The sequence below is a fragment of the Sorex araneus genome, chromosome 6, assembly GCF_027595985.1.
Source record: "Sorex araneus isolate mSorAra2 chromosome 6, mSorAra2.pri, whole genome shotgun sequence".
In the NCBI taxonomy this organism is placed as follows: domain Eukaryota; kingdom Metazoa; phylum Chordata; class Mammalia; order Eulipotyphla; family Soricidae; genus Sorex; species Sorex araneus.
In genome coordinates this window covers 37,488,040-37,560,128 of record NC_073307.1, presented here as the reverse complement: position 1 = coordinate 37,560,128, position 72,089 = coordinate 37,488,040, and the positions used below count along the sequence as shown (strand labels likewise).

At 42.7% G+C, this 72,089-nt stretch overlaps 1 protein-coding gene across 1 annotated transcript; it reads left to right on the top strand.

Annotated features, from left to right (window-relative positions):
- Nucleotides 1-22,390: 22,390 nt before the first annotated feature.
- Nucleotides 22,391-47,138, top strand: LOC101544087 (zinc finger protein 474). The gene is made up of 3 exons (XM_004609809.2): nt 22,391-23,422; nt 43,405-43,585; nt 46,987-47,138. The coding sequence occupies exons 1-3, from the start codon at nt 22,391-22,393 to the stop codon at nt 47,136-47,138; spliced, it is 1,365 nt and encodes a 454-aa protein (XP_004609866.2).
- Nucleotides 47,139-72,089: the final 24,951 nt, after the last annotated feature.

Below are 72,089 nucleotides of genomic sequence, written 5' to 3'. Positions count from 1 at the left end.
CATTCAGGGATGAATCATGAAATTTATCCAGTTGCAGGCAGAATCAGATATCTTCAGATAGTAGGGCATCTTGCATAAGGATCCATATAAATAGAAGCAGAGAAATCAATGAAGCTTCGGGAAGTTAAAAAAAAAAACCCACCTGCTTGTAGGGACTTCTTAGCCAGAGGGTTGAGTAGACTATGTTCTATGGCCCAGAGACCAAAATGATACACAATTTTTCATAAAAGTTTCAAAATTCTAAAGAAAATTCAAAATTTCTCAGCCAAGTTCTTTTCATTTCAGCTGAGTCCTATGTTAATAACCAGGCATTATTCCCATTGGATTTTTGCTTGTGTATACATAAAAGGTGTCTTCCTTGAATTGTTCCAAAATTATGAATTGAATTTGAGATTCAGTCTGCTTCTCCTTAAATGAGAGGTAGGCCAGAGCTCCTTCAGAGTGGAGATTAAAAGTATATTGCTTGATTCATTGGTTTAACATCCAAAAAGGAAGATGCTGGTTGGAAATAAATTTTTCATTCATTCAACTCTGTCTAAAGGCAACTAAATTTCTGTAGACAGCAGAAGTTCATTTTATAGTCTGTAAGCATTTGTTAGTATTTTTAAGGAAAATATTTAGACATGTGTTAGCTACTAGTAAGATAAGGTGGGGCAAGAAGGCAACTCTTCAAAACAATGTTGAGCAGTATTTCAGAATTGAGAGGAAAATATAATGCAAGTCTGGTTTTGGATGTACATATGGACTCAGAAAGTTAGAAACATACTCCTTTTTTGTGAGTCAGTATTATCTATTTCCCTAATGTTTGCTTTTAGAGGAAACTGCAATTTCTCCAGATTTTATTACTCATAGTCTCCCCCACGCATTCTCCACCCCCAGTGGAGGGAGGAATCCACACCCAGCAGTGCTCAGGTCTTACTCCTGTCTCTGCACTCAGGGCTCACTTCTGGCAGGCTTGGGACCCTATGGGGTGCTGGGATCCAGCTATATGCAAGGCAAACACCCTACCTGTTGTATTATTGCACCAGCCACTCATGATCTTTTAGAAATCACACATAAAAAACGTCTGAAAAGTTTCATCATTTCTAATGGGACAATCAAAATTGCTGAAATGAGTTTTTGTGTCTTTTATTATTTGTTTTCATTTTACCTTCTCAGTGAGGTTCATCAGTTATGCACCATTTTCCCCTTTCCCATTTTCATGCATATCTTACTACACATATACACACATGCACATCCATTTAGAACACATATATGTACATCCATTCCCAGTCCCACAAATTCATTCACACCCATGCACTAACAAGTACTTGCCCCCCCATCACGCACACCCACCTACACATACCTATAGACATAGTCATAGTCATGTACTCATACTTTTTCTTTTTTGCCTTTTGGGTCACAACTGGCGATGCACAGGGGTTACTTCTGGCTCTGCACTCAAGAATTACTTCTGGTGGTGCTCAGAGGACCATATGGGATGCTGGGAATTGGACCCCGGTTGTGTGTGCAAGGCAAATGCCCTACCCACTGTACTATCACTCCAGCCTGCCTTGTACTCATACTTATACACACACCAGTCATGCACACCACAATCTATCACATTCATCCATTTGTTTCTCTTCAGACACACATCAACCCATTCACACATGCACATAACCACACCCATCCATCCATACCCATTTGCAGTCTCCATACATACACTCCCACTCAACTACACACTCAGGTACACAGTTCCACCCACCTACTCATACCCATTTTCACACACCCACTGATAACTGTCTTCACACTCATGCTCACCTGTCCTCACTTTTAGAGATTCACACCCATCTTGTCATACTTAATAACTTCTCCACACTCATCCATTCACAATCCATTTTCTTAGAGGTCTACACTCAAACCCTTCCTCCTTATTCTTCCCTCAGCCCAAAAACCATATACATGCCTCTCCTCCCTGTTACAAACATATCCCACATTTTTTCATATTTTGTTAGTTGAGATAATATTAGTTCATGCGGCCGACCCAGGTTCAATTCTTCTGCCCCTCTCAGAGAGCCTGGAAAGCTACCAAGAGTATCTAGTCTGCACAGCAGAGCCTGGCAAGCTACCCGTGGAGTATTTGATATGCCAAAAATGGTAACAACAAGTCATGCCCACTTGAGCAAATTGATGAGCAATGGGATGACAGTGACAGTGACAGTGACAGTGTTTGCTTATTAAAGAATTAAACTAGACACACAAAAGTATGGGTAAGTAAAGAGGAGGACTTCTTTTGTGTCCCTTTTCTGAAGGCATGTGTTGCATCTGTTAGATTTCTGCTGAAGCATTCATGGTTTATGTTGGTATAGTGATATGATTTAGGGTATAGTTTAGGGGTTCAGTTTTATGCTTTTCAAAATATGCTGCCAGTAGCATCCCATTTACCATCTCCCAGTAGCTAGTTGGTCACACCCAGGAACTGCCCCCGATGCCGTGTAATCCTGTCAACGGCCAGCACCCAGAGACTTAAAAGCCAGGTCCCGGAAGCACGGTATCTTATAGCATACTTCTCCCTCTGGGAGAACCTGGCAAACTACTAGGAGTTTCCTGCCCACATGGGAGAGCCTGACAAGGTCCCCATGGTGTATTAATATGCCCAAACCAGTAACAAGCTGGGTCTCATTTCTCTGACCCTGAAAGAGCCTCCAGTACGGCATCCTTGGAAGGATGAGTAGAAAGAGGCTTCTAAAATCTCAGGGCTCGGACGAATGGAGATGTTACTGAGACTTCTCGAGAAATTTGATGATCAACGGGATGATGAGGATGATGGATCGTGATGATGATGATAATGATGATGATGATGATGATGATGATGATGATGATGATGATGAAGAAAATATGCTGCCACACCATGATGGCCACCAAATGCAGTCTCCCTCCACCAATGCTTCACTGGATCATGTCCTCTCTGCCTACTCTGGTCACATCAGCTTGTTTTTTTTTTTTTTTTTTTTACTCTACAGGTTTTGTTTGGCTTTGTCTGGGACCTGCTTTGCTTTTTATATCCCTCAGGCATGAAATGATCTGATAGTTGTCTCTCCTTCTGACTTATTTCAGCTAGTAGAATCCTTTAGTTTCACTCCTGTTATAACAAAAGGTAAAGTTTCATTTTTTTCTGTTCTCTTCGTAGTTTTGAACTGGGTGTTTATATGACTCATGTTTCTGGGCACTAGGGTTGCTCCCAGACTAGTACTGCAATGAACAAAGTTTACATGTATCTGTTCAAATGAGTGGTTTTTAGTTAAGGACAGATACCTAAGAATGGGATTTCTGGATCATATGGTAGATTCATTTTTAATTTTTTAGAAGTCTTTGTATTATTTTCCAGAGAGACAAATAAGTCCCACATTCTTCCCAGAATCTCATGCTTATTGGGGTTTTCCACATATTTGTATATGCTGCTCTGTCAGCTGGAAATATTTATCTCTGTTCTCTAATTTCTATATGAATTTCAATAAAAGATGCATAGGATGACATTAAAATGACATCATAATTATTTTGCACATAAACATTTGCATTACTTTATAATGTCATACTTCAGTCATTGCAAATATTCTTGATGGGTAAAACAAACCATGGCATATACATAACCATAAAATATACTCAACAATTAGAAGCAGCTAATTATTAATTTGTGCTGAAAAAGGAATTCTCAAAAGTTACATATACCGTATGATTCTACTTGTAGAACATTTTGAAATGAAAAAGGTTTAAAAATGGAGAATGGATTAGTTTTTAGGAGTAAGATATGGGAACTAGTAATGGGCAGAGAAAGGGAGGGTGGGGAATGCACAATGAAAATGAAAATGGCAGCTTGAAAAGTGGAAGCAAAGATAAATAAATGAGACTACATTAAACTAAGAGGTTTCTGCACCTCAGAAGAAACAGTGACCAAGATACAAAGACAGCTTAAAGAATGGAAAAGTTTATTTGCCCAACAACCTTCTGATAAGGGGTTTTATCAAAGATGTACAAGGCAGTGGTAGAACTTTTAAAGAAAAAAAATCCAACCCCACAAAAAATGGGGAGAAGAAATGAACAGAAACTTCCTCAAAGAAAAATTCAAATGGTCAAAAGGCAGATAAAAATGCTCCACATCACTAGAGACCTTCTGCTCCTAAAGACTATGATCCAAGAGGTCTTCTAACCCATTTTGGCACCCAGAGCGGCTTCTTACAGAAATACATCTAGACTGTGAGCTGTACTACAACTATGTGCCGCCTGGGGAGGGATTTTCCCTCTCCACCCTGTTTTTCTTCTCAGAAAATGGCGGTGGCGACATCATCCATGTGGCGAGAGCCACCCCCTAAGACTTTCACCCAGAGGTATGAACTTTGCAATATTGTGGCTCATAGGCTATCATGGAAAGGGGGGTTACCAGCATGCCTTCAGCCCAGATAAGATCCGGAGCTGCTGCTTGTGAAACAGACCCTCTGCTCCTAAAGACTATGATCCGACAGCTGCCACGCGAGCTCATAGAGTCTTCATTCTCAGCAATGAAAAGAAATTATTAAATGATGCCTTTTCAGTAGGCCTGATTGTTGGGGAAAAATTCCAAACAATAATAGTGAGTTTTCTATTGAAATATTGAATGTATTCAAAGTATAGAGAGAATAAAATGAAGATCATTAGCTACTTAGGTGGGGGCTGGGTGGGAGGAGGGTATATTGGGGTTCTTGGTGGTGGAACATGTGCACTGGTGAAGGGATGGGGGTTCAATCATTATATGACTGAGACTTAAACCTGAAAGCTTTGTATTTTTTTCATGGTGATTCAATATAATAAAATTAAAATTTTAAAAAATGCTCCACATCACTAATCATCAGAGAGATGTGAAGCAAAACAACAATGAGATATCATCTCTTACCACAGAGACTGGCACACATCCAAATGAACCTGAACAACCAGTGCTGGCACGGATGATGGGAGAAAGGGACTCTCCTTCACTCTTGGTGGGAACGCTGACTAGTCCAGCCTTTTTGGAAAACAATATAGACATTCCTAAAAAAACTAGACATTGAGCTCCCATTTGATCCAGCAATACCATTTCTGGGAATATACCCCAGGGGCCCCAAAACACACAGCATCTGCTCTCCAATGTTCATTGCAGCACTATTCACAATAGTCAGAATCTGGAAACAACCTGAGTGCCGAGAACAGGAAACCTGAGTGCCAAGAACAGGTAATGGATAAAGAAATGATGGCCCACCTACAAAATGGAATACTATGCAGCTATTAGAAAAAATGAAGTTATGAAATTTATCTATAAATGGATGGATATGGAGAGTATCATGTTGAGTGAAATGAGTCAGAGGAAGAAGGACAGATATAGAATGACTGCATTCATTTGTGGTATATATATTTTAAAAAATAGTGTGAGACTAATATCCAAGGCCAAGGAAAACAGAGGCCAGAAAGACTGGTCAACAGTTGGAATCTACTACAATGGTGTGTGTGTGGGGGGGATAGAGGGTAAGTAAGACAGAGAAGGGATCAGTATGACAAAATAGTTGGAAATGCTGGACAAGAATTGAGAATTAAAAGTAGGTATAAGGATATACATGATAACCTTTCAGTATCTGTATCGCAAACCGCAATGCCCAAAAGAAGAGAGACACAGAGAGAAAGAGAGAGAGCCAGAGAGAGAGAGAGGGAGAGAGAGAAGAAAAGTGTCTGCCATAGAGGCAGGATGGGGAGTCGGGTGATGGGAAAGAAGCTGGGGACATTGGTTTGGTGCTGGGAAATATACACTGGTGGAGGGATTCGTGTTGGAATACTGACAACTGAAACCTAATCATGAACAACTTTGTAAGGGTCTATCTCACAGTGATTCAATAAAAAACTTTTAAAAAAGAAAATGGCAGCTTGAGGGAACCTTGTTGCGTTGGAACTGGTCCCTCCTTCACTGCAGTACTAGATACATACACGGGTGTAAAATAATGTAGAACTCAATTTATGCAGATAGATATGTATGCATACGTGCATGCAGAAGTGAATTATATTAATATACCAACATTTTCCTTGAAATATTACATAATTCATGGAAGCCAGAGTGATGGTGTAGTGGGTAGCATGCTTGCCTTGCATGTGGATAACCTGGGATCAATCCCCAGCATCTCACATGGTCCCTGAATCCCTGACAAGAGTGTAGAGCCAGGAGTAAGTCCTGAGCACTACTGAGTGTGACACACCTACCCACCCCCACATAAAAAGTAAAGAAATATACATAGTTCAGTTTTGCAAAAGGTTTCCGTTGAGAGAAATTGGACAAGAGTGTATATATGTAATTATATATGTAAAACTATATAATTATATATAATTCTGCTGTTATTTCTTTCAATTGCATGTGAATTCTATAATTATCTCAATAAAAATTGCAGTTAAAAATACAGTAACTGGGGCCAAAGAGGTTGCTCAATAAGCAGAGCATATACTGGGCATGCTAGAGGCCTAAGTTTAACCCTGGCACCACGTGGCACCCTTCAAATAGTTTGGAGTATCACTATTGAGTAGTACTGCACTACACTGTCATCCTGTTGTTCATCAATTTGCTCGAGCAGGCACCAATAATGTTTCCATTGTGAGACTTGTTACTGTTTTTGGCATATCGAATACGCCATGGGTAGCTGCCAGGCTCTGCTGTGCGGGTAGGATACTCTCGGTAGCCTGCTGGGCTCTCTGAGAGGGACGAAGGAATCAAACCTGAGTCAGTCGCATGCAAGGCAAACGCCCTACCCACTGTGTTATCTCTCCAGTCCAGTCCAGTCACTATTGAGTAGAAATTAAAAATAAATGCATTCATCAAGGCTGGGGAGATAGTTCAAATTGTAGAACCTATGTCCAACATGTGCAAAGTCCTGAATTTGATCCTCAGCATAATCATATGTAGCCCTGTTGGCTGCTTCACACCTCACTTTGGGGCCTGGGGACCAAATTTCCAGGCGTGAAGTTGAGCATTGCTGGGAGTCCCCCAGCCACCAGTACCATTCAAATATGGCACCTGTGAAAAAATAGTTATTATATTATTATCATACCTAAAATTGCTATTTTTAAATATCTGGGTAGTGAAATACATTTTAAAGGATCATGATTTGATAAAAGTAAGTGGGATAGAAATACCCTTAGAAATGTATAAACATGTGCAGTTAGATCCACAGTCAGTGGCATCAGTGCAGGCTGAGAGCAAAGTTTGAGATCACAGGACCACAGCTGAGGTCTGCGGATACCAACTTTAAGACTGCCCGCCACAAGAGAGACCAACTATTCCCCAAGGCTTTAAGCAACACACATTGAGGTTGAATTACTAGTTTCTTTGTGAAAGAACATTCATGCAGAAAAGCATCAAGAGATGCCCCAGATTTGCGGTTGGCAATATTGACGCTACACAGTAATTCTCCTTGTGTGATCCTTTTCTACCTGTGGACAGATGCGAACTGAGTCTCAATTACAGACAGAATGCTCAGGCTCCTGAGAATTCCTGAGTTGAAATGAATCTCTGCCCCCTCTCTGAGCCATAGAGGCAACATCTGCAACATGGCTGCCACTTCCCAAAGTAAGTCAGAAAAGGTCATGTGTCACCACATTCCATGTTTGACTGGAACTCTGGGGACAAGAAGATGAACAAGTCCCTCCTAGCACCAAATGACTTACTTCCTTTGGTGTTTTCCAGCTGGAGTGCTCCTGTATAAGATTCCCGAGCAATGAAAGGTTAGAATGGCCAACCCTGCAATTGGAATATCATGAACACTAACTCATCTGGGCTGTGTTCACCAGATTCAGAACAGTCCCATGGAATGACAGCATCTGATTTGATGAGTTACTCAAAGAGATTGAACGGTGTGTGGCAAACAACCACAGTACTCAAGTTCAGAAAGTTTCCAGCCTTTGAGCTGCCTCAGCTCCTCAAGTCCACAGAGTTCCCACTGGGCACTGGCACTGCTGAGCAGAGCAGAAGCTAGAGGCCACTTATTCTTTTGTTTTGTTTTGTTTTTGAGCCACTCCCAGCAGTGCTGAGGGCTTAGTCCTGGCTCTGTGCTCGGGGATCATTCCTGGTGGTGTTGGGGATAGAACTCAGGTCAGCCACAAGCAAGGCAAATGTCCTGCCCATTGTCCTACTGCCCCAGCCCTCTTCCCCAAGAGACCATTTATTCTCACAGTCACCACCAGCAGCCAGCCTGCTTCCAAGGCTCTCTCCTCACTGCTTTTCTACCCCACACCCTAAAGAGACTGTTATTAAAAAAGCATGTTTAACATACTGAGATTCGATCAATTTTAGCATTATCCAGGTCTCCTAGAGGTAGATAACTCTAAGGCAAAACTTTTGAGTTTGGATTAGGGTGATGAGGTTACAAAAGATTCCAATAGGAGATATCTCAAAGGTCTGGGGCCTTGCATTAGGGTGCCTAAGTTGCCCTGGCACTGCATGGTCCCCTTAGCACCAAAAGAAAAAAGAAAGAAAAATGTTCCTGGCATCAGGGAGATAGTGACTAGGGCTGGAGGGCCAAACTGCTAGACCCGAGAGGCTAAGCCTGAGCATGGAACCATCCAACCCTGTTAGATAAGCATTGTCAGGAGTGGTCCTTGGGTTCTTTAGAGCATGCTCAGGAGGTCCCCCAAATTTGGAAAACAAATTGAAAAGGGTTCTTTATAGCTAAGAGAGATAGTATCTTGTGTTGCACACAGCCAAGCCTGATTGATCCCTGGCACCCCATACAGTCCCCCAGCCCCACCAGGAGTGATCCTTGAGCACAGCCGGAAGTAGTCTCGGAGCAGCTACAATGTGGCTTAAAAACAAACAAACAAACAAACAAACAAACAAACAAACAAAAAATGGAAAAGTTCCTCCAGGGTGGAGTGAGGCCACACTTTCTCATTCCCATCTGTCTGTCCAAGATACTCAAGATACTCCTGTCAAACAGCTGTACTTTTCATGTGGCCAGTTTCCACTGGACACAATAGGCCCCTGACTGCACTTGTGGTGCTCCCTCCCTGTGCTCAGCTCTTGTTGAGTTAACACTGTGCAGTCAGTTGAGAGTGTGAAGACAGTGGGGACCCCTGGGCAAACATATCACATGATGGCGGTTAGCATACATACGTGAGCATTGCAATTCTTTCTAACATTTCATTCCCCTAATGGCTGAGTTCAGAAGAGATTTTTATTTAAGAGAAGGAAAAAGAAGGAAGGAGAAAAGGCAGGGAAGCTCCTAGATTATGGGAGGGGTCTCTAGTCACTCCCACCAGAGTTTGGGCTGGTGTGGGCTGGTTGGTGCTCAGGTTAAGTGTTAGCTGGGGGCCACCGGGGCCATACCTTGGAAGGGCTAGAAAAGGGAAATTTAGTATTAAATTTAGATTTGCAATTAACTTTGTAAAGTACCCTACCCCACTTAAGTTTTAATAGTATAACGCGGGGCCAGAGAGATAATAAAGTAGGTAGGGTGCTTGCCTTACACATGGCTGACCTGTGTTCAATCCCTGGGGTCTCATATGATCTCCTGAGCACTGCCAGGAATGATCTCTGAGACAGAGTGGGACTAACCCCTGAGTATTGCCAGGAGTAGCCCCACAAAAAAACCCAAAATAATATGCATCAGTTCTAAGCAGTTGATACACATCTTCTATCTCATATTAGTTGAAGAAAGGAGTATATGATTCTCTTAGATGTAAATTTTTGGTCCAAACTAATTTATAGGTGAGATTTGATAAAGTAGCATTAACTTGGCACAAAGAAAAAGTATACCAAATTTTCTAATCCCTGTAAGAAGGCCTAATTCTCCTAGGAAGTATTTCCAACCCAAATCTTGGAGATCCAACAATAGTCTAGATGTTAATAGCTTGTTTATGGTTTATTTTTATTGACTGATTTATTCTTTCTTTAGGCCAGTAATGTAAGTTATTGACTATTCTTCATCTGGGGAATCATTTAAAAGTAAATCAAGGGCTGTTGGCTTAAGCAAAAGAGAAGCTCTCATAATGTCAATGGATAACTAAAGAATTATGGGAATACTTCCAAATAGTTCAGATGTCTCCAAAATACATTATTGCTTGTTTGTGGTTGCTTCTTCTATCATCTCTCCCATGGCTGATTTAAACACTGGCTGCTTGATTCTTTTCCCTCTGGACTTGAATGCATCATTCCCTATAACTCTCCAGTAACAGATGAAAGTTCTTTCTGGGATTGCTGGTTCTTTCCTCCTTAGATTTGTCCCTTCTTCCTAGAACAAGTATTTCATCTTTTTCTACTTTCTTTAGAAAGTTTCCTTTCATTACTGGTGTTAGTAAGTCATACTGTTTATAATGTTATAGAAAAAAGCTTCCAGGGGCTGGAGGTATAGTACAGCAGGTATAGCGTTTGCCTTGCACACGGTCGACTTGGTTTGATTCCCAGCATCCCATATGGTTCCCTGAGTACCGCCAGGAGTAATTCCTGAGTGCAGAGCCAGGAGTAACCTCTGAGCATAGCCAAGTGTGACCCAAAAAGCAAAAAAAAAAAAAACCTAAAACAAAGGAAAAAGCTTCCATTTGATGCTCAGTTAGTTGCCCCTTTTTGCGGGGTGTGGGCTGATGGACCCCATTTAATGGTTCTTGGTGGACCATGTTGTACCAGGAATCAAAAGTGGTCAGTCATGTGAAGGCAAGCACACTGCACTATCTCTCTGGGCCAATTTCTAGCCCATGAACTGAAATTGGCCGTGGGGGTGGGGGGTTGTGGGTGATCAGGGACCCTCCCAGTGATTGGAATGGTGATCAGTTTGTTATCCTGACTTGAAAACATTCCATCACCTGCATTCTTCTCTCAGCTACTTGAAAATAAGTCTAGGGAGCACAACCATTCTGTTGGTTCATTCTCAGATTTTAAGGCAGTGGTACAGAGGCAAATCTGTATCAACTATGCCAGCCAACCATACCAGCAACTCAAAGCTAGGACCCAATATTATGTTTCTGCTCAGGCTCTGCAATGCCAGGGATTACCTGTGTCACCCCAGGAGTGCTTACAGGCTTTCTAGGATATACCTGATGATGCTTGGGGGTAAGGGGATGGAAAGAGGGTCATCTGGTCCTAGGGATTTGACTAGGTTAGCCACATGCAAGCATATGCCTTAGTCCCTGAGATATCTTCCTGCTACTTCAGTTGCACCACGAAAGTGAGGATGTGTGCATCCTGGAGTGATTTTCAGATAGCTGAAGAGAAAAATGCAAGTGATGGAATGGTTCCCTCAAATCTTAATTTTGTGTGACATCTATTTTACAATAATGGCGATGAACTCAGATATTTTTAGCTTTAGGCTGAACATATCTCTGGAACCTACTGATGGTACAGATTTGCCTCTGCACCACTGTCTTAAAAATCTGAGAATGAACTAATAGAATAGAGATACTTTATTAGAATAAAACTCTCTCAAATGTCACCAATTTAGAGTGTGCTCTTTCTCTTTATTCAACAACCAGACCCCTGCTCTCCCCACAGTCTCTTGCTATTGCTGGAGTGTCTGCATTCTAGACCCCTCGTGTGATTATACGAATGTCTTCTGTAACCAGGTCTCTACTCTTTTAGCTCTTGATATTCCAATTATATGGTCATACCTGTGTGATTCTCATGATCCGAGTACTCTATGATTTGGATACTCAATATAGAGGGAAAATTGCAGACTCAATCTAACAATAGTTTCCAGAGGGTGATATTATGAGCCTTTACAACATGAAATCTTGCAAAAGACTCTACTTAGAAGCATAAAGAATGTATTTCTTCCATCCTCTGTTGTCTCTGCTTTTCTAGCACCATAGACTATTTTGTCCACACCTGACCAATCTACTGGAAATTTCTTGGTTCAATTTTTTTTTTCTCTTGAGGCTAGAGAGAGTACAGTGAGTAAGGTGCTTGCCTTGCACACGGCTGACCTGAGTTTGATTCTTGGCACCCAATATGGTCTCCTGAGCATCACCTGGAGTCATCCCCAGGTGTAGTGCCAGAAGTTAAACCTGAGTAATGCTGGCAGTGGCCCCAAAGCAAGAATTTTTCCATGGAGGAGAGATAAGGAGGGAACTTTTTGATTGTAATATTTTGTGTGTGCTATTCAATATCAGCTTGGAAATGCCAATATGGGCAATCATAATTGTCCAAAGCCTTGCCTCAGGCTAACTGGCGCTTCTGAAAATGTTTTCAGAAATGTTTTTTATTTTATGTTTCAAATGCAGATCCTTGTCTTTCCCAAACCAGACCACCTATTGTTCCCAGTTGCTGACAAGTAGCCCAGAGCATCCACTCATGTCAGAATTACTGGCTCTGGTGTCACCCGGAAAGGAATGTGGGATTAGCCCCAGAAAGCAGGACCAACACCTCCATGCCTCCTGGCCACCCAGGATCTTTGGATCAGAACCCTTTGTGCAGGCTCCTCTGTGGCAATGGGCGTCTTAAAGTAGCAGATCAATGTGGGCACACAGTTAGCAGATCAATGTCAATTGAAGTCAAGCAAAATATGAAAAGGTTTCAAATGGCAGCTCCCATTCTCAACTCCCCACCCCTCCCCCAGCTTCTTTAATTCAGTTAATCAGAAACACAAAAGAGTAACATTTTTTTTAGCTCTTGAAGCCAGATGATGGGACAAAAGTCACAAAAATATACTACTATTGCAATTTAGTGGTGTAAGTGAGTTCAGGGTTGAATGATAATGAACAGTATTAGTGTTCAAGGTGCTCTGTGAGATTTTCACTGTCACTGTCACTGTCATCCCATTGCTCATTGATTTGCTCAAGAGGGCACCAGTAACGTCTCCATTGTGAGAGAGATTAATCTCTCTCTCCATTGTGAGACTTGTTGTTATTATTTTTGGCATATTGAATACACCATGGGTAGCTTGCCAGGCTCTCTGAGAGGGGCAGAGGAATAGAACCTGATTGGCCTCGTGCAAGGCGGTGCTACCCACTGTGCTATCATCACTCCAGCCCATGGATGAAAGTAACAGGCATTTATTTCCTTTTTGGCTTTTGGGCTATACCTGACAGTGCCTAGAGGATGAATTAGGGAGAGTTGGTGCAAGGTAAGCATTTTAACCCCCACATCAACTTAGCAAGCCCCTCCAAAGGGGTCTGGTACACAGGCTGAAGTAAAGTATAAGGTCACTAGAGTACAAAATGAAAGGAAGATGACATTATAATTTTATTTCTTTTGGCCTCCCAAGTGGTGGCCAACCTCCAGAGCTATTCCATCCCCTTGGATAGCAGTCCAAGGCTGTGAGATTTTATTTGAGTTTATATTTATTGTAGGTTAGGTAATAGGCAACTTGAAAAGCACAGATTTTGATGATTTATATTCTGATGTTGGTACTGTTAGGAGAAAAACCAAACCAGGTATTTAGAAACAAAGAACTTGATATGAAGACTTGTTGGGGCTGGAGAGAGGACTCAATGGGCTAAGTGCATGCTGCATGCAGGAGGCCCAGGTTCAAACCCCAGCACCACGTGGTCCCCTAAGAACTACCCCACCTCTCCCAACAAACTTTTTTTTCAAACTTACCAAGATTTGTTTCTTTATTGTGACAAATATGCCATACCAATGGATGGTGTTAGTAATAAAGGAAACTAAAGACTTGGGTATATGAAACTCTTACTGTCTTTGTTATTGAATTCATTAAGTCTAAAACTCATTTTTAAAATGTTAGCCAGTTGTTTTTGAGTGGTTAACTAAAATTTAGAATATAAAGACTTCAGTAGTATGTAAAGCAAGTGGCAGTAAATAATCCTAGGGCTGAAGGATCAAAGAAAAGAGGTTTGAGATGTTGCAAAGCGCAACTCTGGATTAAGCACCTTATAGAGCTGACAGGTCTTCAGGAGGCGGATTAGATTGGCTAGTGCTGATGTCTGGAGGTCAGGAGGAAGAATGAGTCCAGTTCACAAATGTTGCAAAACTGTCAACTGATTTCAACTGCTGCTACAGGAAAGAACAGCTTTAGCAGGAGAAAGACGTGTGGCTGGGTGATGCTCACAGGTAACCACAAGCGCAGAGGAAGCCCTTTGAAAAGGAATTTGTCCTCTCTTTCCACCCCAACCCCACCTGGCCTGAATACCACTGTTGTCAGAGCATAATGCAGAGCCAACAGGCAAATCAGGACTGGGATGTGCAAGTCCCCACAAAGCCAAATGTAAAAGAGAGAGTTTTTTTCGAGATACTAGTTCATCGTTGGTAACATAAAGGCACATTTTGACTCTTTTCGAGAGATGCTGGAAAAGTCAATTTTAATGTTCCTGAAGAAAGATAAGAAAAACAGAATTTTTCTAAACAAAAATAAAACAAATTTTAGAGAAAAAATGTTATGAACCAATTTTTATGAACTGTTGAATATTGTTCAGTAATTGTAGTTTCTAGTTTTTTGTTTTTGATTTTTTAGGAGGAGAAGTATTTATTTAGTAAGTCATCTTTGCCTGACATACACCAGCTCAAAGATAAATTCATCAAAAAATCATAAATTTGAAATCATAATTAAATTTTATTTTATGGTACACTAATTATATTAAAACTAAGTTTTTATCATTGTCAGGTTTTCACATGACTAAAAAGATCATTTAAAAGGTAACTAATGAGGGGCTGGGGTGATAGCATAGTGAGTAGGGTGTTTGCCTTGCATGTGGCCGACCTGGGTTCGATTCCCAGCATCCCATATGGCGGTCCTCTGACACCACCAGGAGTGATTCCTGAGTTCAGAACCAGGAGTAACCCCTGTGCATTGCCAGGTGTGACCCAAAAGGGAAAAAAAATAGCTAATGAGGCTTGCTCTTCAAGCCTGTATTCTCCCTTGCTTGCTAGTCTATCTCTTTGCTGCTTAATTTCTGCTCTGGAGAAGCCGGTGTTCTTTCTCAAACACGTACTTCTCTTTTTCTCTTTTCTCACGTCATTCTAAATTATGTTCCAATAAAATCGCTCTAGCTTAACCAAAAAAAAAATTGGTTGCAAACGCCTGCATGCAGCTGACCTGGGTTTAATCTCCAGCACCACATCTAATCACCCAAGCCCTACTAGGATGACCCCTGAGTGCAGAGCAAGGAGTAGCCCTGAGCACTACTGGGTTTTGCCCTCCAAAACAAACTCCCCCAAAGTGGCTAAAATGAAAATAGGAATTTAGATCTTATACAAAAAAAAAAAAACACAGTGAAGAACCTCTATAGTTTATAGAGCACCAACATTTTCAGGGAACCAAGTACATTTAGTTTGTGTACTTGGTTTATATAGCACTTTATTTATATAGCACCAACATTTTCAGGGAACCAAGTACATTTAGTTTGTGACATTGTCATGTAAAGATTTCATGAATGAAATCTGGCCCAAAATTATTACCAGAGCTCCAGCTATCACATCCATTTTCTAAGCATCAGTGTTGGGGTCTCAGCAGCCAGCCTGAGACCTGGCCAAATCCCCTGCCCTTAGAAGCAGGAGCAGTCTCTCTTCAAACAGGGTCCTAAGGCCCTGTGCCAGCATTCCACCCAGAAAGACTCCCTGGTTGAGGAGATAATGGGATGAAACTTGAAAGTCACCGCTTGTCTGAGCTAACATACCCGACCTTGAGAGGAGGGGAACATAAATCCTTAGTTAACATCTGTAAAGGGCCCAGCAAAATGTTTACTCAAGAGTTGATAACCAGGTGTCCATAACGTCCACTCCTCCCTAAAAATTTGCCTTTAAATATCAGTATGTAAGCGCTATTAAAATGAGAGTTGTTTGACCTCCAACTCTCCCCCCTCTGTGTGGTTCTTTCTTGGTGGCGGCAGTAGGGTGGCCTCAGTGCACAGAGGGACAGGGCAGAGGCTTCTCACCTTCCCACTCCCTCTCCTATAGGGAGTAAGTCCGGTGGCTGGGGGATCATACTCCAGTTTTCCGGGGTCTAAGGGCCAGGACCCTGACACATCAGTATAAGGAATTGAAAGAGGACTGGGTTGTGCCACATTTCAGGAAGAGTTCTTACAAGACCTACATAATGCTTCACTATCTACAAAAGAACCATCAACTTTTAATTGGGAAATCAGTATCTTCCTGTGTCTACTAACTCTGGGAGAAATAATACCTCATCAGTAATAAATCTTAGCCTGAAAGAGTCTGTCAACTCCTTTTTGATTGTGATATTTCATAGGTAAGGAAGTTAGAGAGTGTTTAAGCGTTCTAGCATGAGGGTAGAGGCGACTCAAGAGTGTAAATGAGGGATACTGAAGGCAAAATCCTTTGGTTTTGCAGTTTTTTTCAGAAGCAGTATCAGCCCTGAGTTCTTATTTTGTCCATTTAATATTTATGTACTAACATGGAGGGGTAATTAAATTTTAAAGATTTTATTTCAAAGATCTCATTTATTAAAAGATTTGATTGCACTTTTGGTTATATTATTTCCCCCCTTTTTAGAGGTTTTAGAGGAACACCTCTTTGAATGCCAAGATGGGTTTTGGATCATATGGTCATTACGTTCATCTTTGTAAGTTCATCTCTCCCTTCCCACGAACCCCCAAGGGAATGGGAAAATGGCAGACTATTGATAACATCTGATGTCTTCCAAGACATTCTTTAAATGTCTCATGTGCAAATATGGTCAAAATGAATAACTTAAGCCAACTGGAGTGAGCTTTTCTTCATGGATAGTTGGGTCGGAACAGGCTGGCTTAGCAGAGTGGTTCTCTTCATAAACTAGCAGCATTGCTTTACGATGTGTCTGGATGACAGGCCAATTTCTTGAGTTATTCAAGTATATGCATTTAGTATTTTCCAGCACATTTGCTCTTAGATCTAACTTATGACCCACTGATCATATTGTGCCTTCTCATGTTGCCTCAGCTTAAGACACTAGAAAAATCATCCTAAAACATCTCCATCACATACTTTAGTTCTCCCCAATTTGGCTTACCTACAGCTAAAACATCTTTTATACTTTGAGAACTTTAATAACAATAAGAAATTTCAAGAGGATATTATAGGAAGAGAGAGAGAGAAAGAGAGAGAGAGAGAGAGAAGATGAAGATTCAACAACTGGGAATTTTTCAAAGCTTGATCATATGTTCCTCAGAGAAGAAAGTTTTAGCCTGCAAACATGTTCCAAGTCCCTCCCTAATCCATATGATGACATGATAGTGACATGGCCACACTCTGGATGCCAGGAATCCCTTTGCATAGACTTCTACTTCGAACCCATCCCCTTTCCCTGTCACCCACCTCCAGCCTTGTGAATAGTACAACATTCTTAGGAATGTTGGTGAGTCCAGAAAAAGGATCTGTACTGTGCACCACACAAGGCCAACCATCTAGAAAACCACATGCTACAAACTTAAGCGATCCCTGTCACTTAGGGGAACATTCTGTCTTCAGTTCCCATGTCTCCCTCTCCAGCTTTTTCCATCTTGGCAGTTTTTCTTCTGCTGTGTCCTATTCCGCTCCTCCCTTCTGAGTCTCCCTTCTCCTCTTTAAAGAGGAGAATAAATGCTGCTGAGAGCTTAGTTACCTTCCCACAAGGCATATGAATCGTAGATTAAAACTGGTGAAAACCAAAGCAGGGAGGCTCTTAAGTGGAATTTTAGGCAGAATGAATAATGGAAAGAACTGAGTATTGGAGCCAGATGAAGCTGGAAGTCATTCCCGGGGCTGTCATTTAAGAACTGATGGCTCAGGCAAGCTGCTTCTCTGCTGGTGTTTGTTTGTTTGTTTGTTTCTGTAAAATTTTAAGGAGTAATACCTGCCTCACAGTCATCTGAAAATTTAATTATGAATATGATCATATAATATCTGAAGAGGTCATGGGCATTCTCAGTTTGTAATCTCTGGGAATAGAGAGAGTGAGCGAGTGAGAGAGAGTGCACTTTTGGTAAATAAAATTGCTTATTTTCATTTATTTCTTTGATATGTTTTCTTTTTTTGTTTGCTACATTTAATTTTCTAGGGACACATGCAGCAGTGCTCTGAGCTTCCATCTGGATCTCTGCTCAGGTATCACTCCTGGCAGTGTTGGGGAAACCATATATGGTTCTGGGGATAGAACCTAAGTTGACCTCCTTCAAGGCTTACCTGATGTGCAATCTTTCTGGCCCCTGATCCGTTTTCATAAATGCTGTTGTTGTCAACCACTTGTTGGTGATTTAAAAGAAAGTAGGGAACTGTATCTTGGTGAACCAGAAAATATAATTATATAACAATATAACCAGATATCAGAATTAATAAAGGTAAGTAGCTTAGGATCTTGTTTCACTGATACATGGTAGAAACCTAATAAAATCATTTTACTGAATTTCTTGTGTACCTTAGATGTGCTTTTGGGTGATGCAGTCCATCTAGTAAATGTTCTTTCTCTGAGCCTTATTTCCTAGGCTCACCGTGGGGTTGGGACCAACATGCTCTTGTCAGACATGTTAATATTGGTATCTTAAAACCTGTCAAAATGAAGAATAGCTTCCTCCTCTGTGCCAGACCTGACCTGATACCCTTAATTGCAAAGAGTTAGAAATTGCTTGGCACTAAAACACATGACCCAGGCACAAACCTGATGATGCTTTTTATCTTTTGCCAAATGCACTGACCAAAAGCGCTCTGTGTTACCAGCACTGCAGCTCTTGCTCTGTCTGACCCGAGGGTCAGCTTTGGTCCACAGGCTCAGCCTCAGATCACATGCTGCTCTGTCTGAGGTTGGGAGAGGATGCCACAAAGCCCTGACCAAGATCATCCTTCAAGAGAGGAAGGAAGTCTGAAGCTCCCGAAGAATCATATTTCTTAAGGCTAGACTCTAGATTGGAGGTAAAATGAGCTCGTGTCTTTCCCCAATGTAAAAGTAAATTCCTGGAGAAACAGTAGAGTGGCAGGGCATGTGCCTGCATGTGGCTGAACCTGGATCCTCACAGGATGCAGATCCCTGAGCACTGCTAGGAGGTGCTGTTGGGCCCGCTGGGCCCTTGAGACCTTCCGGTGGAACATCCTGTTGGCGCCCAAGGAAGAACAACTCCTTAGGCTTCTTCCTATATTGAAATTGCATAACTTTTGTTCTACTTTATTTAGGAAAAATATTGGCATGTTTAAAAAAGGTTTTGAAGACAGGGCCAGAGAAATAGTAGAACAGGTAGGGTATTTAGCTCACACCCAGCCAAACCAGGTTCACTCCCCAGCATCCCATATGGTTCCTCCAAGCCAGCCAGAAGTGATCCCTGAACACAGAGCCAGGAGTTAGCCTTGAGCACCACCAGGTGAGGCCCCCAAATTATCCCTCCCAGGGGCTGGAGCAATAGTACAGCGGGTAGGATGTTTGCCTTGCACATGGCCAACCGGGTTTCTATTCCCAGCATCCCATATGGTCCCCTGAGCACTGCCAGAGGTAATTCTTGAGTGCAGACAGGCAGGAGTAACCCCTGTGCATTGCCGGGTGTGACCCAAAAAGCAAAAAAAAAAATATCCCCCCAAATGTTAAAAGGCATATGTCTTCGTCCAGTCTCCCAGTGAAGCTGATATAAATATATTTATGTGTTTATGTTTTATATGAAATGCAAGTTTAATGTATATATTCAATTGTTATGCATATCTATATGCTGAATATCTGTTATGCCTTTAAAGTTTATATATGACACTCACTTAATATATACACATATGTATGTACATATTAAGTAAAGTGACCAAGATAGCTGTAAAAATTGGTGGTAATAACATAGGTAACATAAATTATCAAGTCAACACATTAGATTTACACAGTGCTACATCTCAGGTATATTTGACAAGAAGATCAAGGCAAGCCTGAGCATCTTTATCCCAGAAAAGACATGTAAATTCCCCACTGGGAAGTGTGCAGGCCAACAGGGCTGCATTCTTGGCTTGACAGATATGGCCACAATTTAGTGGCACAACATGCCCTTAATTAAGGAAAATGGGTATGTGCTAGTTATACTAAGTCTGCTCCTCTCTAAGGTTTTCCTGATAATCTTCATATTGGGTGAGATAATCTCCAAAGAGATACCCATGTGGTCCAAGGACCCCTTCTGGCTATTCTCCATCAACCAGGCCAGTAGTTCAAGTCTAGAGTACGGAAGATACAGTACTCTGTGGACCCTGAAGTGCTGGGCCCACCATCCTGTGGTGATTAGGGGCCCCCAAGGCCATGCCTGGTTATTCCTAGATGCTGGGGAGCAAACCCAGGTCAACTGCATGCAAGGCATGAACCTTAACTCCTAGATTATACCCGCAGCCCCAATATTTACTATTGAAGTAAATATTGATTCTTCATTTACTTCAATACTTACTATTGAAGTAAATATTGATTGAAATCCCTGATTCTACAGGGATTTCTACTCTTGGACACCTGGGCACTCAAGAAGTCAAGGATATTTTTTTATTTCAAAAATCTATTATATCCCTGAGGGGGGTGGGTGAGAGCCCTCCCCTCCCCAAAGGACCCAGCCCTGGCAGCTGAAAACCTCCAGAACCCAAATGTTGCCACACTCAAGGCCACTCCCCACTCGCTTGGGTCAAGCCTCATGTAAAAGCGAATGTATTTCTGGATGGCTGTGACACATCATAAGACTCTCCCTACCCATTCTCCATAAATACCACATCACATTTGATGGGGCTCAAATAGTAGGCAATAAATCATAGAAGGAAATATATATGCATATATTCATATTTTCATACATATATATGAAAGCTCACATCACTCAACCTTTAACAACATGTTAGTGATATCCTAAATAATGTCTTAATGGCCCCTGCCAAAATAGAACAATCTTCACACTGTTTCCTCTATGGATGGATACTTTTTCATAGCATTTTCAGTGGTTTTTCATAACACACAATACAAAATATATCATTTCGGTTGTGCTTTGAGACAGAGCTTGGGGCTTGGGATGAAAACATCCCAAATTTGGTGGTAGCAAGGTATAATGGTGGTAGGGTTGTGTTTGAATATTAAATGTAATCAAAAATTGTGAACTGTAGCACTGTAGCACTGTCGTCCCGTTATTCATTGATTTGCTCAAGTGGCCACCAGTAATGTCTCCATTGTGAGACTTGTTGTTACTGTTTTTGGCATATTGAATAAGCCACGGATAGCTTGCTAGGCTCTGCCAGGCAGGTGGGATCCTCTTGTTAGCTTGCTAGGCTCTCTGAGAGGGACGAAGGAATTGAACCTGGGTCGGGCTTGTGCAAGGCAAACGCCCTACCCTACCTGCTGTGCTATTGCTCCAGTCCACTGCAAACTACTTTTTTTATTTTTATAAAATACTTTATTTTTATAAAATAAAAAAAACACACAGAGAAAGTATGATGGAAACAAACAAATCTATCATGTATACCTCTACATATATATAATATCTACAGACCTCTATGTTAAAAGATATAACATAGGCTAAAATATTTGCTGTGGGACTACAAATAGTATGACAGTTATTTTGTAGGTCCAGTATGTGCCTAACCCAGGTTCAATCCCTGTCACCCCTTGGTCTCCCAAGCATGGCTGAGTACAGCTGTGGAGGCCCTTGAGCATCACCCATGTGACCCAGGTAATCCCTGACAATGCAGGACCTAAGTAGTATAACATCTCATGTTCTCAGATTGACTCTTTGACCCAATAGGCTGAAAACAAATGATCGGACCCCAATGCCTCTTGGGCACTGTTTGCGAGGCTCACCCCAAATAAACCAACCCAACAAAATTTGATGCTATTTCAATACCATTTGTTTCGCTTGCAATTGTGAAAATTATTATTTTTTTCTTTATAAGAAGTATATAGGATTCAGGTATTCAGAAATCTTTGACACTAGAAATGTTCAGAAATGGAGTGTTTTTTACGTGAGCTGCTGGTTTCATTAATCTTATGTTCATCATTCTCGGTTCTTTCTTCCATCTCCCTCCCAGGACTCTGTAAGTTTGTGCCATGTGTGTCTCGTAGGTGCTGTGATTATCAATCTTCCCTTGGCAAAAAAAAAAAAAATCTACCCTCAGTGTTCTAATGGTGAAATTCATCATTTTCTTCTTCTTATTTCAGTGTTTACTGCATAGATCCTGTCTGCTCATTACTATGCTCTGAGGAGAGGATACGAGGGTCACAAAACGAAACACTACTCTATCAATTTCAAATAAAAAATTGTGTGTATATGTGTGTGTGTGTAGGTAGGTAGTAACTTCATGATTTATGTTCCCCCCACAGAACTTGGAGCTCTCTGAGACTGAATGGGGACTTTCCAGCATTCCAGACTGCTGCGGGCAGCGAAGCTCTGAGTCACAGTCTTTGGGTCGAAGGCATTGGCAACAATGCCGAACCCCAGCACCGTCCGCATCCCTAACCTTCACTCTCCGCAGGAGGGCCCCAAATGAGTCTGGCCTGAAATCAGAGCAAGTCCTGGAGAAAAGACTTCTTTGTTAATGGAAAGAGCGAAGGCACAGAGGGTGTCCAATAAATTGCAACAGACTTTCCACCATTCTAAAGAACCCACCTTCCTTATCAACCGTGTCATTCTAGCCCCTAACTCCCATGCCAACCTTTGTCCACAAACAGTCCCCATCGACTCTGCTGAAAAAAGTCAGACGAACCCTTCAAAAAATAGACCTGGAACAGTGACACTCACCAAACGCCCCAATAGGAAGAAGATGTCTGACAGCCAGCCCAGCCCCCCTGTGATCCTCGCCCGCAGGCCTGCATTCCGGATCTGTTACATCTGTGGCCGAGAGTTTGGGTCCCTGTCGCTGGCCATCCATGAGCCTCAGTGCTTGGCAAAGTGGCGCATTGAGAACAGCAAGCTGCCCAAGCATCTGAGGAGACCGGAGCCCTCCAAGATCCAGCCGCTCAGCAGCAGCGGAGCCTACAATCTTGAAGAAGCAAATGAGGCTGCATTTCAGAGTTCCCAGGCTCAGCTGCTCCTCTGTGAATTCTGTGGTCGCACCTTCTTGCCAGATCGTCTTCTGGTCCACCAGAGGAGCTGCAAGCCTACGGATGACAGGCTCCAAGCCCCGAGTGCCAGCTATTCTGATGAATCTGTCGGTCTCGAGAAAGTGCCTAGTGGCCTCCCAGCCCAACCACGGACACTCCTCTGCTACATCTGTGGCAGAGAATATGGCACCCGATCTCTTCCCATTCACGAGACCAAGTGCCTGGAAAAGTGGAAAGTAGAAAATGACCATCTCCCCAGAGAGTTCCGCAAGCCACTTCCACAGAAACCTCAACCCCTTCCACCTGGACAGTCCACCCAAGAGGGTCCAAGTCAAGCTCAGCTGGTGCCCTGTCCAAACTGTAATCAGACATTTGCCCCTGACCGTCTTTTGGTCCACCAGAGAAGTTGTCAAGCTCGACTTCATCAGTCTAAAGTTGTGAACTTGACAGGGAATAGACAGGGCTTAAAGGAGTCCACTATTTCCAAGCAAAAAAGGAACATGGTGACCCCATCTGGGAGTGATAAGGTATTTCATGTCACATGAGGTAGAGTGGGGTGGTGGACCTGGGGTGCTTTCTTCTTCCAAGGGAATGAGAACCACATGTCCCCAGGATCAGTGTACTTGGCCCATAATCATTTTCCAGTACCCACTGTCTGTCTCTGTGTACCATTTACATGGTCCCCTGAATCTCTCCTGGCCAAGGAGATAATAGACAGAGCCCCTATCTCTGCCTGGTGGGTTCATAGCCCTCTGCCATCATTCTGCTTAAAAGAGAAGAGATGGAATTCTTCACTGATCCCTCCTCTTAATAATCCTTGGAAGAGACTGTTCTTTGGAAATGAGTCATTAATGCTGTGTCTACATGGCAGAGATGTAATTCCCAGTCCAACAGCCATTATTTATTACTGGTTTATTTTAGTCATCTACCTTAGGAATTCATTTCTGGCAATGTTGGGTTATACTAAGTTTATCTTACTAAAATAGAATCTATGTCAAAAACCCCAAATGACTTTAGCAATAATTAAAACACTGGAGCACTTGCAGAAATAGACCTGCTCACAAATCTAGCATGCTTCCTTTGAACACTTCCAGAATTGTAGGGGGCAGGGATCTAGCCCTGGAGTGGACAAAAAAGCAGCTAGCTGTGTGCTCAAGGTTCTGGAAAATGTTTGATCCTTGTGACTTCTCTGTATCCTACATTTATATTAAATGTGAGGCTCTGACTGCCTCCCTACCCCATAACTTGGGCAGGTGTAGATAAGCAAGAATTAGTTTTTTTCCTCCCTGAATAGTAAATTGTTGTTGGGCTTTTATGTGAAATTTTACCATCACCCAGGAAAGATGCTTATCATAGAGGCTACCTACCAGGTAAGGTGTGGTCCATGCACCCTGACCAGCTCTTAGTTCAGGGCAGTAGATCTGCTCACATCATACCTTTCAGAATATCAAATTATGAGAAATAGGAACTGGATTGAGGTTGTTCTCTAGAGATTTCTTCTTAAAACACAGCCACTTATGGGGGGTTCTTTAAATGGATGGTTATAGAGGACTGGAGAGAGAGAACAGTGAATAAGGCCCTTGCTTTGCATATGGTTGACCCAGATTTGATCTCCAGCATCCCATATGGTCTCCTGGGCACTGTCAGGAGTGATCCCTGAGCACAGAGCAGGAGGAAGCCCTAAACACTATTGGATAGGGTCCAAGAGTAAAAAAGCCAAAAACTAAATAAAAGGCCTATTCTAGGGGAAACTATGCTGTTACCCAAGTTATTGTATAAGATTAAAGATTAGGGAGGGGTGGGTGTTTGGGGAGGAGTAGAATATCCTTATTATTTTCCATCTAATTTTCAGTCTTATGTTTGTATTGCATCATGTTGGCAAATGCCTAGGACTTTCCCCTCTTTTTTCCTTAATTTCTGTGTCTAAAATGAAATGGTCATGGACGTACTAGTTTAGAAGATTCCAAGACAATGATTCTAAAGCCGACGAGTCAGACTAACAGATGCTGGGCAAGTTTTCCGATGGGCACCAAAGAAAGAACGACTCATTTCTTTGCCGAGGGAAAACACAAACTCTTAAGTGTGGCAGGGGCTGCAGGCTGCTCTCATAAACAGCGTCTGTTTTTTCCATCTCCTGGCTGTTGTTTTGCTGTGCACACGTGTGGGGTCTGGATGTCGAGAGCAGGACGATCTGGGGCTCGGGACCGCTAAGCAGGAACTCTGTCAGTGTCCTGCCTCGCAGCCCTGTCCCCCGACTGATTTTGTGCATGGACTGAAACGTCCTCATTTCAGATGGGGAAGAGGAGGGTCGGGAGCCTGAGCTTGTTGTCATAACACATACTTTGGGCTTCCCAAGTGTGGAGCCAGCAGGCTGAGCACAGCCTGTTCCCACTCAGTCACGACTCTGCAGAGAGACTGGCTGGGTCCCCGGCTTCACAAGAAGACACCTCCTGACTCACCCAGTCGTCTGGAGGGAAGAAGTCAGAAGGAGAGGCCAGCGGTGACCCCTCATGACACCGCCATGAAGGTCAGCGCTGCCTGGGTGCCTCAGAATAAGGGCACACGCGGGCAGCCAGCTCCCAGACCTAGAGAGGTGCTGGCTGAGAAACTGACTCTCCCCTTCACCCCCCAGCTGTCAGATGTGTGCTGGCCCGCCTGGGGACCACACACACTTTTGTGGAGGCAGAGAAAGGTCATCCAACATAGGGTCTCTTCAGCTGCCAAGTTGAAAGTGAGCTTCGATGAATTAAAATGGAGGCAACGGCAAATCTTTGAAAGCTGGAACTTGATTCCTTCCCCAGAACAGACGGCGGCCGTTGCCCCATGCTTGGGGCAGAAAGCCTCTCCTGGGTAGTGTCATTTTCCCCTTTGGATTGCAGTCCAGTACTGGCTGCTGTTTCTCTCCCCGTGCTTATCGTTTAGAATTTAGATGGTGGGGTGAATCATCCCTTCCCCCTGAAGAACACCTCCCTGGATGTTATTAGATTAGAGGATTTCATCTGCCTGTGGCAACCTTACCTTTGGCTGACTGACATGTGCATTCCTTTGGCAAGTCAGTCACTGGTTCCCTTTGTTCTCTTGTCAATGGGAACAATTTCCCCTCCACACACACACACCAGAATCCTTGATCTGACTGGAGATTGGAATTGGCCATCGTGCCTATTGTTCTCTGGGGGCTCCATCTTACAGTGAGTTCAGGTGAGGAGCATATTTCGGGAAGCTATGAGGAAGGTACTTGGATGGCCATGAGGGCTTGGCTGGCAGAGCAAATCACCTCCCTCCCAAATGTTCCTCCAGCAGGGCTGGGCTCAGTCCCTGAGCAGCACAGATGTGCATGCCACCCTGCACATCTAAGCCCAGACACCACGGAACCAAGTTCTCCCCCAGGGCTGGCCTGCTGCATCCCACAGAGTGACCTGGAATTGTCTGGTGGATTCTTGTGCAGGGCTGTCATCTCTGCTGGTCTTCCAGGAAATGGGACAGATAATGTGATAGAGCCTGAGCACTGTGAGAGTATTCAGACCTTTGGTGTGGGTCCTTATTTCCCAGGGGTGACTTCCTGGCCTGTCACTCCCAGTGACAACAGCAGCAGATCCTTTCGGTCCCTTGATAAAGAAAAAAAGCTCTAATGCATCAAACACTTTTGAAAGCTTTTAAAAGAGGAATTAATTCTACATAACATCCTGGTACTATGGAGACCCGTAGTTTTGCCTATAACATTTCCATATTGTTCTGTTTAATGAGTTCCTTTGGTGTTTATGCTAATAAGCAATTTCTTAAGGGATCCTGAGGACTGCAATCATACAGATTGTTCATGTTCCTTGTTTTCCTCTGAGGGAATATAGTTGAACATTTTTGCATTTAATATTTGCAAGAATTGTTGCCCTTTTTCTAGAAGTTGATGACAATGTTTTTCTTTGGCTTTAGGCCCTCTTAGTCTAGATAGAACTGACAGAGTTCAGTATATCCAGATACAACAATGAAGCCTAAGTCTAATTACCTTTCTGTTAGTTAAAAAATGCTTGGGGTTGCTTTCATAGGATTTTTCTCATGGCATATGAAACATGGTCAGTAGTGTCCTATACTGTATTACAAGCTAGATATCTGTCTTCATGGTAAACTTTCCTTCTAACAATGATTCTCTGAATGTGCTTAAAAGCTTCTCCTGGCAGCCTAGATGCTCAAGTATGAATTAAAGTCCCACCAAACATATCTCTAGACACTTCTCGAGCATCTGGTGCTGCCATCTGGTGTTTTCTGTAATGTCTTCTACACTATCAAAATGACTAGTGCCTTTCTCCTGATGTGAACGCCAGATAGATTTGAGAAGGCTCCCTGTATAATACACTCCAGACACTTAGCTCTACTGTTATCTCTGTGAACTGATATCAGAAATGCCATTTCATGGCTAACTCATCGGAAGAGCAGGATAGAGGACACCAGGCAGGTCGACAAATCTGTGTATTCAAGAAGTGTTTGTAGTTTATTAGAAGACAGAAAAGAAACACCCTCACTTTTATTACTTCATAATCAGCACTTTATAAACACTATCTATTATAATCATTTTATATTGTTGTCATAGACAGACGTTCTTTTCCACACTTTGCAGCTGAGGTTAAGTAACTTGTCCAAAGTCACCCAGTGGATTGTGTCAGAATGGGCTATATCTAATTCCAAAGTTCCATATCACTCCTTGTCCCTAAAAAGAAATACAAAAAGAGAGCTGGGGATGTACCACAAGTGATAGAGCATAGTGATTGTATTTGTGAGGCTCTGGGTTTGATACCTGACACCACATGCCCACCTGTGGTGTTATACCCACATGCAGCTGGATGTGATCGCACACAACAAATGAACATACATACACACAGAGGGAGACACACAGAGACACACACAATATGACTTCCCTGCAAGGCTGTGGTTGTGAAGCAGGACAAAAAAGGGAAGAAGTTTTTCATTCATTCAGCCAATATTTTTGTCAGACACTAGACTAAGTACTAAATATGTAATCATAAATAAGTAAACAGTGCTTGGTCTAAAGGTGATTTTAATCTTGTAGAAGAAATGTATGTGAACTATGTATGAATATGAAATTTCAGATTGTTAAGATGGTATCTAATACTCAGAATCTGGATGAGAGGAAAAAATGTCTGGGAGGAAGATACATTTCAACTGAGACACGGAACATGAAGTTAAAAAGCAATAACAAAGTAATGATATGTGTCTGAGAAGACAGGGAATGACAGGAAGAAGAAACATCTGGTGCAAGTAACCTGTGAAGGCGTGAAGATAAGAAAAACTGTACAGTGGAACTAAAAATCCCATCTGGGTTGAACCAGACTGAGGAGGCCAGGCACAGAAGTGATGCGTCAGACACAGCATGTTCCATCCTCCTGCCCTGTGCACAGAGCAGCACCCATGTTTGTCTCATACAGGCTCCAGGTGAGCACTGGGGACAACTTGTCTAGGTGTTAAGGGAAGGGATGGAGAAAAGGTATTTGGGCAGTACGTGGTAGTAGTTAAGAAGTGAAGAGGTGAAGATAGGGCTCAAATATGATTCCCAGATCACTACCTCAAGCATCTGTACTAGTTGTGCCCTTGTTTAAGATAGGGAGGACCTGAGTCAATAGTAGGTAGGCTTTGGGAAGTAATTAAGAGCCCCATAGTTCACTGAGGACATGTCAAATTCCCAATGCTTGTGAACAATCTTAAGTGGGCAAGCCTGGCAGAGTAGATGAGGCAGAAGTGAGGAGACTTGGCTAGAATATGTACTTTTGCAATAGTAACATTTACTTTCAGTCATCAGAAAATTCTGAATTGCTGGGGGTTGAGAAGCTTAAGGGCCACTAAATAGTCCTTCAGTTTGGCAATGCAGATCGAGTTTGACAGTCTCAAAACAGATTCTTTGCAATGGTGGAGTTGCACTGTGTTGGTTGGTTTCATGGATTAGGGCCACATGTAGTGATGCTCAGGGCTACAGTTGGCTCTGGTGTTCAGGGGCCACAGTCTGGCAAATGCTTCAGGGACCATATGAGGTGCCAGGATTTGAACCCTAGTGGTGGCTGCAGTCACACTTTGGGCGAGTTCTTTAACCTCTGTCCTAGATCTCCAGCCCTGCAGCATGTTCTGAGTGATAAAGATAGAATGTATTTTGAGAAGTTTGGTTTTGAAGACTAGGGAATGAGTAGGGTAAAATAGAGATGGTGGATTTAGAGGGGGTTGTTGCTCTTCTTATGATGGAAATATCTAGATATTTGTTCTTAGGGTCATGAACTGGTGGATATGAGAATGTAAAAAGAGCAGAAGTGATAGACAAAATATAAAGCCTAGAGGATTAAGAGGATGCTAGGGGTGGGATCCCAGAACATATAGCAAGAGAAAGGGATTGTTAATAGTGGGTTTGACTCTGCTTCACCTCAAGAAGATTTTTAACAGGGGTGAAGGCAAGTCTTGTAGGCTGATAGTGGGAAAATGTAGGATCTACAATCTGCTAACTTAGGTTAATTAAGTCAGCCATATTACCAAGCCTGTTTGTCAATGAGGAAGGAGACGTAAGAGAGAAAAAGTTTTATTTAAAGAGTCTGTACTTAATCCCTTGTCTCCTCAACTCTGCTTAAACTGAGATCCTGAAATCAAGATTACAGTTCCTGGAACCACATGCCCTTGGGCTCCCAAACAGAAGTATATAACTGGAATTCTGGAAGCAGTGGATGGAATGATGTTCTCCCCTGATAGTCACCCTCTGTGACCCTTACTCACCTCCTCTACTGCGCTGACATCATGAAACCTAGCTTTGACCTCACAAATGCCCCTTGGTGATGCTGGCAGCAGGATACCAATAAGAAGCTGCCTCCATGAGTCACTTCATCTTTTCTTGGTGCCAACCATGCCGGCACATCGGGGCAGCATCCTAGGATCTTACTGCTCTCGGGTGTAGAAAGGCCAACTTTAAGGTAACCAGATCACTTCTCTTCTGCACTGTTGACTCTAGAAAGCTGCCGAAGGAATCTGTGTGAATATTGTGAATATAGAATATCTGTTTGGGGAGGGAAAACCTCTAAACTGGACCCCTGTGCACCACCACAAGGGAGGGAGTGATCCCTGAGTACAGAGCTAGGAGGCATCCCTGAGAACAGCCAGGCATGACTTCAAAAATAATGAACAAAAAACCAGGGGAATAGAGATAGTGTGGTTGTTAAGACACTTTGCACGCTATTGACTTTGAGTTTGATTCCCAGGAGCACTGGGAACATTTTTCATGTAATATTTCTAATCTATCACCATACACTTTTCCCCCCAAGTACCTCCTTTCTTAACTGGACAGCTTTTTCATCTTGGGAGATTCAATCCTTTGAATCAAAATACCAACTCTCAGCTAACGTGCCAAGATTTTTGAGTGTGGAAACCGACCCCATTTAAGTTATTGGCATGTTGATATGCATGTATCAGAAGCTCAGTTCCCTTCTCAGAAATGGGGATCTATGACAAACAGCATTTTTCAGGGTGCTGGGTGGGGAGAGGATGGGGTAAAACAGGCTGCTCCCCATTGTAAGCTCCAGGGCTTTTAGAGTAGCCCCCAGGGCTTTGGAGACTTGGTGTGCTGGAAAGTAAGACACGTCTAGAGACAGAATTAAAACTTTTCAGAACACTGTATCAGACAAGTGGAACCCACCTGCCTGCTGGTGGAAATGGCCTTCTCAGTTTACAATTATAGATCCAAGGGAAGAATCAGAAGGGAGTTTGAAGGGGTACCTGGCAGAGAGGCTAGCGCAAGACAGCCTGGGCCATGTAGAGGCTTCTGTGGATGCACCAGGGTTCACATTTAGGCTTCCACAGCCTGTTGGCCTTTGTGGAGTGGGAAAGAATCTGACAGAACCCCAGGATGGATATATGGCAACTCCATCCTCCTGATCAGCCAAGCCTCAACCAGGAATGGAGCATATCACCGCAGCACAGGATGTAGGCCTCATGTCAGAAGTGCCATAGGCCACTATGGTATTGCTCTGAGTCTTGAGCTTTGTATCATTTCAGAGTAATAATCACAACCAGATGACTCAAATGTGATGTCGTGGCCAGACACTTTTTTCTAATTGACTCTGAGTCGTGCCTGGTTGGAGCCACAGGAACTGCATGCTGCCCTTCTCCTGCTTTCCTTCCCCTTTGGCTCTGAGTTGAGTCAATGTGAACACAGGTTTACCAGTGGCTCTTAGGATTTGGGGAAAACTAGGATGCGACCACTACAATGACAACAGCAAAAGACCATTGAGATTTCTACCTTTTATTTTTTTAATGTTTCCAAGTCATGAATAAAAGTTGTTGCTTGGTGGAAAACTCCAGGCACTTCATTTGCATACATAGTTGGTAATAAATTAAGACATCTTTTACATTCTGATATGGCTGCTTTGGCACGGCCCTTCGTAAAAGAGCCTCCTCCAAAAGAAAAGGCCAACTGTTTCAATGACAGCAAATAAATCCTGCTGACTGCTGCCCTCCAAGGGCTGGACTTGGCAGAATTCTCTGCTCCCTCGTGGCAGAAATGTGTTCTTGTGTATACTCTTCCCTCCCAAACCCCCTCTACTCCATTCCCCTCCATATTCTTCTCCTCTTCTCTCCCCTTACTTCCAACCCTTATCTTCCTAAAAAGTGTGAGCCTAAAAATGATCATTGTAGGATTGAAGGAAGTTTAGAATACTGAGAGAACAAGAGAGCTTTTCAGTGAAATCAAAAGGGGGAAATAACTGATCTTACACCATCACACTCATATTTGAACTGCCTCTGATGAGGACATGTGGAATCAGATGCCATCCGCATCAGATGCCAGGCACCTGGACACAGTGGAAGAGTCCCAATCCTCTACTCCCAATCTCTGCTGCAGGGCCTGGATTTTGTGGAATGAAATTGTGAATGGAGTTACTTGGAAAAAAGAAGACCTGGAAATATCTTTGAATTTTTTTTTCAATTTTTTTGAAGGATTTATTTCTTTCATCTGGGGGATTAATTAAGTCACAAAGGGCTGTAGATCTCTTAGTAATAATCAGTACATAGCTGGAGGAATCAGTCGGGATGGTAGATGTGTGCCGAAAGTAGATAATGGACCAAACATGTTGACCTCTCAGTGTCTGTGTTACAAGCCATAATGCCCAAAATTAGATAGAGAGAGTATGGGGAATATTGTCTGCCATGGAGGCAGAGGGAGGGTGGGAAAGGGCAGGTATACTGGATATATTGGTGGTGGGGAAAGTGCACTGGTGGAGGGATGGGTGTTTGATCATTATGTGATTGTAACCCAAACATGAAAGCTTGTAACTATCTCAGTGATTCAATAAAATTTTTTTAAAAAATAAATAATCAGTACAGCATGTACTTTGCCTATACAAACACTTGGGTTCTTTTTGGGAACCCCTGCCCCCATTTTCCCCTCTAATTCCTGGGAAAATTCATTCTATATTTGTTGTGTGTTTTTTTTGAAATTTCATCTAACAATGTATACTGCTGACTGAGCAAGGCAATGCAGATTTACTCCCATAAATTAGATCCGACTGTATGTTTAAAATTAGCTTTACTGAGGAATAAAATGCAAATATAAGCTGAATCCCTTTGTCATGGGTAATTCAAGGATTTTGGACAGTTTTGTAACCAACACCATCACGAATCCCGTTAATCACCGATTTCTCGGGCGGGCTCAGTAACATCTCATTTCGTCCTTTCCCTGAGATCTTAGAAGTCTATCTCTACTCGGCCCTCCTAATGATGTTGCTCTGGGGGCTCTTCAGGGTCAGGGGAATGAGATCCAGCTTGTTACTGGATTTTGCATATGAGTACACCATGGGAAGCTTGCAAGGCTGTCTCATGTGGGCAGGAAACTCTCAGAAGATTGCCAGTTTCTCCCAGAGGGAGAAGTAGGCTAAAGCTATCGCTTCTGAGAGCTTGCTTTTAAGTTTCTCTCTGGATGTTGGCTGTTGATGGGATTACACACACCTGGGTTCCTCTGCCGGTACCTTCATGCATGAGGCCTGTCCGAACATGTGGAGAGGGGCCTCCAGCATGGCTGTAGCTAGGTTCCAATGGTCTTCGGCCGCCTGGAGCTCTGCTCGGGGTGGGGAGGGAAGCCGGAACCCATCCCCTCCAAGGGGCCCCGGGGAAGACAGCCAGGTGTGCAGGCAAGAGACTCTGCACCAACACCATAATTAAGATAAAATCCATTTTCATCACAAAAATTCCTTATACTCTTCATCCCTTCTTTATTCCTGCCTCTTCATGAATATTTCCAGTCACATTTGGACCTTTATTCATTCTTGTGAGAGGGCTATTTACTGACAATTTTAATTTACTTTTTCAACATGGAAGAACTAAGAAGTTTCAGTGGACAAAATTTAAAAATTATGCCCCGTCTGACCCTTCTGTTTGTATGATTTTGTCTCTAAGGTTTAAAAGTCCTTAGGTTTGAAGATTTGAAGCACTCAAATCTCAACACCATCAAGCCACTCCCTGTTAATTATTTTTGTTCATCTACTCTTCGCTTATTCCCAGAACAACACAATAGTTCATCTTGGCTAAAGCAGTTCTCTTGGAATTAAAAGTCCTTGCTTCCTAGACTGTCAAATCCCTTAGAAGCATCGTATCTTTTAAGAGCAGAAGGACTTGTCAGGATCAAGGAGGGAAGGCAAGAGGCTTAGAGAAAACGGCCAGGCCTTGACTTCCTTCTCCAGGACTGCTTCAGGTGTTTGTCTTGTGAATTCACAAACACTCTCCCACCTTTGATTACTCTTTTCATGAGAGGCTTTAAAGTGTTTATTAAAATTATTTTGTAGAAAATAGTAGTCCATAGTAGTCCATAATAAATGAAACTTAGTTTGCTAGTGTGTTCCCACCTCAGCAGTAGTTCTGTCCATTCAACAAATTTCATTTATTTATTTATTATTTATCTATTTATTTATTCATGTATTTTATTGAATCACCATGTGGAAAGTTACAAAGCTTTCAGGCTTAAGCCTCAGTTACACAATGCTCTAATACCCATCCCTTCACCAGTGTACATATTCCACCACCAAGAACCACAGTAAACCTCCCCCCCACCGCCCCACCCCCCAGCTCCCCACCCCACCTGTGTAACTGATAAATTTCACTTTAATTTCTCTTTACTTTGATTACATTCAATATTTCAACAAAAAACTCACTATTATTTTTTGGAGTTCCCCCCCACACCCCAAAGTCGGATTTGCTGGAAAGGAAGCATTTCATTCAACAAATTTCATCTCAACTGTCACTTCTTCAGCTGCTGATCAGAACTCTACCCTTCTCTCCCACATCATGTTTCCCTACCTGTCACTGTATCACTGTATCACTGTCATCCCGTTGTTCATCGATTTACTCGAGTGGGCACCAGTAATGTCTCCACTACACTCAGCCCTGTGATTTTAGCAGCCTCTCCTTACTCGTCTTCCCCAATGGTTGGAGGCTCTTTCAGGGTCAGGAGAATGAGAACTACCATTACTGTTTTTGGCCTATCAAATACGCCATGGGTAGCTTGCCAAGCTCTGCCGTGAATGCAGGAGTACTGCTATTTATTCAGCCATTGATTAAGCTGATTGAATTGGGCACGAACTCCACAGTTTCCTTACCTAGCAAGGCAAATACAAATATCACCTTCATTAATTGGCCACTGATAGACTAGTCTTTATTAGGAGGGAAATACAAGGAATGGAATCTCCATAACCACCACCACAGAAAAGGTGCTGTGGAAACATTTGTTTCTTGAAGGTGTAGATGGGCTCATGCACAGAATAAGAAACTGTGGTCTCTGGTTCATGGGATAGGGTGGAATTTGCATTTGCAACTCACATTAGACTCAAGTCTGATGTGACTAGAAAACCAATTTATCGGTGCTAAGGTGCTAAGGTTGGCAGTTGGTGAAGTGATAGGCTTTATTCTGCAACCTACGGAGAACCACAGAGTTGCCTGATTCTTTGTCAGGCCATTTTTGCACAAATTGGAGGTTATTTGAAGGGGGAGGGTTTGGGCATTTGGGATGCTGAAGGTTAGATGGTTATTTGTCAGTCCAGACACATGGGCACACAAACTCAAAAGCTGGTTCAACCCATCTATTTCCCTGATTGTCTTTTTGGCTGCCATTTTTCCAGCAGGAGGTGGCTAATATCACACAATTATATTTAATTATTTGTGAATTTCTTTTTTGGCTAATGCATCTGTTTCAGAAAAATAAGCCTAAACAAAATTTGAATATTTGGAAAAACTATAGTTAGATTATATTGTGATGGAAATAGACACAAGCTAAATCTATCCTAAGATTATTTCTCATGGCCTTTCTTTTTTTAAAATTAGTTAATTAATTTTTTAAAATTAGTGAGTCACCTTGAGGGTACAGTTACAAATTTACATCTTCGTGCTTGTGTTTCCCTCATACAATGTTCGAGAACCCATCCCTCCACCAGTGTCCATTCTCCACCACCAATGAACCCAGTATCCCTACCACCCTCCAATTCCATCCCCCCTCCATCCCACCCCGCCTCTGTGGCATAGTAGTCCATTTTGTTCTTTTTTCTTTTTTTCTGATCATCAGATAAGTTTTTATTTCAAATATATTTTTAAACCACTGATTTCTAAATGAGCATTGCTATGCAATACAACTTAGAGATAAAAATATTGATAAATTAAATGTCTAGTATAAAATACTTGGATACCAGTTAGGCTACATCTGAATATTAATTATTAAAATATGCTAGGTGTCACTGACTTAAAGTTCACTAATTTGTCTCATATTAGTAAACATCAGTCTTCAACATTTTTCTTATCAGTTTAAACACCCAAAACATAGAATACTTATAGCATATTTACTGTTAAGTGGCAACTTTTTCTGATATTACTATGTTAGAATTCTGCTAACATAGCTCTCATGCTCTTTGGATTACATATGTCACAAAAACCTAAACAATTCTATTTATTTATTTATTTTTAATTTTTATTTTATCACCATGTGGAAAGTTACAAAGTTCTCAGGTTTATGTCTCAGTTATACAATATTCAAACACCATCCCTTCACCAGTGCCCATATTCCACCACCAAAATCCCCAGTATAACCACCGCCACCGCCCCCCACCCCCAACTGTATAACTGATGAATTTCACTTCATTTTCTCTTTACCTTGATTACGTTCCATATTGCAAAACAAAACTCACTATTGTTGGAGTTTCCCCCCAAGAAAGACAGCCCTACTAAGGAAGCATTTGATAACTGGTTTTCCATTAAAAGATTGTATGTTTTCAGTTTTTAGAAAAGGTCGCTCAGCTACCTGGGTTCAGATGTGTCCCAGTCCCGCAAGCCGGAGCCGTGTTAGTTGCTGCTCAGTGTTGCCAGGGCTCCATCCGGAGAAGGTGTGCAGGCTGTACCTCCTCCGTCTGGATCCCCGGTGTTGCTGGCCGGGTTTCGGGTCCGGAGCATTTCTCCAGCCGCGTTGCTCACCAGAATGCCTGGCCTCTTCTCTGTTGAATGTGGCAAGATGAGTCCATTTTGTTCTTTCTCTCCTTTTAGGTGTTGTGGTTTGCGATAGGGGTATTGAGTGGCCATCGTGTTCAGTCTCTAGTCTACTTTCAGCACACATCTCCCTTCCCACGTGGGATCTCCAACCACATTTTACTTGGTGTTCCCTTCTCTATCTGGGCTGCCTTTCCCCCAGCATGTGAGGCCAGCTTCCAAGCCATGGAGCCAGCCTCTTGGTATTATATACTACTATTTTGGGTGTTAGTCTCCTACTCTGTTATTTTATATTCCACAGATGAGTGCATCTTTCTATGTCTGTCCCACTCTTTCTGACTCATTTCACTTAGCATGATACTTTCCATGTTGATCCACTTATATGCAAAGTTCATGACTATCTTTTCTAACAGTTGCATAGTATTCCATTGTATAGATGTACCAAAGTTTCTTTAACCAGTCATCTGTTCTCAGGCACTCGGGATTTTTTCCAGATTCTGGCTATTGTAAACAGTGCCTCATCTCATGGCCTTTCTTACTGCATATTTAAAAAATAATGGAGGGCCAGAGAGAGGGAGAGAGAGTTCAGGTTCGGGAGGTAAGATGCTTGTCTTGTATGCAGTGAACCCTTGGTTAGAATTGGCAACCCATATGGCACTCCAAGACCTGCTGAGAGTGATCCCTGAGTGCAAAGCCAGGAGTAAGTCCTGAACATTGCCAGGTGTGACCCCAAAACCAATTTAATGAAATAAATTTTTTTTAAAAGTAATGGAGCAGAGGGTTGGTGCCTGCTTGAGTAAATCGATGAACAATGGGATGACAGTGATACAGTGACAGAAAGGAGCAGAATTCTAGAATCTAAAATGAAGTTTGACTTGTATCACTTGTATCACTTGTCATCCTGTTGATCTTTGATTTGCTCAAGCGGGTGCCAGTAACTTCTCCATTCATCCCTGTCACGTGCTAGTGTAACCCAATGATATCTGCTCGCTCCAGGAACAGGAAGAGCCTCAAATCGTTCATTCAGGGTTTTGACAAAGAAGTCTGACCATCTAGTTGGTGGGAGGCCACGCGGTCTTTTGACCTCCCATGGAATCCAGTAGGTAACAGTTCTAGTCCAGCGGTAATCTCTGAATCGCATTAGGTGTCCGGCCTATCTGATTTTTTTAAGCCCCGTCCCCAGCCCATCTGATTTTTGACACCTTGGCAAACAAGATAGTGTCCCTGATTCTTAACCGTCGATGGAGATCGGAACTCCGGATTCCTTCTCTCACTTGAGTGAAATGTGATACTCCTAGCATAGCTCTTTCGATTCCTCTTTGGGATATCCAAATAGCGTTCTCATCCTGTTTGTGTACGGCCCAGATCTCTGAGGTGTATGTTAGTGCAGGAAGAACAGTGGAGTCGAAAATATGTGCCCTGAGTCAGAGGTTCTTTGTCCTCTTAACCACTTCTTCGATGCTCTTGAAGGTGTTCCACGCTGCTCTCTACCTCCTGCGCAGTTCTGGTGCCTAGTCGTTCCTTATGTTGAGTTCTCGACCCAGGTACACACACATAGCTGCTGCATTTGGCGATGTTCATTCCATTGAGAGCAAATGGAACATCAGGGACTAGTTCGTTTTTCATGAGCATTGTTTTGGTGAGATTCAGCTGCAGTCTGACCTTTCTACACTCTCGGTCAAAGTCAGCCAGCATTTGTGCCGCTTGGCTAATATTTGGTACTAAATAAAGTTTAATAAAAAATAAACATTTACCAAGCAATAAAAAAGGATTATTAGAATAATGTAGTTTAAGTTCTTACAAATATTTTCATTTTGCACTGTACTTTGTTGTGCAAAGTTATATTCATTTCTAGTATTGATTCCAGTAACATTTTTTGTTTGGGAGGCCACACCGTGGCCCTTAGGGCTTTTTACTGGCTCTGTGCTCAGAGTGAGGTTCAGGTGACCATATGGGGTACCTGGGATCAAACTGAGGTCTTCTAGGTACAAAGTAAGTGTTCTGCCTGTTATACTATTGCTCAGCCCCAATTCTAATTGCTAATTAGTTAGTAAAATAGCCATCCCTTAGTTTTAATTATAATAGTGAACTTTTAATATATAGTCTTGAATATAATTTTTTAATCCCTCAATTTAGATAACGGTACAAAAGTGTAATGTTTATGGTATTGATACACACAGTTACTACATCAGTTATGTAGGAATTTGCAGAAACTAATTTGGCCTTAATTTATCCTCTAAGGAGAGAATTATTACCTAATCCTTGTTTAAGTATTTACTCTGGAGTTGATACAATTTTTATTTTATTTTTGTAGTAGTAAAACATATTTATTATAAAGCCATTATTGAAAATTATTAATATTAGCATTAAAAATCATCCTTTAGTTTGCCTTGAGTGAAGAACATTCCAGTCATCTATGAACACAAACATATAAAAATATATAGAAATGCAGATTTTTTTCCTAGTGAGATCATCACATCCAAGTATTATTAGTAGAGATGTTACATTTAATTTTACTTGCATTTGACAAAAAGAAGCCAAAATGAAAATGATAAAGTATTTTTATTTGTCAAATCATTTTTCTTTCTTATTCCCTTTTCTCAGAATAATTTTTCTTGTCACATCGCCTTAGTTCCATGCATAAAATGATTCATTGCCAGTCTCTTAGTCAGACTTTAAATATTTCTGAGGACTTTTTAATGTTTATTTCATTTTTGATTACTTATAGCTTGTGAATTGATGCTTTGCAAAGGAGATTGGAGGCAGAGTATGACTGCATATTTAATTGACTAAACAGAAACACTTTAAAGAGTAAAGGAAGGAGCTATTAATACTTCACCAAGACAACAGGTATAATAGGAGCTGTTCTAGTCAAAGCAGGACTTTGACTCTATTAGCATCACCCTGAAGCCAGAGGTGGTGTATTTCATAAGTCTTACAGGCTTCAACTCAGTTACTTCCTGAGGCATTTAAATAGTGCCAAAGAGCTTTTCACACAAAGGAGCATCTATTTGAAGAAGTAGTTGACTCTGGCTAAGGATCCAATAGCTCTCTTCCTGGCATTAAAAGATGAGTTTTAGGGGAACCCTAAGTACCATTTGAAAGCATACCCATAATTCTGTAGACATTTGCACTTTTGGGGGAAAGTGACCAAACCATACCCATACCACATCGTTGAGTTTTCAAAACACCCTATTGCTTCATACATATTACTACTTCACAAGTAATTGCAAAAAAAAAAAAAAAAAAGCATGAGATACTTGGATGAAGTTCTACCAACTTTCCTGTTTATAAGATCACACAATGACAATTTTGTGCTATTATTACTTAGACTTTTCTGTGGTTTATTGTGGATTAATATGATAAATGACCAAAGGCATAAGGTTCCTTTTTTTTTAACAACTGCTAGTAATATCTTCCATTTTTATTTTCAGTGGTCTCATTAAGATTCACGCAGTAGTATCACTGTATCTGTCACTCCGTTGCTCATTGATTTGCTCAAGCGGGCACCAGTAACATCTCCATTTGAGACTTATTGTTACTGTTTTTGGCGTATCAAATACACCACGGGTAGCTTGCCGGGCTCTCCGAGAGGGACAGAGGAATTGAACCCAGGTCGGCCCCATGCAAGGCAAACGCCCTAACGCTGTGCTATTGCTCCAGTCCACGCAGTAGTATTTAGTCTAAAATTTTTTTTCTTTCTGGTCAATTATTATAGGTGTTCACCTTGCAAGTTCTTTTAGCTATTGAGTTGTGTATTTCACTACAGGTTCCTTTCAGCTTGTGTGTGCTATCAGGGCTGTTAGCAACAGCTCCTGGGAAGTCTCTGGAATATAAGCTATCTACTCTAGATTTCTGCAACTGTGTCATTCTAGCAACATGTCTCAAGTTTCTCAACATAACCATCTATTTTCTTGCTCCTTATTCTTTTGTCCATGGCTTAATGATGCAGTACGACTATTTTGTATTGTAAAAATGAACATATGCATGACAGGCCATTCTGCAGAGATTAGGGGGAAAGTCACTAAATGTCCACTTCCCTCTGCCTGGCATGATCCTGATTTAAGATATTCCTGATAGAGAAAATGCATTAACAGAGAATCAGAAAATGTACTGTGTGGAAAATAAAATGACACTGCTAATAGTGGCCAGAAAAATGATTGAAAAACATATTGAAAGTTGGTAGACAAATATGAAAAAAATTCACCCCTATAAAAGCTATCCCTAGTATCCAAGTGCCTCTGTGTATGCCAAACTAACCAGACTTCTCAGCAAGATGAAATAACAAAAGCAAAAATTTGATGAGTCCCAGTACTCATGTATATGTGTGGGGGGGTAGGGGTAGGGGGTGGGTAGAGGTGGTGGATTTACCTGCTCCCTCCCACACACGACCCAGTTTATATCTGAAAACAGCACTTAGGGCTATTCAAAGATAAACTTGTTAAATTAATTAACTTTTGCCCTCATGTTAAAAAAGGAATGCCTCACTCCCCGAATATTATCTGAGAAGTTGACAGGAAAAATGTTGGAATCCTTTACTCGCAGAAACCGTAGACTTAACCCATCCTCTGCACCCTCCTCTGATTGTACTTCCCTGCAACTGACCAGGCCTGGCAGGGCTCCACCTAGACAGCCCCTGTGGGCAAGATGGCTCCTGCCCCGGCTGGCTCTGCTTCGCGAGTCACATCAGCAGGGAGCCAGCAGGCCTTCTGCCTCGTCCAACAGAGCTCTGGTCTCGTCTGCCCGTTCCTTGCTGCCCTGACCCGCTTTCATCTGAAAACTCTGGAGGAAAGTGCTGAAAGCAGGGAAAACCCAACCCCGAGGATGATGACAAGACGTTGCCACACGTTCCACTTTCACCCTCAGTTTTGGACTAATAATCATGAAATGAAGGAGAGATGAAAGAGATTTTTCTCATTGCATTAAGACCCATAGGGGTGCCTTTTTTCCTTGAGTTCAGAAGTCTGGAAGTTTGGATTTCCTTGCGATCCTTAAACATGGTTTAGGAGTGAGATGTGCAGAGCTAAGACTCGGGAGGTTGTGGCAGGTTCAACTACAGTTCAACCACGCAGAGCACGGGGCAGACTTTGGAAAAATACTATATAGTACATCTTAGCCTTTTTATGGTGCTTTCTTCCAACATCCCTTTCAGTTTCTTTGTGCGTGTCTTTCAATCTCCGTGTCTGACTGTTTTCTTCTCATTTTTCCTTCCAAAGGAAACCTTCTGAGAATGTGACATGAATGTCTTCAGTTACGGCTCGTGCCATTTATTTTGCTTATATGCTTTGTTAAAGACTGGGTTTGGCTCATTCTTTCCATATGGAATTTTTAATAAAGTCATTATTCCCAAAGTAAAAAGAATAATTTCTTTTTTTTTTTTAACTAACAGGCCTGCATCTAATTAATCACTCAAGTAAACATGTAAAAACTAGGAACTTTAGAATATATAGAAACTCATTATTTATACTTTATCCCTTTTTTTACATCTTACATTTCCTAAATATTTTTAAAGTCACTTTTCAGATGTTAGACCTTGCTTCATGGTTGATAACAAAGAAAGATAAACAGTTATTTTGTTGTTTTGATTCATGTAGTCTGTGTAATCTTCAGACGGCTAGGGAACTCCATGGCTCTCTCTCTCTCTCTCTCTCTCTCTCTCTCTCTCTCTCTCTCTCTCTCTCTCTGTCTCTGTCTCTCTCTCTCTCTGCCTGCATTCAGTGGTCTCACGCTGTTCTCCCACTGAGACGGCCAATGCCAAGAGTGGACGAAGGAGGAAACAAGGGCCAGGCTGGTTGGTGATCAGTTGCCATTTATTCCATTCTTCCCAGGCGCCTGTTCCAATCTCACTAAACTCCCCATTATAGTCTCACACAGCCTCTTATTCCTGTCTCCTCCTGTCTCTTCCTCTCATCTCTCCACCCTCCATCTCACAGCTTGGTCTCTCTCTAGTCTCTCTTCAACTTCCCCGAATTGGGGTAGTAGAATCAACATATCAAAGCCTTTTCTGACTGTCCAGTCCATAAGGCTCAAGGGTGGATATCCACCTAGGGCGTTTCTCTTCTTCTTAGTCCAATAACTTAACATCTTAATTCTATTTAATATTAGTTAGTTTGTATGAACACATAGAGATACATTAAGCTTATAGGGTGGCTCCCCTGGGGACATCTCGCTATAGATCTCAGACTATAGTACTCAGACCAGATTTAGCTTTCCTAACCCTAGCAGGGTCCTAGTTTAGTTTGTTACGTTTTGGATCATGATAGAATTTGTCCATGACCATGGTCTTAACTTATAGTTAAGTATTACGACACTTTGGCCTGGCCCATTTCGATACTACAGTAACTCACAGCTTGCCTTGGGACCCTGCTTTTGGGGTTATAAGGGCAACAGACTAAAGGTGAGAGAACGGATGCCCAGGAGTTAATATCATTTGGAGTCAATTAACTCTCAAGTTACAAAAGCATTAACTGTCTTCCTGTGTCTATACAAAAAGGACATTGCTCTGAATTAACTATGCAAAGGCCTTAAGAAGAAGAGAAAAGCAATATTTACAAGTTATCAGTCTGATTAGGAGGTAAAGGTGATTGACCAGTTGGGGAAGCAGAGCACAAAGAAAAAGGTTGCAAATAAACACAGAGGAATGGGAGCATTGTGATGAGAGTAACCCAATAAACCTAAGCTCCCTGTGGCAAGGCAGAGGGACAAATCAATGTTATCCTACAGTAGTCTGTTGGCATAATTCCAGGAATAATGTAATAAAAGTTCTATTTCAAATAGTTAAAAAAAATAGGTTATCGAGGGAGTAAATCCCATTGCCATTTTGCTTCTTCTGTAGTCGTTGTAGATTTACTTTTGATCAGCCATATTGAAAAGAATAATAAAGTTTCTTACAGCAAATATTTCCCATTCTCAGGTGAGTGTTGATTTTTTTGTACTGCTTTTATAGCACTCATGAATATACTTTTAAGTATAACTTCCAAACCTGAGCTTTATCTAACACATCTTTTGTTATTTACAGCCAATAATGATTAGGCGTCCACCAACAGTTGTTTGCTATATTTGTGGTCGTGAATATGGAACAAAATCTATTGCCATCCATGAGCCACAATGTCTTAAGAAGTGGCATAATGAAAACAATTTGCTGCCAAAAGAATTAAGAAGACCAGAACCCAAAAAACCAGAAATTAGAACCATTGATGGTAAGTGTTCCGGGGGGGAGGGGGAAGGAAAGAACAGAGTGTGAACAAGAGACTTTTCTCGCTCAAATTTATGAATAAAATTGTTCTTTTCTTACTTTTCAAACAACCATATTTAGCAACATTTACAATCTTGGCTATAGCCAACTAGAAAGACTATTATGGAGTACCTGCCCCATGTGTTGTTTTCAGATGCCAGTATGTCTGGAGAAAGCAGTACAAGGATAGGGATCCGTTGGAATTTCTATTTATGCAAAAGTTACCTACCTTTGTATATATTATTAAGCACAACACTTTAAAAGCATATGTTAGGGCGCAGATCGAGATCTCCCTTACCGACAGACTCCAGAGACTGCAAACAGCAAGCAGAGTTTATTGTAAGACTGGCTAGCCAGGGTCCAGCCGCCGACGCAGACAGGCATGTCCAGCAGGTTGGGCAAGACCCCGAGCTTCTCCAAAGGAGATCTTATATAGGCCTTCCCTGGCCGTTACAGCAGAGCCCGCGCATTCCCTAGCCAATAAGTTCATAATTAGACATGCCTCTCCCTCCAATCCCATTAGGCCCATCTGCTTGTTCAGCTTATAGATTTACAGGTCACAATTTCGTAAACGCCTGCATGGGTCCGAGGGCTGAGCCGGGGAGGCTATCTGTTTAGAATACACCCCTTATATGGTCGTAGCTCAGGAGCCCGCACATTCCTCTTGGAGCAAGCAGATAGCAGAGGCCTGAATGGAAAATACACGGTTTTCATTGTCTTTGGCCCCGCCCAGGGCAGTCCTGCCCTAACACATAAAGCTTAAAAAATTTGAGGACATTTAAAATTGTTTTCAAATATGGATGTATTAATGTTTAGAGAGCAGGGATAGTAAGTCAAATGCACATACTAGTCACATTACAAAATTGAAGAAACTAGCCCATACATGAACAAAGGATGAATATTATAAAAAAAAAATACAGCTGGTATTATGGAAAAAAAAAAAGGTTATCCCAGTTGCTATAGTCATATCTTTTGGTAATGGCTGCTATGGTCATATCCTTCAAAAATGCAAAGGAAACCAAAGCTAGACATCTGTATAAAATGTCCAAGCTTTTGCACATTTTGCAGTTAATACTTTAAGCACTATACAAACCAGAAACTAAAACCTCATAAATAGCCAAAGGAGGTGAAATAGTAGAGTCTTCAAAGTATGAGAATAAAGCTGTTCAGAGAGTAGCAAGCTCAGAATTGCTCTTCCTATTCCTACCACTGTCACATTCCCAGTTGATTACCTTCTCCCCACAAAGGAAAACTATTCTCCGGTTCTAAGTAGAGGATTGTGAATTCATGGATTCCTCTTATGTAAACTCTTACATTTTGCATCACCAGAAGGTACCATAGGAGTCTTTTGGTATCAAATAGTCCAAAGCACTTTCTTTAGAGAGAGAATCTAAAGAAGAGAGTTGAATAGCAAGCCACAGAGTAGAATCTAAATGATCATGATAAAGATCAAGCTATGACAAAGAACCCTATTTACAATTCATCCACGAGGAGGAGGTGGACTATACCTGGGGGGAGGGGAGGGGGGCAGGGGGGAGGGAGGGGAGAAGAACTCAAAGTACCTTACCAACATCTACTGAAATGAGAGCATTTGTCCACAAAGAGATAGTTTGCCTCATTGAGGCTTTCTTTTGAGCAATTTTTTTTTTTTTTGCTTTTTGGGTCACACCCTGCGATGCACAGGGATTACTCCTGACTCTGCACTCAGGAATTACCCCTGGTGGTGCTCAGGGGACCATATGGGATGCTGGGAATTAAACCTGGGTCGGCAGAGTACAAGGCAAATGCCCTACCAGCTGTACTATCACTCCAGCCTCTGAGCAATTCTTATTTGGGGAAAAAAAGCAGCCTCCTTTTGCTGGATCTTTATCACTTTCTGTTTGGACATCATTCTTATAAGTCTAGAAGTGATGAGAAAAATAACTGGTTTGAAAACCTTGGTGGGTTCACGATTCTGTTACTACCTAGAGATGCAAAAGGTAGAGCCTATAAAACGGTTCTTTGATGCTGTTTTTTTTTTGACTTACTGGTATTTTAAATTTTGAAGCAGTCCTTCCTGTCTGAGAAAAGAGAATTCCCATTCTCATTTCTCTTCTGAGTCACTATAGTAAGAGTTCAAATAATCCTCCTGATCCAAAGTCAGAGTTTGATGCAAAAACATTTATAATTGTGGAGTGTATCATCTTTATGTGAGAATCACTGCAGTCCCTGGAATCATTGAGTCCATATTAAAACCCAGGAATCGAAGAAAGTTGGTGCCATTCTTTTTTCAGCAGTCTCAAAGCACACATTTATAGTCTGCTTAGAAAATACTTGCTATAGCCAAAGGAGAAATGTTCTATCATTCTAGGTTTTAATCGTCAATGGATCAGGAAAAAAAAAGTTGGTATAGGGATGTTAAAGAATTTAAGGTTTGCTATGGTTATGTGAACTATTAACAAAAACTGAGAATTTTTTAGGCTTTAACAAAGACATACATGCTGTGAAAATTCTTTTTAAAACAGGTATGAGATGTAGTTTTGAGTGCCTGGCAAAATTTGGGAGACTTATTTTGGATGATTCTGAGACATAGTCAATTTAATGTACTGAAGTTATTCTATTTAAATAAGGCTTATTAAAGCTAGATCCCACACTGTTTTTCTAAAATAAAGCCATATGCCTTGTTTCCTATGCTTTGCCAGTGAAAATTATACATCTTTCAGCTGTCTTTGTTGTTTCCTTAAGGACACTTCTTTCTCATCAGATTAACTATTGCTTGCATTCTTCACTTTAATTGCTTTTAAAAGAACTTTCCAGTTTATCACCATAAAGACATGGTAAATTTTCAGGGCATAATTCACCCTAAATTCACTTTTCACTATCCATTTGGGCTTCTAAAAACATTCCACTGAAGGATTGCAGAAGAGGAAAATACAAATACATATTCTTTTCCCTTTGTAAGCTTATATTTAGAGTCAACTGAAAGAAAGCCAAAAGTTATATTTGCAAGATAATGTGTAAGCAAAGATGTTAATAATTAGAGAAGTATGCATATCATAACACATAAAATACAATGTATTTCCCTTTTTAAAATTCAAGGAGTGAAAAGCCTGAGTTTCATAGCTAACTTTATTCAACCTTTGAAAAAGAGAAGGGCCCTCTCTTTTTTCTTTTGGCAAAAGGAGTATGATTTGTTTAAAAGTCTCAGTCAACAGGTATTTCCTGGAAATATTTTCCATAAAAGTATATGAGATTACGGTTCTCCAGAATGAAAACTGATCCAATTTTACCATTTTCTTTTCTCCTTTTTCTTTTTTCTTTCTTCCTTTCCTCACCCCCAACTCCCCTTCCCCCCAACCCCCCCAACCCCTCCCTTCAACTTGCCAGCCAAAGGGTTCTATGATCTCGAAGCCTTAAGTGAAGCAGCTTGGACAACTGCCCAGACCCTGTTGGTTCCCTGTAATAATTGTGGGCGCACCTTCCTGCCAGACAGACTGATTGTTCACCAAAGATCCTGTAAACCGAAAGTCGCCAAGTAAAGCCCTTTCTCCCGACAACTGTGTTAGGGCAATGAGATTCTTTTGAAAGAGACGGGGATGGCGAATTGGTCTACAACAAAGGTGGTGGAAGCCAGCTCAGGGCTATGGCTGTACCAGGCCTGCAGAGATGATTGACAAATACATGGAATCAAACCCCCAAGGGATGCAGGCGTATGCCTAACCCACGTGAGCAGGGGAGAATTACAGGAGGGCTAGTTTTGTATTTGCAAAGAAGTGTAAAAATGTGTTGCCCCTTTTCTTCCAGTCCAACTCGGACAGTTTGGTGAGCAGAAGCTTGGGGATGGCAACTTCAGGCAAGGCCTTATCCCTGAGGAACTGGCTCCTTCCCACCTTCATGCTTTTTGAAACAAGGTGCCTCTTCCCTGCTGCCTCTAGGGAAATGTTTGGGGAAATCTTCTCTTCCCTGTTTGGGGGGAATCTTCTTTTCTCTGTAAAATCACTCGACCAGAGCCTGTCAAAGAGCTGAAGATTGAACTCACTAAAACCATGCTGAACCCCTTCACCCCTTCTAGCTGCAAGACATACAGTACAGAGAAATCTCAGAACTCCAGCCAGCCACATCTGTCAGGCCACTAAGGGGTCCATTCATCAGAAAGGTGGAGGCTAGCTCCTGCTTTCTATGGAAGGCCTGGGAGAATTCCCCACGCCCAAGTCTCTGGGGCTCAAAGGTGTCTGATTGTTGAGGTCTAAAAGCCTACAGGAAGTTCTGCACTTCCCCACCCCTGGACCCTGCACAGTATTTTGGGCTGTGATGGGGCTTGGATTTCAGCAGCCTTAACTGTGTATTTAAAGAGGTGGAGCTTTCCTGGGAGGGGGCCAGCTCCAGGGAGGTGCTCTGCCTGGGAAACTCAGCTCCCCTGGGCAGCATGGCTTTGCCGGGACTCCCTGCAGTTTTGCTTGAGATCTTTGTTCATTTTATGGCTGCCTTTCAGGGCCATTCTGAATCTGCTGGGTTCCCGCAAGCCTTGCATTCATGACCTTACACAGCACTGTAGGCTCTAAGTTGAATAAGCATGTTTTGTTCACCTTGTATTTTTGGTCAGACATGTTGAGAAAGGTTAGATTGGGATAACTGTGCTGATCATTTGGTTTTTCCTGCCTGTTCCCAAGGAAGCAAGAGATAAACTTTAAAAAAAAAAAAAAAGTCCTTTGATAATAGCCATGAGTAAGACGGAGCATTGAATGCCACAGTTGATGGTGTAGGCCTTTTCTTTTGTTAATAAGAATTAACATCTAAAAACGTGTTTCCTGTGGACCAGGCACTGTTTCCATATATCAGCGTATATAAATTTCACATCAATATTACAAATAGATAGCATTGTTATTTTACACACAAAGAAACTTAGACTGAATAGGTAATTCAAGGTCACAAATAGCTTGCGTTATGGGACAAAGGAAGGGACTTTGCAACTGTTGGAATCCCAAACTTATATTTTTCTGGGAAGGGAGTTGGACCTCACCATCTGTGCTCAGAGCTTACTCCTGGCTCTGTGCACAGGGATCATTCCTGGTGGTGCTTGAGGACCATATATGGTGCCAGCGACTGAACTGGGGTTGGCAGCATTGAAAGACAAGTGCCTTAACCCCTGTACTGCCTCTTCTGCCCCCAACTTTTTTTAAAAACAACAATTTTTGTGATAGTTTATGTAATATGTTTATAGTAGTGTTAATGTTTAAGGCATTGATGTGTACAAAGTTACTGTACTCTACTATCATCAAATTGCTCAAGACCCTCTACCATTGTTTCTGTGTCACCTTTAGAAAACCCATAGTTACCATTTGTATGTTAGACAGCTTTATTAATAAGAGTAAGTCGGCTAATGCAAATAAACTGCTAAATGTGGGTTTTTAAGATAAAATATTGAGTCATTAAGCAAATGGCAATCTTAGAGTACATGCAATTTGCCTGTGCATCTGAGTTTATCTTAAACAGATGAACGTTTAAATGGCATTGTTTTACAAAAGACCCTTCTGTGTGCTGCTAGTGGGCAGAAGTCAAATATCAGGAAAAATAAGCCAATTTTCTCTCCTCAGCATTGAAATGAGTTTCGACTCAGGGTTATAAGGAGATTCTTAGGCACATTGCTTCCAAAGTGAAACAACAAAGGTGCTTTTATCTGCATCAGTCATTAGTTGAGTAAGTTCCTGAAGGCTGCAAAAGGCAAGTTCTTGTAAGAATCATCACTTGGGATAAATATGAGCCAGCTAACATACCTTAATGTGCTGTCTGGGGAAATTCCACTTATGGCCCCCCCTTAGCCAGCCTGCAGAACTTCTGTGGAGCCAAGTTGCAATGAACATCAATCCAAGAGTTCCCATCCATGATCAAGGCAGAGTGTCTCTATCAACAGGAAAGCCAGCTCACCATTCTGTCGACTACCTGCTCCCCAATTTACTTCTGTGAAAACCTCTGTATTCTCAAAAGAGAATGATTTCTTCAGCAATGAATTGTTGATACCTTCAGAAGCTATGACTTCAAACCTGTGAAATGTTCTCACAGTTACTCCTTAATGGTGAAGGGCAGGCAGTAGATAAAGGTATGTGAAGCCTGACAGCTGTGCAGCAGTGATTGGCCTGAGAAGTCATGGACCCAAGCAGGAGCACAGTGTGATTCCCTCACTGCTGCTCTGTTAATGTCAATTAAATTTAATATCACAAATATCAATTAATTTCTCTTTTAGTAGAAGAATCCCAGGATCTCTCTCTCTCTCTCTCTCTCTCTCTCTCTCTCTCTCTCTCTCTCTCTCTCTCTCTCTCTCTCTCTCTCTCTCTCTCTCTGTCATTTTTTTGGTGGGGGGGTGTTTGTCTGGGTGTTTTTCATTTTGGGGTCTCTGTTAGGGTCTGGTATCCATAAGACCACATAAAGCAATGAGTTTTGTCATATAAAGTTTTATTCAGCACAAGTCAAGCAAGCATTGAGTTCAGAAAGCTGAGAAAGCTGACTGGTCAGGGTTGTCTACTAGGAGAACGATCCCTCCCCTTGTTTCCAAGGTCCTTTTAAACTAAAAACACAAGGTGCCTTCCTGCTGTCTTATACCACTCTCTGGTGACTTTTTCCTTGATTGGTTCAATGGTTATCTCTACTGATTCATGCAGGGGTAATTCTGTTTTTTCGGCTGATTCCCATTAATTCCCATAAATGGATGGGGGGTAGTTCTGCCTTTTCAGTTGAGTCCCATAAATGGATGTTATCTGGTTCAACTGACAGTCACTGGCAGAGTGTTAGTGGGTCCAACTGAAGGTTAACTGGTAAAATCTGCATTTTTCCAAGTGGCTGTGCTAATACTAAGCAAGGCTAAATAGCTAAATATTGTCGAAGTGGTGTGGGTCTTCACATTCCCCTCTTTTCTTTGTGACTGAGTCAAATCCTTGACTTGTTTACACATAGTGGATTTTACGTAATGGGCCTCAATCATCATTTTGATCATTGCCACAAATCTCATTAAGGCATAAGTAACGCAGGGACCAATCATTAGGGCGGGCATTATAAATACTAGTGGCCCTGTTATGGAGGCTATGAGGGTGATCATCGATCATCCAGGCAGACCATTTGAACATTCTTTTAAACCATCCTGCAGATTTTTGCCTCTTTCTCTCTAGCTAACATGTTCTTAACTTTCTGAAGTGTCTCACAAAACACTCCAGAGTGGTTGGCATAGAAACACCACTGTTCCCCCAGTGCCATGCCTGCTTGTCTTAGAAATAGGAGGTTCAAACCCTTCTGTTCTGGAGCACTATGTCAGCCAGGGAGTCTACCTGGTCCTATAACCTCTCCATTGAGAAGTGCATGTATTTAATGTCGTTGTCAATCTTTTCAGATAGGGCCCTTAAGTTCTTTTCTAGCTACTAGGGAGAGACCCCAAATCCTACCTATCTGGCAATTCTGCTGTTGGTAAGAATAGGAACAAGAATGGGTACTGACTGTCTCATCCTGAGCCCTGTCATGGGTTCCCTACTGACTTGGCCACTATAGTAATATACTTGGGAAGTAGGCTGACCATTACACATTGCTCTAGAGTCTATAGAGTGAAATGTAGTGAGGCCAAACATGGGGTGAGCCCTTGAGTACAGGTCACCTGCACTGCTTACATTTAAATGTAGAATCTGGTTACAGTAAAAATCACAAGGGGACAGATCTAAATTGTACTCTCTGGAAGTGATATTAACACCTTGACCTTGTATTTCTTCCAAGGTCAGGACCCCTGTCTGTCCAAGGCAGTCAGTTTCCTGACTTAGATTCCCCAAGATTCCTTACCCCCACATAGTAAAGGGGTCTGGAGGCAAAACCAAGAGTCCCTACTCACATCTCTGGCATTAACATAAGAATAAGCAGCAATTAGCACTTCAATTAGGGAGTTCTGTAGTGGTGGCCCAAGGTATAGGGATCAACATTGAAAAATGGTTCCCCATCTCCCAAGGTGGGAACAGCCTTTGCAAGCTGTGTTCCACACTTCCCAGTGCGGGCCTCTAGCTGTCTTCAATCTGGGGATTTCTAGTTTCTGAAGAGTAAACTCACTGCCAGGGTCTTTCCCAGCAATATAGGATCTGATTTCCGTGTCTTTCCCCAATCCCATTCATACGGTGGGAACATATCTCACTTAAGGGTTATTGTCAGGATGTTACTGATCCCTGATTGAGTGCATTTCAGGTTAGGGCTTCTCTCTATGGTAATGAATGTATCTGCTTGTTTTTCATATCCTATGCCTGTGGTCCAAGTTTTGCAGTCCCACTGTGCACAGTGATACTGTTCAGTCCCCCCTCACATTGTTCCTTTCCCTCGCTCAGGTGCACACAGAGACCCATGCCTGCAACTAGCTAGCTGCTCAAATGCTAAGTCACCACACAGTCAGTCTCCGGAACCACCTCTTTGTCCTTGGTTTCAGATATGGATAATAAGATCTGGCTACAAGGTACACAAATCTACCTTGAACTGAGGAGCCCCCGTTCCTTGCTAGGTGGCATTAGCTATCAGTCTCCCAGTGTGAGTATCTGTTAATACCCATCTCCAATACTGGGTGTGGTAATTTCCTGCTCCCTTTCCTAGCTACGTTACTGATATCTGTAGCCCCACCCATAGTTTCAGTCCACCCTCCTCAGTCTTAGCTTCAGGCCGTCTTCTGAGGTTGGTTGCATGACCTATTTCTGTCTTTCTTCCTCCTCCAATGCCTTTTTTGCCTCTAATGCGAGCAGATATTGACAACCCATATAGGTTGGGCTGTGGTCTTTAAATTTAGCCACTGGGCTCTGGTGGGCAGGTTTGCCCTCGGCTCACACAGCAGGGAATTCACTCTACAAAGTTGCAAGGAAGTCACAGTTCTTTTTCCTCTCCCGCATCTCCAGAGTACAGCGAGTATTCATCTGCTATTGCCATGAAAATGAGCATACTCCTTTCTTTGGCTGACTGTTGTAAAGTAACAATAACATCTTTTTCAGTAAAATTGGTACCCTCAGCTAATGGAGCAAGTTTCTCCCAAGTAAGGGATTTGGGCATTCTGGCAGGATGATGAATTTATGTTTCATCAGTCCTTTCCTTAAGTTCAGATTTCTTTCACCTGTCCAGTATTAGGATCCTGTCCCGTTGGCCCTGTGTACCCAAGTCTTTTCTGATGATAATCTGCCCATTGGTTTTTGCAGGGATGAAAATTGGGCTCCCATATCTTTGTCTCTTCCCTCACTGTCCTTGCCTTCTGTTCTCCTCCCGTCCCTTTGTCAATGCAAAGATCCTTGCCACTGTCTTCACTTGCCTAGTTTCATGTTGTGTGTCTCTATTGTTAAAGACTTTCTCTGATATTCCTACCAGCTCAGAAATATTCTTTCCTTCAAAACCATCTAAATATTTTCTGAATCTTCCTGCAGACATCTGGAGTTGACTGTGTTGTAAAGGCTATATTTACAGCTTTTAAGTTTTCTGGTTCCTCAGGACTTACGGGGCTGTACATCCTAAACACTTCCCTTAGTCTTTCAAGAAAGGCAGTGGGAGATACCTCCTTATCTTGGGTAATACTGTTAAATTTTGACAACTTGATGGGCTTCCTTGCTGCAGCCTGGAGACCTCCCAATAGAGCCTGGCGGTAAGACTATAGACTCTCCTTATCTGCAGAAATATTCGGATCCCAAGCAGGTTTGGTTTGGGGGAAGAGCCTGTCCAGGAGATCAGTGTCAATGTTTAGTTGCACACTTCTTGGCCTCCTGTACCATTCGTTTCCTTTCCTCCGAAATAAAGAGGACAAGCAGTAATTTGGATGTCAACCCATGTGGGCTGGTGGGTTAGGAACACTGTCTCTATAAGAGAGATCAGATCCTGCAGGTGTTCAGAAAATCATCTGTGCTGGGCCTTCCATTTATAAACATCAGTGTCAGAGAAGGGAGTATAAACCAGGTAAGGCTGTCTGTAGCACCCTTCTGGGGATGCTACTTTTTTAAGGGGAGCTTGTGCCAGCAGGAGTGCTGGTGGTCCTGGTTTAAACAGGATAGGGGAGGACAGAGCAAGAGGGTAAGTGGGGGAGCAGGTGTTGACATGATAACCTCAGCTCCCTAACCTGCGCCTGAGCATGTGTGAGGTGGATTAAGTAAGGCTGGGGGTCTGAGGCTGGGGCACAGGGTGAAATGGGAATCCTTCCCCTCCTGAGATGGGTGTCCTCGGTACAATGGTGGAAGTTTCTTCTCATCCTCTGGAGGAGGAAGGATTTTAACATTCTTAGCAACGGCCGTCTCCTTGGCAGATCGCCTGACCTGTCTGATGGGAAGAGAAACCATATTGTTGCCAACTGGTAAAGGCGGTTTAAACCCAGTTGGTGCTCCTCTACCAGGAATCTCCAGGCTACAACACAAGGAAGGTGATTTGGATGGTTATTAAAATTTTTCTAAGTTGAATAAATTTGGGCGAGGCAACCCATTGTTACCATGTAGTCAATTTTCCAGGGTAGATTTTGTCTCCTGAATAATTTGCCCTGGATTGATAATCCTTGGAATGTTGGAAGACTAAGGATTAGAGGCGTGGTTGCCTCCTCTGAGTTTGCTTGTCCCATTATGCTGATAATAAGGCAAAGCCAGGAGGATACACAGAAACCAACACTCAAAACACAGACCAACGACTGCCCCCTTGGAGAGATCAGAGCCAGAACAAAAGACATTCCTGAGAGAGGAAGAAAGAAATTTCCAAAAAAGTTCCAGACTCTGGTCTTCTCCCAAAGACCTTCGGAATGAGAGGTGTCCCTTGCTCACCCCGGCCTCGTGAGAGAGCAATACTGCATCCAGTTTCTCTCTCTTGAGGCCTGCCGATGGGGCCCCTTTCCAGACAGACAAAATCTACCTCTGGAGGAATAGAAGACTCTCAACTTGTCGGCTGTGGTGTGCCCAGACTGTCAGATTCCTACTTGGAATCTGTGACTTCAGGAAGCCCTTCATAGTCCAGGCAGTCTCTCAGATCCCAGACAAGCACCTAAATGTTTGGGTCCGGTATCTGCAAGACCACACAAGGCAATGAGCTTTGTAGTATAAAATTTTATTGGGCACAAATCAAGTGTTGAGTTCAGAAAGCTGAGAGAGCTGACCAATCAGGGCTGACCCTCTACTAGGAGAGCAACCCCTCCCCTTGTTTCCAGGGTCCTTTAAACTCTAAAAACACAAGAGGAAAGGGGGGTGTCAGCAGGGGTGCAGGAGAAGGGGACCATTTTTTACCATTCTGATGACTTTTTCCTTTATTGGTTCAGTGGTTATCTCTACTGACTCATGCAGGGGTAATTCTGATTTTTTGGCTGATTCCCACAAATGGGGGAGGTAGTTGTGCCATACATGGGTGTTGTTTGGTTCAACTGACGGTCACTGGCAGAGTGTTAGCAGGTTCAACTGAAGGTTACTGGTAAAAGCTGCGCTTTTCCAAAATGACATGCTAAGCAAGGCTAAGTATTGTAGGAGGTGAGCGGGTCTTCAGAGTCACACACAGCAGCAGTGCTCAGGTTAACTTCCTGCTCTACATTCAGGAGTTACTCCTGATGGGCTCCCAAGAACCCCAGGATATCTTGATGCCCACTTGAACATTGAATTCACATCAACACTGCAAGTCATTCTTCCCCCAAAGGAACACTGGGGATGTTCCTAGTAAGGAATGTGAGGTCTCCTCTTGTGATCCAGCCTGGGAATCTGATAGAACTCGCCTTTGGAGGCACTTCCAGCAGCTACATCACTGGGCAGCATAGGAAATATTTCCAAGAGGTGTCTCAAAGATGAATCCTTGTGACATTGCTTTAGCCATCCTTGAGATGCCATCAGGGCAGTCTTGGTTTGAGTCTCTGTGGAAGAAGAAGCTGCTACTTCTAAGCAGATCCATTTTTGATAGGGAGAAAATTAAAGGCAGATGTATGAACTCCTTTACCCCCCACCAAATCCTGAACATGGCCTTGGACTCATGGCATTGTCAGCTTGTGTCATTAGTGGCTTTTCTAATTGACACCCCTTTCTAAGAGTGACTCCTGTGACTTTAATCCCATATCAGGTCAGGGCAGGAAGTTCAGCCCTTTCCTTCCCCAGTCCTGAGGAACTCCTGCCCTCCTCTGGCCAGGGTCAACCTTCTTTATCATTTATGACTTTCGTCTGGCCTACATGAACAGCTGAGTCTGTGTCTGCTGGCCCTGCCCGCTCTCCGTGAGCTCTTTGACCAGAGATGAAAAATGAGGTTTTCCTGCATTTGGAAGAAACAACACAAAAGGGAAGTGGCAATCAGGATTCCTGCAGGAGCCAGTAGTGTGGGCCAGAGAGAATGTACATCAGGACAGTTTCTGCTGAGTTGTCATGGATGGTTCACCTTTGTGAGTGCTTGCTTTTAAATTTTTGTTACTAAAAAATTCAAATTGATACACATGGAGAAATAAGATATAATGAACCCTCATATTATCTACACCCTCATAAACGTATTTATTTCTTTTATTTATTTATTTATTTATTTATTTATTTATTTATTTATTGCTTTTTGGGTCACACCTGGTGATGCACAGGGGTTACTCCTGTCTCTGCATGCAGGAACCACTCCTGGCGGTGCTCGGGACCATATGGGATGCTGGGAATCAATCCAGATCGGCCGCATGCAAGGCAAACACCCTACCCACTGTGCTATCGCTCTAGCCCCTATAAACATATTTCTTAATGTTCCACTAAGCTTGAGTTTAAATTTCTACTACTACTCTGTGGGCATTAGAAAAAGATAGAAAAGAACATTAGGAGAGGTGTTGGGAACCCAAGCATTCAGGGAATCTCTGATAATGCTTCTTTGTCCTACTTAATGAAAAGAGTACTCAAGGTCAGCAGGATTTAAAGCGTGTGTGTGTGTGTGTGTGTGTGTGTGTGTGTGTGTGTGTGTGTGTGATAATAAAGTGATAATATAGTGAAATGTTGCTTGTACATCATGGGGCTGGGTCCATCACTGATTCACGCTGATCCTCTGCAGTTCACTTTTTTCCAGATGATTTTTAATTGAGGATGTTTGCCCAAAGATGTTGACATTCTAGTCCCCAAATCCTGTTACCTTACAGGTGAAAGATACTTTGTTTTGTTATGTAATAGTTGGTTTATTATTATTATTATTATTATTATTATTATTATTATTATTATTATCATCCATACTTGACAGTGCTCACAGGGACCGTGTGGTATGGGATCCAATTTTGGGTTTCTCACACACAAAGCAGGAAACTTTCTTTCTTTCTTTTTTATTAGTTTATTTTTAATTAGAGAGTCATCGTGAGGGTACAGTTACAGATCCATATATCTTTGTGCTCATGCTTCCCCCATACAAAGTTCAATAACCCATCCCTTCACCAGTGCCCATTCTCCACCACCCATAAACCCAACATCCCTCCCCGCCTCCCCAGTCCCGTCTCCCCCAACCCCACCCTGCCACTATGGCAGGGAATTCCCTTTTGTTCTCTCTCTCTGATTAGGTGTTGTGGTTTGCAATAAAGGTGTTGAGTGGCCATTGTGTTCAGTCTCTAGTCTGTATTCCGCCCGCCTCACCCTTCCCCCACATGACCTCCAACCACATTTTATTTGGTGTTCCCTTCTCTGAGTTACCCAGAATGAGAGACCAGCCTCCAAGCCATGGAAACAATCTCCTGGTACTTATTTCTACTATTCTTGGGCGTTAGTCTTATAGTCTATTATTCTATATTCCACAGATGAGTGCAATCTTTCTATGTCTGTCTCTCTCTTTCTGACTCATTTCACTTAGCATGATACTTTCCATGTTGATCCACTTATATGCAAACGTCATGACCTCAGTTTTTCTAACAGCTGCATAGTATTCCATTGTATAGATGTACCAGAGTTTCTTCAACCAGTCATCTGTTCTAGGGCACTCGGGTTTTTTCCAGATTCTGGCTATTGTAAGCAGTGCTGCGGTGAACATATAAGTGCATATGTCACTTCGACTATACTTTTTGGCTTTTCTGGGATATATTCCCAGCAGTGGTATTGCTGGGTCAAATGGGAGCTCAACCTCTAGTTTTTTGAGAATCGTCCATACTGTTTTCCAAAAGGGCTGAACCAGTCGGCATTCCCACCAGCAGTGTAGAAGGGTCCATTTCTCCCCACATCCTCTCCAACAGCGGTTGCTTTTGTTCTTTTGGATGTGTGCTAGTCTCTGTGGTGTGAGGTGGTATCTCATGGTTGTTTTGATCTGCATCTCTCTGACGACTAGTGATGTAGAGCACTTTTTCATGTGCCTTTTGGCCATTCGTATCTCTTCCTTGGTAAAGTTTCTGTTCATTTCTTCGCCCCATTTTTTGATGGGGTTGGATGTTTTCTTCTTGTAGAGTTCAACCAGTGCTTTATATACCCTTGATATCAACCCCTTATCTGATGGGTATTGTGTAAATATCCTTTCCCATTCTGTAGATAGTCTTTGTATTCTGGTCACTGTATCTTTTGCGGTGCAGAAGCTTTTTAGTTTAATGTAGTCCCATTTGTTGATCTCTGTTTTTACTAGATTGCTTAGTTCCGTGTCATCTTTGAAGATACCTTTATCTTCAATATCCTGGAGGGTTTCAAAGCAGGAAACTTTCAATGGCTCTTTTTTTTTTTAAAAAAAAATTGTTTTTATTGAATCACCATGAGCAACACTTACAGAGCTTTCATGTTTGAGTTTCAGTCATACAATGTTCGAACACCCATCCCTCCACAAGTGTACATTTTCCATCACCAGTGTCCCCCATCACCCTGCCCCCATCTCACCTCTCCCCCTGCCCCCGCCTCTATGGTAGGCAGTTTCCCTCTTACTCTCTCTCTATTTATGGGCCATCTGCCTAACCTAGTAAAAAAGACTTTGACGAAGAGATTAATATTATGGATCTTGATAGGGAGATTATCTTGGGGTTATTTGGGTGGAACCGATCTAATTTTATGAGTCGTTAAAAGTGGAATAAGGACAAACTCAGCCATGCTGTCTGAGATGGGGGATGATATGCAAGGACCAGAGAAGCCTCTAGGAGCTCTGGGCCCCAGCGGACATCCAGCAAAAAACTGAAACCTCAGTCCTATAACTGTCACAAGGAACTGGTTTTTCCAACAACCTGAATGAGTAAATAAACATTCTTCCCCAGAACCTCCAGAAAGAATTGTAACCCTTAGCTTCTAACCTACAAAACTGTAGGAAAATAGACTTGCTGAACCATGAACTTTGTTATGTGTCAAGGCAGCAATAGAATTGCTCTCTAATACACAGCATAGAACTGATCCAACTTCTTTTGACATTTTAGAGGTGGAAATCTCAAATCCATGCCACCTCATATGCAGAGCTATTTGGCAATGTGTACAAATTCTGGAAGGTAGTTTTTAAATATTCTGTTCAATTATTGTTCATTTCTTTTGGTTTTGGGGCCACACCAGGGAGTGTTCAGAAATTAGTACTTGTTCTGCACTCAGCGATTACTCTTGGCAGTGCTTGGGGACCATATGGGATGCCAGGGATCAACCTAGGTCAGTTGTATGCAAGGCAAGCACTTTACTCACTGTACTATCTCTCTAGCCCCCTGACATTATATTGTTATTTTCGTAATTACAAATGTGATTATAATACACACACTTAATAAAAAATAAGAATGGATAAACACATTTGAGTTATTTGATAATTGACTTTTGGCATCAGTGGCTGTTTGGCCTTGCCCTGCCAAGATATCAGTACCGTTTTTTTTTTTTTTTTTGGAACACACCCGGCAAAGCACAGGGGTTACTCCTGGCTTATGCATTCAGGAATTACTCCTGCCGGTGCTCAGGGGATCATCTGGGATACTGGAATTGAACCCAGCCGCGTGCAAGGCTGTTGCTCCAGCCCTGATATGAGTACTTTCTGTGAGCTGCTGGAATAAAATAATTGCATAATATAAAATAGTTGATAGTGGTTATTACAGGGAATACTAAGGTTCAGACAAAAAAAGAAAAGGAAGACAAACATTCAAACTTGGAAAGTACAGTTATCACATGAACAAATTCTAAAATTCTCTTCAAATTTTTACCAAGGCTCTTCTGAGAGATCAGATGTAGATCCCAAAAAAGTATTAGACCTTTTAAAGGTTGAAGTTATTTTTAAGAAGTAACTTGTTCCCCCGCTGCGCTGTGAAATCCCATCAACAGCCAAGATCCAGAGACTATAAAACAATGCTCCTGGAAGTGCACGGCCACATTTGCGGCTGAGCAACCTCTTATAGTCTAGTTCTCCCTCTCAGAGAGAGAGAGCATCCTCTCAACATCCTGCCTGGACAGCAGAGCCTGGCAAGCTCTCCGTGTGTATTCTATATGCCAAATACAGCAATAATGATGGGTCTCATTCCCCTTACCCTGAAAGAGCCTCCAATGTGGCACCACTGGGAAGAATGAGTCAAGAGAGGCTGCTAATATCTGAGGGCTAGGACGAATGGAGATGTTACTGGAGCCTGCTTGAGCAAATCGATCAACGGGATGAAAGTGACAGTGATACAGTGAACTTGCTTAAAATATAGAGAAAGGGTCAGAAGCATAGGGAAAGATAAAAAGCATATGATCTGAGGACCAGCCTGATTATGAAGTGTTTTGCTGTGTCTTCATCTTCCCTGTTTGAACCTTCTGTTCTCTGAGTTCCCATTAAATTTTTGCAGGAATCTACTTTCTCACCTTTAACCCACTGCTGTTAAAACTTTTGTTTTTGTTGGGTAAAAGCCCCCTGCTTCGTGTGTTACCCCATATTTCCCCACCTGACCTTCAATATTTTATGGTGTTCCTTTATCAACATGTCTTTAAGAATTTCACTAGAAGGATTGCTTGAGGAAGTCATCTGTGCTAAGGGGCTCATGGGAAATGAAGTTTAATATGGTGTCCCTCATCTACCAAATGATCTCCATATGAACTCAGGATATTCCAGGGGGTCACAGCATGAGACAAGGGGGACTACCAGTAGAATAGGTGGGCCAAAGGCCATGGATGGAAATAAGTATCTCTGGTTTAATGTGTTCTTTCTAATAAGATAGTTATTTTCAATAAATTTCCTGCTTTTGTTTTAAATAATGAAATCCATGCATGTGATTTTTGATAAATGTTAAGAATAGAAGCCCAGGTGGTATTAGGAGTGGGCCTTTTTTTTTGTCACAGTATCCCTTATCTTACAACAGTCCTCTGCTATCTTCACACACAAGAGAATCATCTCTGACTCAGAACCTGTGCAAGGGCAATGGTTTGGTGAATGAAATCATTCAGGGCCCAGCATGATGAAGGTTGTGCTGCTCTCAACCACATTACACTTAAAGGTTACCCTGGGAAGTCTGTCTGTTTCAAACCAGTGCTACAGAGAAAATAGCACGACTTAACCCATTTGGCAGGTATCTCTATCTAGACATGGAAGAAATGTATTTCATTACCCCCCTTTGCAAAATCTCAGCCATATGGCTCTGCTTAAGTGCAGGGGGAGTTGGCACTAGGTTCTCAGTGCCAGAGGAGAAAGAGGAGAAGAGATTGGGGAGAGCACTTAGCAATAGCTGCCATGCAACACAATATATCTGTTACTGGGCTCTTGTTAGGAGACCATGCAGCCTCTTGTGAAAATTGACTATTCTGGGCCACAGAGTCAAGGCACTAGACATTATTCTTGTCTTCAAGGCAGAGAGAGGCTAGAAAATCAGCACATGAAGGTGAAACAAACAAAAAAAACCAGTCATTTCCTTACCAAGAATAGCAATATTCAACTTTAAAGGAATGATTCTTTTGTGTGCATTACTTGTGGAACCAATTTAAGTGGCATTTAAGCAGCATTTAGGCCTGTTTTTGATCTCCTTATAGTAGTTGGTACAAAGAAGGAGAGAGGCCATTGTGCAAAAATAATGACTGGCCACTTGTATTGTGGGCAGAGCTCCAACTTTGGGAAATAGCAATTACATGATTTACTGGCTCTTCATCTTCTGATGAAAAGTAAATTGGTGGTTTCCACTCAGATCAAAGGATCTTCTGCCTACAGAAGGAGGTCATGGCTCCCAAAAACCATATCAGCAAGACAGACTGAAATCATATAACAGGTAGAGGACCCTAAGATAAATCTGGGGGACTTGGAAGCATTGGCTCCATTTACCAAGTTTTAAATGTGCCTTCCTTGCACTCTTACTCTAATTCTGCCTGCTCTCTGAAAATCTTCACTCTGCCAGGAGGTGGGTGGAACTGGGAAATTCAAAGGGACCACACTGGAACTAGAAAGTCCATGCAACTTCGTGGGGGTGTGCCAAGCAGCAATTAGGAGCAAGAGATGAGAAATAATAGCCAGGGCTGGTGGGTGCACTCCTGTAATCCTCACGATGGTCTGAGCAGTTTCTGAAATCATCTAATGGGGGTTCAGCTGCTGGCTATTTGACAAGCCAAAGTGCCTGCGAGTCTAGGAAGCCAGAGAACAGAGATAAAGCAGAGGGTAATCAGAGAACAAAGGTTAAGAGGTTCCGCACCAATGCAGAGTTCATGGACAACACAGTTTGTGTGGCACAATGAAAGCTGAGCTGTTCAGCCACAGCCACTTGGAAAACTGATATTTTTAGGAAACTTTTCCCTCCTTGGGTTCTCTGCTGGAGGCATTTTGGCCAGAGTAACTTTTTTCCTCCATAGTTAACAGGCCATAATGCTGTCTTGCTATAAAAGATAACTGGTTGAAGGCAGGGAAAATAGGTCAACAGGCTGCAATGTATGCTTTGCATGCAGGAGCACTGTAGCACTGTCATCCCGTTGTTCACTGATTTGTTCGAGCGGGCACCAGTCGAGCTAGGTTAAATCTCTGGGCTATATATAGTCCCCCAAGCACCACCAAGACTGACCCCTGGTAACAGAACTGGGAGTTGCCCTTGAAGGCCATCTGGTATGGCCCAAACCAAACCAAACTTAATAGTAATTTAAAAAGCAATTGACTGAAGTTGGCTCTGGGAGTTTGGTTTTTCAATTGCGTTAATATTCCCATTTTCATGTTCATTAAATATTCCCTCTCCCGTCTCCGTCTCCTTCACTTTATTGTTGATGTTAATATTTTGGATGACAGGGGAGCACCCTGACATCAGGTTCTGTGATTTAAAAATAAATTTTCATAGGGTCTCACCCAACAATGCTAGGGAATGGTCATGTGGTGCCCGGGATCACACAGGGTTTTAGATGTAGTAGATGTAGTAGATGTGTGCCCCCCCCCCCCCCCCCCCCCGCACTGAAGCTATCTTCCTGGCTCCTTCACTTTCATTTCACTTTCATGTTGTGAAAGCATGACAATACAACTTACTGAAAGTGTGAGAGAGAATGTCACTCTAGCTAGCTAGATGGCTGAAGGCTTCTAGATGCAAATTGTGATTGTCTGCACATCAGCAAGAATAATGACCCTCTCCGGGATCAAAACAAAAAGTTTACAAAGTTGCAGCAAATAGGAAGAGAGATGGCCTGTCATTCACACCAGTCTTGAGAGCGTTGGTGATAAATTCTTTGGCTATTTTACATACAACTACTTTTCCCTGGTGCTGACCATCAGATATTTTCTAAATATTGGAAGCTGGATGCAAAAGAAGAGCGGGAAAAGAAGAATCACTTTTCTTTGGATCCCTCTCTCTCCCCACCAAAAAAGAAAAATGTTTATGACATTCCTGTGAGCATGTTTCCTGAAATTATTATTTCTCTTCTTTTTTTTTTATGGTCTCACCTGGCAGTGCTCAGGGATGCCGGCTTTGCACTCCTGACTTTGCACTCCGGGATGCTGGCAGGACTCGGGGCAATCTGAGGTGCCACAAGCAAGGCAAGCGCTGTACTCTTTCCTCAGCCCAGAGTATGTTTCTTGAACCAAGACAATGTTTTACTATTCAGTAGTGGAGATGGTGGTGTTAAAATTTTGCGTTTATCACAGAGTCTGACTTGGTTGATTTTTAGTGACATATAAGGGTTGGGCTGCTCCTCCCAGATGGGAGTATAAAATGAGGCCCCCATAGCTATGCCGCCGGACTCCAGACTCCGTGCCCAGGCTGTTTTGACACGGGGCACCCCAGAACGGGGCTAGTGAGAAACAACCCCCCTACCCCCACCCCAAGGGACCCAGCCCCAGCAGCCGACCTCCACACCTCCACTACCCAAGTGCTGCCATGCTCCAGGCTGCTTTCCGGATGCTCAGGCAGAGCCTCAAGCATGAATAAAGTCCCAAGGAACCCAGATAATGCGGAACTTTGTGACCTTGAACTATGGACTCAATGGGACCTGGAAGCAGAGATCCTCTGCTGTCCTATTCCCCAATCTCGGTGACCCAGGGATCACACCCATAAGCCACACCCTGCCACACCCTACCAGCACCAGATAATCTCCTCATCAGCCACCCTCCAGATCTCAATGGCTGCTCCTCACAGACTGGAGTATAAAATGAGGCCATTGGACTCTGCCAGGCTGTTTTCACTCGGGGCACCTCAGGGGGGCAGGTGAAAACCCTCCCCACCCCAAGGGACCCAGCCCCGGCAGCTACCCAACTGCCGCCACACTCCAGGCCACTTTCCGGACACATTATAAGACACTTCCTACCCATTTTCCATAATCACCAAACCATATTTGATAGAGTTCAGATAGTAGGCAACAAATCATAGTTATATATACGTATGTATATACATATATGTATATATATATATATATATATATCGGAGAGCCTGGCAAGCTACTGAGAGTATCCCGCATGCACAGTCAGAGCCTGGCAAGGTATCCATGGCATATTCAGTATGCCAAAACAGTAATGATAGGTCTCATTCCCCTGACCTCCAATCATTGAGCCTCCAATCATTGGGAAAGACGAGTAAGGAAAGGCTGCTAAAATCTCAGGGCTGGGAGGAATAGAGACGTTACTGGTGCCCACTTGAGTAAATCAACAAACAATGGGATTACAGTGATACAGTGATGAGGGTTGGACATATAAGGGTTGGGCAAATACTTCAGTGTTCTCAGGTCTGGGATGAAGTGTATGCTGAAGTCTTCCTCCTCAGACTAGGTTTACAAGGCGATACAAAGCACAGTCAGAAATACTCGTGTGAGTGTTTGGAAATAGATGCCTATTAATGAAGTTTTAGCCACAACAAAGCAAAACCATTACAACAACAAAAACAAAACCCAGCCAAAACTATCTCATTAGGCCCTTTAAAATTAATGTTCCTCTTTTATTTTCCGCTGTGATTTTTTTTTTTCTGGTTCTGGAGGACAGTACTTGGAAGATGCATCCCATTGGTGATGAGTGGAAAGGGACTCAGTGGTGCTGGGGATCTGACCGCGTGGGTTTCCAGTGCAAATCCTGCACTGCAGTCTTTGGAACCGCTTCCCCAACCCCGAGACAGTACTTGCTATGACTGAATTGCCTTACAGCTAGTTTCTCAAACTGCAGAAAGCACTGTCCAGTAAGGCCTCAGAACCCAGAGTCCAGGGAGGTGTAGTGGGAGTGAGCCTGAAAGGAGGGACAGGGAGCACGGCCTGCAGGGACCCTTCAAGGATTCCGCTGTGGAAGAACCCTCAGAATTAGCCGGGCGAGTGCTGGGAGCAGTGCTGGCTTTCTGCTTGCTCCTGGCGCGCCTTTCTCACTGCTGCTGCTCCGGCTTGGCGGCGGGCCCTTCGCCTCCAGCGGCCGTGCTTAAAGGCTCCAGCGTCCTCGCCTGGACACCCCAGGCCGCAAACAGCCTCGTGCCAAGCATAGGCAGCCCTCAGGTGAGTGGAGAGGCCAGGGGAACCATGGTGGGCAGCCAGGTGGCCTTGATGATAATTACTGCCCATGGGAAAGAATAGGAAAGTTACAGGCACCTTCTGATCAGAAATGGGAATAACTAGAAGTTACTGCGGCAGGGGTGGGGGTCAGTTGGAGGGTTAGCCCAGCGGGCAGTGCATTTGTTCTGCACTTGGCCGACCCAGTTCCTATCCCCGGCACCCCAAATAGTCCCCAGTGACCCTCCAGAATTGATTCCCCAGCATAGAATAAGGAGTAAGCCATGAGCACTGCCAGGTGTGACCTTCCCCTGTCCCCCACGCTCAAAAAAATTTATGGTTCCCCTGTTACTTGGTCCAGCCTAAGTAGCTCTTTTGCTTCCTTTTATTTTCCAACTTCTATTCCCAGTGGGGTATTTTTCAAGGAGGTGAAGGACGTAGTTCCAGATGGCTTTCAGCAGAGAGGGTCAAAAGGGGAATCCTCGGGACAGCGCTGGGAGCCGCTGGGGAGGGCAGTTTGGGGGAGGGGGGGCGGGCTGGGTGTGTACGCGTTGTCCCCCAGAGCACCAGCACAGCTGGAGCAGGACTGGCTCGTGCCTCAGCCATGCAGGAAGCCATCAGCACGGTGGGGATCCCGGCTCTTCAGCCCACATCTATGAGTACGTGCTGAAGCTTCTCAGATGCCTTGTAGGGCCTGCCTGTGTTGGGGAGTACATTGGACAAGATGACATTCAGCAGGGAAAGAGAGGGTGGGGTGGGGGAGTGGAAAGGAAGGGTCCTGGGGACTGTGGATGAGTATGGTGTGGTAACACTGTGCCCCCAAAATCCATAAAATCCACAAGCAGATGCAAAAAATACATCCTCCCTTCCTTTTTCCCTCCTTCTTTCCCTCCCTTTTTCCCTCCCTTCCTTCCTCCCTCTCCCCTCCCTCCCTCCCTCCCTCCCTCCCTCCCTCCCTCCCTCCCTCCCTCCCTCCCTCCCTCCCTTCCTTCCTTCCTTCCTTCCTTCCTTCCTTCCTTCCTTCCTTCCTTCCTTCCTTCCTTCCTTCCTTCCTTCCTTCCTTCCTTCCTTCATCCTCCCTCCCCCTCAGTTCTCTGCTCATGGTCATTGTAGGTGGGATGGGGATGGGGTGGCAGGGGTAGTGGTGGGCGGACCCTCTGTGGTTCCAGGAATCAAGCAAGGCAAGTGCCTTACCCTTATACTCTCTGGACAACATCTACACTCTTAATAAACCAAGCTTATCTCAATAAAAATGTAAAATATAAACAAGTAAAGCAACCATTTTTTTTTGGACCAGAGATATAGTACAAGCTTTGTTTGTGGGAAGCCCCAAGTTTGATCCCGGGAATCATGTGGTCTCCTGAGCAACTTTGGGGAGTGACTCCCAACACCTCTGGGTGTGAAGCGAACACCCTTCACCAAAAACTCACAAAGTAAAAAGAATTAAAATGTCAAAGGGTACAATAGAAATATTAAGAATGACAAAGAAGAATCTGAAAAATCCTATAACTGGCTAATGAAACACCCTGGGGAGGTGAGGATAATAAAGGAGAGACGAGGAAAGAGTGAAAGCCAAGTGAGGAAGGGGGTAAAACAGCCTTTCTTTATTTGTTTCCACTTCTGCCTTTTTTCGTTTTCCATTCTCGCCAATGTCTTTGGTTCCATCCTCATTCTGTTTCTCTTCCCAAAGCAGCGCACATGCCCACAGTCTGACAGGAGCACTCTCTAGCCAGCAGAGGGCAGTGTTTGGAAGCGGTGAATTTAGGAACCCTGAGAGCAGGCCCAGATGTGAAAAAGGAGCAAGAAATTAAAACCTTTGGTCCCATCAAGTGACTCCTTTCTCTAGTCGCTACCCCCAATCTTTAATACAGAGATCACAAGTATTCAGAGTCAAGATAACAGTTTGGTTTCCTCACAAGGCCATGTTTGGCAATTTTCCTGAAAATAAAAGCCATAGACAATAAATGTGGGACCCCAAATAAACAAAGTAACACAATGAAAATGAATACCAATATCTAGGTTTGATGAGTGTTCCGAGCAGCACAGCCACTTGGTTTCAAGTCAGACTAGAGCCCTTACTCAGCAGAGGGCGGCAGCAGTTTATATTCTTCCCATTCTCCCCAATTCCACACACCAGTGATTATCCAAGTCACTTACTTCATCACCTCCTCAGTGGATGTCTCTCAGTCATCTATTATGCTTCCCATCCCGACTGGACAGTAGCTACAAAATATCGGGAGCTAATATTGGATAGCGTGGTCTTGGTGGACGTTGGGTTCTTGAGGATGGAAAGCAACGGGCGGGGGGGACACCAACCCACCCCAGGCATAGTGGGTGTGCTATGGGGGCTTGGTGCCCGCAGAGGAAAGTGAAATTGAGAGAGACATTGAGAATATAGGCAGAGAAGAGAACATGAGGCAGTTGTGCCAGACTGGGGGCAGGCGACACGGGCAGCCTCACGAGCACAGACATGTGCATTTATCCAGAGCCCCGTACTTATGCTTCGTGATATGGATGTTTTCCACTCAGGGACACAGTACGCAATGTAAAACACAGACTCTATCCTGTGCTTCTTCCTCCCCTTATGACTTTTTGTTGTTTTGAGAGTCACTGTCAGTCATCCCGTTTCTCGATTTGTTCGAGTGGGTACCCGGAACATCTCTCTTTGTGAGACTTATTGTTACTGTTTTTGGCATATCCAATACGCCATGGGGAGCTTGCCAGGCTCTTCCGTGTGGGCACTATACTCTCGGTAGCTTGCCAGGCTCTCCAAGAGGGGCGGAGGAATCGAACACAGGTCGGCTGCGTGAAAGGCGAACACCCTACCACTGTGCTATTGCTCCAGCCCGTTTTGAGAGTAGCAGTCTTTATTTTTTTATGCTGTCTGCTCCTTTTTTCTCTTGAGGTCATATCTAGTGGTGCTTAGGGGGATCATATGTGTTGCCTGAGATCAAACCCAGGTTGGTCTACTGCAAGGCAAACCCTGTAATCCCTGTACTGTCTCTTTATCCCTTGTGTTTTTTATGGAATTCTTGGGATTTCTTATAGAATTCTTGGGATCTCCCTTTTCAGAACAGGGTGTGGTGGGGGGCAGTGAACATATGAAAAACTGAGTTTTTTTTAACTTTTCTACCCATTATGAGTATTTTTTCATCTCTATAATATGCATTGATTGTTAAATATAATTGCTTATTCTCTGAGTTGATTTAGAAAGGACAGAAAAGTTTTGCCTGGGATTCTGAAGATGTGTGAATATATAGTACCTCTTGAATTGGAGTATTAAGTACCAAATATCACTACAAATCAATCAACAGTTGAAAAGGTGCTCTATATAGCTCACTCTATGTTTTCAGGGAACCGAACTTTTAGCTGTACTTATAAAATGAGGCTATTCAAAAAGAACAAAATCATTTTTATTCAACCACTAATTAATTCAGCCATTTATTTTGCTGTCCAAGGCTAATCAAGGCATATGATTAATAATAGTCCCTTAAAATTGCATCTTGGGGAGTGTTTTCACTTATGTCTAATGAAAAACACTTGGAAGCAATTAAGTGTTGTGGCAAAGTGGTTATTGTCCTTGTTTATACATTAGCATGAGTTTAAAGAGTAGTTTATGCTGGAGGCTAAAGTTTTTATTTCTTTTTCATAGCAGTATTCCATCTAAACTGAAGCAGAAAGATTGACAAATGTCAGGGGACATTTAGCCTGCAAAATAAGACAGAGGCCAGAGATTTGGCATTGTTGATAGCATACAGATTAGGCTGATGAAAACTTCTTGCCAGCAGGTGGCGATAGAGGTTCTTCTCTGCCGTCACTGTCCAGGCATTTGAAGTCATCAGCTTCTTAGCCCATTATTTAATTCAATTATCTCTGGTTTCCTTGTTCTCATAGAAACAAGAATGGGGGGGTCAGAGTAGAAAAGGAGGAATGAAAGTTTGTATTTAAAATCTGAGCCCTTGGGAAGGAGAAGCCCTTTGTTTTCCCAAGCTATTGAATACACTAATTCATAAGGAACATGTACATTTTTTTTTTTTTTTTTGCTTTTTGGGTCACACCTGGCGATGCACAGGGGTTACTCCTGGCTCTGCACTCAGGAACCACCCCTGGCTGTGCTCAGGGGACCATATGGGATGCTGGGAATCGAACCCGGGTCGGCGCGTGCAAGGCAAACGCCCTACCCGCTGTGCTATCGCTCCAGCCCCGGAACATGTACATTTTAATAGCTTCTGTACATCACCAATGTAAAGCTGATTGTTTTATTATTTTAATTGTGAGAGCTAATCAAATATTAATTATTAATAATTTTAAGCTAAAATAGTAGGACTTTTGGCAGACTTTGGTATTATTTCAAATGGAGCATAATCAGCTGCTTGAACTGTCACGACCACTATAAAAAATAAAATATTTAAGAATCCCAAATATTCATAACAGCAATAAGAACAGATGTTAGAAGAGAGATATGGAACAAGAAAACAACTATATTACATCAGGTGAGTATTCTAGGTCAGATCAAAGTAGCATTGTAGCACTGTCACTGTCATCCTATTGTTCATTGATTTGCTGGAGTGGGCACCAATAACGTCTTTGTTGTGAGACTTGCTGTTACTGTTTTTGGCATATTGAACACACCACCGGTAGCTTGCCAGGCTCCGCCGTGTGGGCAGGATACTCTCGGTAGATCAAAGTAAAAGAAGAAATTATTCTAAGACTTTTTTCTCAAATATCTGCCCTAAGACCTTTCTTTTCTGTTTGTTTGTTTTGGGGAAAGCGGCCTCACCTATTAATGCTCAGGGTTACCCCTGGCTGCACTCAGGAGTTGCCCCTGGCAGTACTCGGGGGATCATATGGGACACCAGAGCTGAACCTGGGCCGGTTGTATGCAAGGCAAACACCTTGTTCACTGTACTATGGCTCTGGCCCCTAAAAGACCTTCCTTTTAGAGTCTTTATATTTAAATCATAGCTGGTGGAATAATCATTGACTTTTGAGCTTCAAGCTGGTTTAAATCCCACCTCTACCAATTACCATCCTGGTGCCTTGAGTGGATTACTCAGCCTTTTTAAACCTTGATAAAGAGAACTTGGAAGACACATGTTCTAGATGGTAGAACTCCAAGATGCAACAGAATTAAGCACCTCACATCAGGGTGTAGTAAGTGTAGGGGTGACACTGTTGTTTTGTTACCTCACTAAGCTTTCTGGGTTAATTTATTCCCACAAAGTACAATTTCATTGTATAACAAAAATTTAAGATTTGACTAATAGAGTTTCTTTTTAAATATTGTTGATTTCCGGTGATAAGAAAAATGCCCACATAAAAAAAACAACAGGAAAAACTAACTTAAAACATTCTTAATAAACAGAATATAATATCTTTGAGACTAGAGATTCTAGATTATTTTTCCACTAAAACTCTACAACCTGGAAAAGGGCTAGGCACAGACATACTGATCATATATGTATATATATGTACACACACAATGAAGGTACTTTTTCATTATGCACAATACTTTTGATATGTTGTATAGTAAAAGTAAAACCATCATCTTTTTCTCTCAAGGAGTATATTATCTAAATAATAATAATAATAACATCTTCTGGGGCTGGGTAGGGCATTTGCTTGCATGCGGCCAACCCAGGTTTAATTTTAAGCATCCCATATGGTCCCCTGAACACTGCCAGGAGTAATTCCTGTGTGCAAAGCCAGAGTAAGCTCTGCACATTGCCAGGTGTGACCCAAAAAGAAAAAATAAAGAATAATAACATCTTCTCTTCCCTAGCCCACACTCTATCTCTTATGTACAGACCAATCAAATTGCTGCTTCAGCTAACAGGTAGCATAGTTCAATGCTCATTATGTCGCAGATGAATGATATGAAAATGACAGGCTATAAACAACTGGGAGAGGAGGAAAGATAATATGGCATGATAATGTAGAAGAAGAGTAGGACTTGAAATGAAGAATTTGAGATTGGAGAAATAGCTAGACGAGGGCCTGACCGGAAGTAAAATACTTGTTGATAAGGAGGGAAACAGTGAGCGATAGATGTCTTTTTTGTTTTGTTTCTGGTCTACAGCCAACTGTGCTCAGCGATCATTCCAGGTGGGGCTTGGGGTATCATATAGGGTTGCCAGGGATTGAACCAGGGTTGTCTGCATGAAAGACAAGTGCCTTATCTGCTGTACTATCACACTGGCTCCTATATGACAGATGTCTTGATGTGCTTCCTCAAACCCTTCTTCCAAGTGAAGTATTCATTCTCCCAGCATCTGAGAGACATTGGGTACTGAAGTCTCTTGGCATAGTTACCCTCCACAAATCGTCTTTAATGGACACCAGGTCTCAGTCTCATTCTTTTCAGGGGCAGCCCATATTCAGTGATTGATTGAGGTGAAGATGTGAGAACTAAACCTCTTGCCTCCATGGAAGGGCAGTTCTTCAGAATCAGCTAGCATTTGCCCTGGGACAGTCTTAGAGGAATAAATAAATTTGTGGAAGGTCACAAAAATGAGGCTTGAGACTTGTTGGCATAGGAAAATCACGAAATCCTGTTGATCATCGAATTTTTCAAGTGGTCTCAGTAACCTCTCCATTCATCCTACCCCTGAGATTTTAGAAGCCTCTCTCTACTCGGCCTTCCCAATGATGCCGCATCGGAGGCTCTTTCAGGGTCAGGGGAATGAGATCCAGCTTGTTACTGGCTTTGGCATATGGATACACCATGGGAAGCTTGCGAGGCTCTCC

Bases quoted from the DNA above. Each gene is read 5' to 3' on its own strand.
- LOC101544087 (XM_004609809.2), top strand. From the start codon at position 22,391: ATGGAAAGAGCGAAGGCACAGAGGGTGTCCAATAAATTGCAACAGACT. The intron at 23,423-43,404 runs GTATTTCATGTC...TGTTATTTACAG, and splicing joins CCCCATCTGGGAGTGATAAG to CCAATAATGATTAGGCGTCC. The intron at 43,586-46,986 runs GTAAGTGTTCCG...TCAACTTGCCAG, and splicing joins AGAAATTAGAACCATTGATG to CCAAAGGGTTCTATGATCTC.